At 36.7% G+C, this 72,089-nt stretch overlaps 6 protein-coding genes and 2 pseudogenes across 8 annotated transcripts in view; 7 read left to right on the top strand and 1 right to left on the bottom strand.

The window, feature by feature from the left end:
* The first annotated feature begins 17,108 nt into the window (after positions 1–17,108).
* On the top strand, positions 17,109–23,984 carry LOC143594898 (epoxide hydrolase 2-like). Of its 2 annotated transcripts, none has more exons than XM_077074088.1 (3): positions 17,109–17,597; positions 23,288–23,523; positions 23,718–23,984. In XM_077074088.1, exons 1-3 carry the CDS (start codon positions 17,133–17,135, stop codon positions 23,962–23,964), a joined length of 948 nt encoding a protein of 315 aa, XP_076930203.1. In that variant the 5' UTR covers positions 17,109–17,132; the 3' UTR covers positions 23,965–23,984. The 2 variants fall into 2 exon arrangements, with proteins under 2 accessions (XP_076930203.1, XP_076930202.1); XM_077074087.1 differs by having other exon boundaries at positions 23,706–23,984.
* Positions 23,985–30,395: 6,411 nt separating this feature from the next.
* Positions 30,396–33,029, top strand: LOC143594904 (protein FAR1-RELATED SEQUENCE 5-like). Its single transcript, XM_077074092.1, has 4 exons — positions 30,396–30,871; positions 30,995–31,253; positions 31,359–31,928; positions 32,313–33,029. The coding sequence occupies exons 1-4, from the start codon at positions 30,396–30,398 to the stop codon at positions 33,027–33,029; spliced, it is 2,022 nt and encodes a 673-aa protein (XP_076930207.1).
* A 9,529-nt stretch (positions 33,030–42,558) lies between these two features.
* On the top strand, positions 42,559–46,064 carry LOC143594899 (epoxide hydrolase 1-like; annotated as a pseudogene). Its single transcript, XR_013146431.1, has 3 exons — positions 42,559–43,023; positions 44,946–45,181; positions 45,723–46,064. The product of XR_013146431.1 is annotated as an epoxide hydrolase 1-like (transcript).
* Positions 46,065–47,904: 1,840 nt separating this feature from the next.
* On the bottom strand, positions 47,905–49,860 carry LOC143594894 (large ribosomal subunit protein eL18y-like). The gene is made up of 4 exons (XM_077074085.1): positions 49,761–49,860; positions 49,554–49,682; positions 48,762–48,944; positions 47,905–48,078 (listed from the first exon to the last, which is right to left on the bottom strand). The coding sequence occupies exons 2-4, from the start codon at positions 49,614–49,616 to the stop codon at positions 47,920–47,922; spliced, it is 405 nt and encodes a 134-aa protein (XP_076930200.1). The 5' UTR covers positions 49,617–49,682; positions 49,761–49,860; the 3' UTR covers positions 47,905–47,919.
* A 2,615-nt stretch (positions 49,861–52,475) lies between these two features.
* On the top strand, positions 52,476–52,976 carry LOC143594902 (uncharacterized protein At5g01610-like). Its single transcript, XM_077074091.1, has one exon. The coding sequence runs from the start codon at positions 52,476–52,478 to the stop codon at positions 52,974–52,976; it is 501 nt and encodes a 166-aa protein (XP_076930206.1).
* Positions 52,977–55,568: 2,592 nt separating this feature from the next.
* Positions 55,569–59,748, top strand: LOC143594893 (poly [ADP-ribose] polymerase 2-like; annotated as a pseudogene).
* A 1,634-nt stretch (positions 59,749–61,382) lies between these two features.
* LOC143594892 (U3 small nucleolar RNA-associated protein 14-like) lies at positions 61,383–66,057 on the top strand. The gene is made up of 10 exons (XM_077074084.1): positions 61,383–61,661; positions 62,673–62,841; positions 62,914–63,389; positions 63,878–64,099; positions 64,183–64,521; positions 64,589–65,017; positions 65,101–65,232; positions 65,319–65,684; positions 65,759–65,890; positions 65,983–66,057. The coding sequence occupies exons 1-10, from the start codon at positions 61,383–61,385 to the stop codon at positions 66,040–66,042; spliced, it is 2,604 nt and encodes an 867-aa protein (XP_076930199.1). The 3' UTR covers positions 66,043–66,057.
* Positions 66,058–70,214: 4,157 nt separating this feature from the next.
* Positions 70,215–72,089, top strand: part of LOC143594901 (blue-light photoreceptor PHR2-like) — a 1,918-nt gene continuing 43 nt past the window's right edge. The window contains exons 1-4 of the mRNA XM_077074090.1: positions 70,215–71,156; positions 71,498–71,709; positions 71,890–71,979; positions 72,060–72,089. The exon at positions 72,060–72,089 is cut by the window's right edge and continues 43 nt beyond it. Of these exons, the coding sequence (XP_076930205.1) occupies positions 70,215–71,156; positions 71,498–71,709; positions 71,890–71,979; positions 72,060–72,089 (1,274 nt within the window). The remainder of the gene's footprint in view (positions 71,157–71,497; positions 71,710–71,889; positions 71,980–72,059) is intronic.

Below are 72,089 nucleotides of genomic sequence, written 5' to 3'. Positions count from 1 at the left end.
TTAAAAATTTTATGTGCTAGTTAATGCCTAATATATAGCAAAGATTATGTGCCACTTAGAGCGCAATTATGACAATAACAAGTTGCAAATCCTCTTCTCCAACTTAAATAACTTAGTGAATCCTTAAATAAACTACGAATATGCCATGCTTTGACACCACTTTATGAAATTAAATTTAGAAGTAAATGTAAAGATAACTGATAGTATATCCCATTCTAAACAGATCGATAAGTGTCTAGGGTGGTGAATTAGACCCTGGAGGCTTAAGTTTAACCTATTTAATTCATTAAACGAATTCAAAATTTTATTTAGAATCAAGTATTAAAAAAACAATAAAAAAACATATGCTTATTGACTATTTTAGTTTTATTTTCAGTTAACTTAGATTGATAACTTAAAATTATATTAATTTTTATTACACTGTGCAGTTTTCCCTTACAAACACCCTAGATTATTGATAGCAAACGGACCTTGAAAATCAACAAAAACTTTATCAAACGGAATAAAATGCTAACTTTATGTGGATATTTATCAGAAAGTTTTTAATTAAGTTATCAAATTATTTAAACCTTTAATTAAACAACTGGAGTTGGGCTTCTTAAGTTAAAGCCTAAATTGGTGAGCTTAAGAAAAGGGTGGCCCAAAGGAAACATGGCCCGTGATGGCTAAAGCAAGAACCAGACGAGTCGGCTATGGTGGGTGTGAGTTAGTTCGGTAACAGTGTAACACTTGAAGGTTCAAATTTATTTGGTGACTTAAATTATTCTGATATATTTAACCAAGTGAACCACATGTATATAACAAGAAGTATAGTTTTTGTAGGAATGATAAGAAGTAATTTTGGTCATTGATTTTGAACATGGAGGGTTGAGATTAGTTTAGGGGAAATCAAGTGTGAACATAAGGGGAAGGGTATAAAAGAAATAACACATTTGTTGACTTTCTCTCTCCACATGCAAGGCACAAGCCAACTTTCTCCATCATTTTAAAACGTCAATAACTTTTTTTACTAGGTTTTTATTAAAAAAATAAATTCACCATAATAACGAGTGTCTTTTTATCTTCAATATGAATACCATATTGTAATATAAAAATTAAAAAAAATAAGTGGGTTTTTTTACAAATTGTGTTTTACAAAATTGTCATATAATAGTATTTTTTATTGTGTTTTTTCCATTGTGTTTTTTACATTATGTCATACAATTGTGTTTTTTATTGTATTTTTATCATTGTGTTTTTTTTTTTTTTTTTGTAGTGCCTTTTCTATTGTGTTTTTTCATAGTGTTTTCCATTGTGTTTTTCATAGTGTTTTCCATTGTGTTTTTTCAGACTTTTCCGGCGAGGTGGTGGCAGTGGGTGACGGGTGTGGTGGCGGTGGGCGGTGAAGTGGTGGTGGATGTAGGAGATGAGTGAAGATTTAAGTAGGCTTTTAAAATTAATGTAAGTGGGTTTTGAGATTAAAGGAAGTGAGTTTTGATATAAAAGTGTTAAGACAAAAATACCCTCCTTCCTAGCCTTCTTAGGAAAATCAAACTTCTTATTTGAACCTAACCCTATATAATGATAACAATCAAGGGTCGTTTATGTGAATCGTTTAAAAAGTTAGGGCCGAAGACGAAAAACAAATTAAGCCTTAAGTAAAAGGGTTTTGTATTAAGTTTAAACAATTACATTTTTAAATGTACTTACTTGGTTATGATTTAGCACCTGCAAAACTCTTTTTATAAAAATGGGCTTAAATTAAGTAAATAATTATATATGTATTAAAAACCATTTTTTTCACATACTCACTAAATCAAATATTAACAACTTTAAATATGAGCCATATTTTTCTAACTTTTTTCTTATTTTGCTTCAGCTTTTGTGCTTTAAAGAGGTTATTATCTAAGCAAGGCCTATGGTTTTTGTTCCATATATTAAACATGTTGCTAATTACATTATCACAACAAAGTTTGTACTTTAACATACAACTCTTCAAAGATCTCTAAGCTTTTCAAAAGTTATAAATAGATAAAATTTTCTTACTTCTAGTACTCTGGTAGTCATTAGATGTATTTGGTGTCAAAACTTTTGTAAATAGTCTATCGTTAACGATACCAAGCGATTATAATTGTGTAGTTTTGTTATAGATTCGAATCATGTGTCACAAACTAAAAGACAAAGCGTACGTCCCCCATCAGTTTAACTCACTAGCACACTCGTGCGTCGCAACGTACGGGTACAAAAACTTGTTGGTTTTAAACATTAAGAATACATAATTTTTTTAAGAAAACTATATATATAAGTTCAAAAAAAATTCGGGCCTACTAGGGTGATCAGTAAGGGGACAATTGACCTCCTGGCCCCGTCATTGGGCCCTAACACCAATTTTGTTCATGGTCTGCCAACTCTAAATAGTACCCTGGCCAACTAAATCATGTGAAAATACAAAAGTAAGAAAAAAATATACTTAGAATATTTTAAACCGAAATTAAGAAAAGATAATAGGTCTAGACCATGTGAGCAAATATATCATGTCGATTGCTCAACCGTACTTTAGCTAGGCCTAGTGGAGTTGAATTAGTTTTTTCCGGTATCCTCATTGGTACATGCGGGAAAAAATATACTTGGAATATTTTAAAGCAAAATTGAAAAAAGATAACGGGTCTAAAAAGGTAAGAAAAAGAAAAGAACTTTTTTTTGGAACGTCTACAAGCATCCATCTGTTGTTACTCTTACTCATAAACTACTTGCATAAATAATCTAGTTTCATGTCAAGGTTTGAACCATAGTCTTTACTCCTAAATATAAAAATATTTACCACTCAGCTAAGACTGAAATGACAGAACTTTATATTAAAAAAATATATATATATTGAAATATAAAAGGATCACTTAATTAATTTCAAATGGGGAAGTGGGTAAGTAAAGAGGTAAACAACACGTTGTTCATAATGATACATTTCCATTAATATCTTAATACTCATATGATGTCCATTTCCTTTTTTATCCCCTTCTTCAGTTATGATTATGTTTTAAGATAGGTGTTTAATTGTTTAATATCCCAATAAAGTTATATATAAGAAGTGCTAATCAAGAGAGTATTTCAAATGTATATTTAATGATGAACCTATGGATGAATTTGGGGGTGGGGGTTAAACTTTTTGAAAGAAAACAAGTATATTTATACTAATGAGAAAAAAACGCGGGGGGGGGGGGGGGGGGGGGGTCCCTCTGTAAGCTTCGCCTATGATTTAATGTATATTCATAAACGTCTTGACCCTTTTTAAATACTGAAGAAACACTAAGTGAACCCTGGACAGATTATAGATAATCTGGGGGTTAAGTAATGTTTCCCACGGGGATGAGGTCCAGCAGAGAAGGTTGTTCTTCTGGAGACCTGCAAAACAGACACCGTAAGCTCGTCACTGAGAAGGGGGGGGTTCCTCCTTGTGACCACCCTCCGGCGTGAGAATCAGACTAGATTGCTCTGAATATAAGTGTATATTAAGAGATTGCTAGATAAGATTGAGATATCAGATGATGTCCTTACCATTCCAAGGTGTTGGAGTATTTATAGCCGAATGTAGGTTTCCTAGAAGGTACAGCCGGCTGAATAGTAATCCTGTTCCACCAACAGTGGACTACGCACAGGCCATGCTGGTTGGTGGATAGGCTACGGCTAACAGTAAAGGTCGGCTGTATACTGTTCCTTTACTGCCAGCTATGCACTGTTCCACCAACTGCAGGCTGCGCACGTCCCCTCGTAAGGGTTGGTGAGTAGGCAGCGGCTAATAGTGACAAACAGTACTAGAGGGTGCTCCTCCTCGTATTGTTGTCGGTGAGCTGTCAGCCTGTGATTGGTTCACGGGCTGCTCTGGTCAAATTGTCTGTTCCGCCCATACCTTAGTAGGTATAGTACGAAAGACCTTCCAGAAGCATACGGACTGGCTCATTTAGGCGGGAGTATTCCCGCCTTGCTCATTCCTTCATGTGACTACTGAAGTGGCTAATGCCTTGTGCGTGTAGCCTTGCTGTTAGTGCGGGTAGCCTTCCCTGATGGCTTGTATCCGCAGCTGCGGGAACAGGCGGGGTACTTCACCATTGGGAGGCTTTCCCTGCGAGTACAGCTGGCGTACTGCGCGTAAGGTTCTTTGAGCATGGTGGGTCCTGCTGGAGCAGTTGGTCATTGCGCAGACGTCCCTGTTCAAGGTGAGTCTTGCGGGTCCAACTGGGCTCTGCTGGGATCTACCTCTTCAAGTCCCCTCAGTCCAATGTTCTTCTCATGAATTATTTAATAAGTGAGGTGAACTTTTGGACTTTAGCAAGGGTTTTGAAAAGGGTTTAGTTTTTAGGTTTTCCGTGGTGATTCTTCCCGCGGTTTTCCTGATGTCACGCAGAAATTCCCGACTTTTCTGCTTGATCTTTGGGTGTGAAGCAGGTAGGTTTGTAACCTCCTCGCACGTTAGGAGCGTTGAGTCCCACTTGTGTGGATTCTCCATGGGGTCTTGATAGTTTTCAACATAATGATCAATTATGCTAAAACCACCGATTCCATCTTGGAGTTTCAAACAATGTAGTTCTCGACGTTCCCGTCATGCGGGGATGTTATTCCCGTTTCCGCAAGCATGGCCCAGAAAATCCTTATTGGTTTGAATTCCCTGCAGAGTGCTAAGTATGTGAAGGGTTTTGCCTTGACACTGTACTCGCACTCGTCTTATGGTTACTTTACTTCCAAGGTATTCCTGGCGTCAATTCCCTGCGGGTGCTAAATATGTGAAGGGTTTTGCCTTAACACTGTACCCGCATCCGTCTTACGGTTACTTGGTTGCCAAGTTATTCTTGGCTTCAATTCTCTGCGGGTGCTAGGTATGTGAAGGGTTTTGCCTTAACACTGTACCCGCATCCGTCTTACGGTTACTTGGTTGCCAAGGTAAGGGGTATTTTCCCGCTTACTTTTGAATCTTTTTGAATTTTGAATTTCGAAATTCGAAGAGTTGGTGGAAAGATAGGAACAGTCCAAACATCTGAAACGTCGTGCGACGGTTTCTTCTGACTGTGTCAGGACGTGCAGGAAGTTATGGTGACGTGACAGTACATGGTCATTCCAGACGCTTTTTCAGGCGCGTGGGCGCGATTTTTCGGGCGCATGGCGGCTAAATTAATGGTATGCGTCCTGTCAACAGCTGTTGCCAGCTTGCTATTTGCCACGTGTCATAGTTTCATTGCACCTTCGTTTTCTCTCTTTTCCGTATTAAATGCATCGCATTAATTGCGATTACTATATAAAGGGGGAGAGGGTTCTTTGTAATCCACACTTTCACTCTTCTCTTCATCTTTTAAGCGATTTCCGGCGAATACTCATCCTTTTCAGGCAAGCATTCTCCCGAAATCGTTTTCTTCTTTTTCAAAATGTCTCGTGATATCGATTCTACATCTGATGATAAGAGTACTGCTGGTGAGTGCCAGTGTGCTCTACCTGGCGATCTTTATCGGTACGTCGTCAGGAAGTTCATGCTCGAGTCTCTCGAGCCTGAGTTTCCTGAACCCCACCAGACGGTATACGATGCCCCCAGAGGCAAGATCGGGGTTTATGCTGCATTCTTTTTCTATGGGAATCTTAGGTTCCCATTGACAAAGTTTGTTTACCGTGTCCTTGAGAGGCACGGTGTTCATTTGACCGAGTTGCACCCCATGGCGATCGCCAAGATTCGCCACTTTGAGTGGGTGTGCCGGATACTGGGTGTTGAGCCCTACGTTGACCGCCTGATGACCTTCTACACTTGGAGGTGCATCCAGGGGTGGTACACGTTGACAACCCGGATTAGGGGTTTAAAGATCTGCGCGACCGAGCGCAGTCTTCGCGCGTGGAAGAGGGAGTTTTTCTTCATATCCGCTCGCGCCATCCCCATTGCCATGAAATTCAGGAACGGGTAAGCACTTCCCAGCCTTCAGGCCTCCAACTACCAGGAGGCGGAATGGTTTAAGAAGATATCTCGGGTCCAATCTCCGGTTTACCGGTTTGCGGAGTCCGGGATGGTGATGCTGGGGATGAGCCGGGTGTGGAAGGCTGCCGATGCGCAAAAGATCCCAATCGTCCTCGAATACGGTTTGATCTCTGTTCCTTACGGTATGCTTCGTCTCTTATTGTTGATTCTGAATTGCTTCTAACTTTTTTCCTGTTTATTTCAGAGGGGAACGACCTGCAGTCGCTCCTTATTCCGCGGGAGGCTGATGGTCCCGCCCGGATGGGTACTCGCGCTCTAGACGAGAACGAGTTGCCCATCCTAGAACAAACGGCGGATCGGTTCGTGGAGGTCTATCCGCTAGGCCATGAGATCCTTAGTGCCCGTCGGCCAGGTAAGGCGCTATTCAACCCTCGACCCCTCAATGTTGAAACCTCTGCTGGAATTCCTTTAATCGTATGTTCTGATGAGGAATCCGCAGATGGTCCTCCGTTGGTGCGGAAGAAGAAGGCTGCCGGCGGGAAGGGGAAGGAGAAGGCCTCCACTGCCGATCCAGCGCCTCGGTCTGATTCGGAGACCGAGAGCGAAGAGGTGGCGGGGAATCCCGGTGGTGATAAGACCACCGCTCCGGAGGTTGTGATTGTCACCTCCGGAGAGCCAAAGAAGACGACGGTGACCGGCGCAAAGAGGCCGGCTCCATCGGTTTCGTCCCCGCCTCTCCGTACCTTTAGGCTCAAGAAAACCCGTAAGTACAAACTTCCTTTAGCTTTTATCTTCATAGCTTAATATCTTTTAACACTTTTCTTCTTTACGCAGGCGTGGATGTTGACGCATTCCAGGGTGGAGCGCCGAGTAGTACCTCCCCGCCAATGACGGTAGGCTTGGTCAGCCTACCTGAGGCGACGACCCAGGCGCCTGCGCCTGCTTCCACTGGTCCAGTTGCTCACTCCTTTAAGCCGACTGTTCCAGCCGAGATGACGTCACCGCCGGCTGTGAGTGCGATTTTTACAGCATCCTTCACCGAGCCGGCGGTTACTATTGCTGCGGCGACCGCGGCGGCTGCTACCGTACCCCCGCCATCGGCAACGACGGTCGACCCATCAGGTACGCATGGGGCTTCTCGCCAATCTCTGCCACCTTCCCATCTGCCTGACCTTTTGGATGGATTTCCGTTGGGTTCAGGTGATGGGTTCGGCGGCTATCGGCCTGTTATTGACCCTACAGGTGCGTAGGGTTCTTCTGGCCTATTTTATATATATATATTTTATCATCTTTTCCTAACTGCTTTGTGTTTTTTGCAGTGTCGGATTCCAATGAAGTGTTTGTTCCACGATGGAACATTCGCCGAGGAAAAACCCTTCGCACCCCTGTGGAGTGCGTGGAATGGGCTCGTCACGCTGCTCCCAGTGGTGCGTTGGGGGAAGCCATGGCTAGCTACCAGGAGGGTAGGCTAACCAATGAGCTTCGGGTTCTCCTGGCCCGGATGCAGCCGCGCGTCGAGCTGCTTTGTCGTGAAAACGACAAGTTAAAAGCAGCTCGCCTTAAAGAAGTGGCTCAGGCGGGCTGTCCGGGAGGAGAACCAAAGGCTTTCCGCAGCTGCTGCGGAAAAGAAGAAGGCCTTCAAGGCCCTCGAGGTTGAAGTTCAGGCTCGACTCGAGGCCCGTTCCAAGGCTGCCCAAGCTGTTAATGAACAGCTTCGGCTGGCTAAGAACTTTTTTTTGGAACGTCTACAAGCATCCATCTGTTGTTACTCTTACTCATAAACTACTTGCATAAATAATCTAGTTTCATGTCAAGGTTTGAACCCTAGTCTTTACTCCTAAATATAAAAATATTTACCACTCAGCTAAGACTGAAATGATAGAACTTTATATTAAAAAAATATATATATATTGAAATATAAAAGGATCACTTAATTAATTTCAAATGGGGAAGTGGGTAAGTAAAGAGGTAAACAACACGTTGTTCATAATGATACATTTCCATTAATATCTTAATACTCATATGATGTCCATTTCCTTTTTTATCCCCTTCTTCACTTATGATTATGTTTTAAGATAGGTGTTTAATTGTTTAATATCCCAATAAAGTTATATATAAGAAGTGCTAATCAAGAGAGTATTTCAAATGTATATTTAATGATGAACCTATGGATGAATTTGGGGGTGGGGGTTAAACTTTTTGAAAGAAAACAAGTATATTTATACTAATGAGAAAAAAAGGGGGGGGGGTCCCTCTGTAAGCTTCGCCTATGATTTAATGTATATTCATAAACGTCTTGACCCTTTTTAAATACTAATTCATCGTCTTTACATTCATATCTTGTCGTGTTTGGTTTGATACCCATCCGGTTCTAAGAATGCTAGCCCACACACATTATATCAAATCAATATTTGAGAGCAATGTTATGGACAAAATATAAAGTGACAATTTATATAAATAACCATTACCAATAACCTAATTAGTCTAACGCCTATCGAATTCATAGGTTGGCAAATGGCAAGTAATTAATGCCTATATTTGACCAGTGACCACAATAAAGTTATCCATGGGGGTTTTAATGGGGGCACCAACCAATAATATTATGACGTGTGGCAGAGAGAGAAACTGGATAAGGGGGGAGTTGGAGCCCCCGTTGGAGCCCCTGGCCCTGGTGTGGAGGGGCTCCAGCAGGGGCTCCAGCGAATTTTTTTTTATTTTTTTATAAATATATTCAAACGTATTATTAAAAAAACTCATAAATTATTAAAAAAAACACACATTAATAAAAAAAACATATTAATATCTAAAAATAAAATAAAAATTAAAGTACTAAAAAAACATTATTCTTATTCTTCGGCTTGATCTTCTTCGATCAACCTCTTTCGGATACGTTCCTTTTGCTTTTCCATTAGCATTTGATCGACCGGATTTAGGTTACTGAAGTCTCTAGTAAGAAAGTCCAAATCTCTCATTCGACTTTTTTCCTTTTTGTCATTAGAGACCACCTCCATGGTTTTGTTGAATTTATTGAGGGATTCAACAAGATTGGCGATGTTTACGGCTTCCCCCTCAGCCGGTTTTTTCCCCTTGGCGTCCCTTCCCAATGGCCGCCTCCTCGGCGGTGAAGACGTTTCCTCCTCCGCAATGTTTAGGTCGAATCCAACGCGGCAATCCGACCCGGTTGAAGTGCTATACGCTCCAGACGAACTAGTTTTAGTTCGTTTCGCCCTTACTTCCGCATCAAAGTCCGGCGCCACCAGCTCAACCCACTTGGAACACCTTTTCAACCTCTCCCACAACAATAAATCATCCCACGTCTTCACCATCCCATACCTCCGCAAACACTCCTGCTTCCACTCTTCGACCGTGAAATTGTAAACCGCCAAATCATCACTGCCACTTGGTCTCATACGACCGCTGTTCCTGTTGAAAAGATTAGTAAACAAGCTGACAAATTTTCTGATTTCGGACCACCGACCCGAAATCATATCGGCGTTCCGCTCTGTACTCCCAACGAGCATGTAGAACGTCTCCCTAACCTTTGTCCAAAAAATCTTGCTCTTTTGGTAGTCGGCTGCAAAATGAATAAATAAATTAGATTTCCATTTAACTTTTATATTTAACTTTTTTATTAAAAATCATTTTTAAAAACGTTAAAACAATTACCGCAACGCCGATCCTCAGAAATGACTATCCAAGCCCGACACAAGGCTTCCTTCTCATCCGATGACCACGGAGTGGCTTTCCGTTTCGTCCTCGGAGTCGAAGCCGGTCCCGACCCGTCCGTTGCAAGTTGTTTTTTCCGGTGGACGCGTCTTTTTGGTCCCATAGCTTCACCGTGTGATTCTTTTGTCTCCGGAACAACAAAGTTAGGAGACGGTTGTGTGTTGGATGGTTGAAAGCCGGATGATTCTTGCGGCTCCGAATAAAACATCGGTTGGTGCGGTGACGACCATAAATCGTCGTCAATATAATCTGAATCAAGGTTTGGGTACCAATTTCCAGCCATTTTTTTTTAAAAAAAGTTGAGAAGATGAATTGATTTTGGGTGAAGGTTTGAAGTTGTGGTATAAAAATGGGTGAAATGGGGTATTATATAGGAAAAATTTTTTTTTTTTTAATTTAATAAGAGCCCAACGGCTCTTTTTTCTAAAATTCAACAAGCTCCTCTCTCTCTTCTCCCGCTAACAGGCTCACGCCTACATGGATTTTCGCGTTAGCGCCCCGGTGGTGTGGTGTTAGCGCCTGGGGGCGCGAGCGGAGGGGCTCTAGCGCCCCCGTTGAAGCCCCACACCCCTCAGAATCATCATATATGAAAAGAATCAAGTATATTAAGATTATGTGTTGCGATTTAACTAATAAAGGCTAGTTAAAGTATTATGTAGGTAGTGGAGTTTTAACTTGCTCATTTTTAAGGCTGAGGGGTGTGGGGCTTTAACGGGGACGCTAGAGCCCCTCCGCTCGCGCCCCCAGACGCTAACACCACACCACCGGGGCGCTAGGGGGGGGGGCGCTAACGGGGCGCTAGCGCGAAAAACATGCAGGCGTGATGGGGTTAGCGGGAGAAGAGAGAGTAAAGTTGCATAGGAAGTCGGAAAAGATCCATTGATGGTTTTGATTAAATTAAAAAAAAATATTTTCTTAAACTATAAATATATACCTTTATAAAATATACTTCATTTCACAATTATACACATTTCCTCCTAAAATCCTCTCAAAACTAACACAAAAAAAATGTCGTGATACTCGTCTGATTCCGACTCCTCCGAAGAGGATGATTTGCTTCTTCATGTAGGGGGAGTTTTGACCGCAACCGTGGTGGATCTCTTGCAAAATCAAGCCCATCAACCTCGAGTCCCGAGAGTTAGAGCACCACCTCGTGATCGTGATCGATCGGGTGCTAACGATACTTTGATTAGGCATTATTTTAGCCCTCAACCGGTATACGAGGAGTCGGATTTTCGAACTCGTTTCCGAATGAGCTTCATGCGTATAGCAAGTGATTTAGAGGCACATTATCCCTTTTTTCAACAAAGGGAGGATGCTAGGGGTCTCCCCGGTTTTACCTCTCTTCAAAAATGCACGGCTGCTATCCGTCAATTAGCGTACGGCATCTCGTCGGACGCTTTGGATGAGTATTTACAGATGTCGAAAAGGGTTGCACGTGAATCCCTTCATTTTTTCTGCCAAGGTAAAAAACATTAATTTTAGTTTTTATTAAATATTTATTACATTTTGTAATATATATTATATGTTTATAGATTATTTTATATACGTAGGAGTCATATCGATTTACTCTCGGAGATATCTGCGTAAACCTACAATGTATGACATCCAACGCATATATGAGGTGCACGCAGAAAAACATGGTTTTCCTGGGATGCTAGGTAGCATCGATTGTACACATGTTGGATGGGCTATGTGTCCAACGGCCTGGCGAGGTCAGTTCCACCGTGGTGATCATGAAGGGCCGACCCTTATACTTGAGGCGGCGGTGTCACAGGATCTTTGGTTTTGGCATGCTTTTTTTGTTGTTGCTGGGTCAAATAACGACCTTAATGTTATCGATCAGTCACATTTGATCAACGACCTTATCGACGGGGTTGAACCACCTCAATTTTTTGTTGCAAATGGAGAACTCTTCAAGTACGGGTACTATCTGGTCGATGGTATTTACAACGAATGGGCTTTGTTAGTTCAAGCTTTTACAGATCCACTCGCCGACAAACGGAAGTATTTTACGAAGAAGCAAGAGTCTGCTAGAAAAGATATTGAAAGAGCTTTTGGAGCTCTGAAAAAACAATATTATGTACTGGCGAACCCGATACGTTATTGGACTCGGGAGAGGATAATGGACGTCGTCTACATGTGTCTGATCCTACACAACATGACGTTAGAAGACGAGGGCAAAGCTATCTGCCAAAACTATCAAGGTGACATTCCGCCACAACCGTCCACAATCAGTGATCAACAAAGACTTCATAACATAGCAAATATCAAGAGCCGTGAGATACACGAGAATCTTCGACATGAGTTGGTTGAACATTTGTGGGCGAGGCGACCCGATGATCTTGTATTAGATTAGTGTTATTATTAAGTATTATTGTTTGTTTAATTTTTAGTATGTTTTTTTTTGTAATTTGAATTTTATATATTAATGTGTTTTTTTATTAATGTGTGTTTTTTTAATAATTTATAAGTTTTTTTAATAATACATTGTTTGAATATATTTATAAAAAAATAATAAAAAAAATTTTCGCTGGAGCCCCTGTTGGAGCCCCTCCACACCAGGGGCCAGGGCTCCAACAACCCCCTTATCCAGTTTCTCTCTCTGCCACACGTCATAATATTATTGGTTGGAGCCCCCACTAAAGCCCCCATTAAAGCCCCCCACACCCCTCAGCCTAATTGTCATGTTGTGATTTATCTTGGTTTAACTAATATTTAAAATAAAAGAAAAAATTAAATAAGTGTGTATTTTCATAATTGATGAGTTTGAAGTGGACCCCACCCACCAAGAGTGGATGGCGTCGGCATTGGAGGGCAAAAATTGGTCTAACGCTGGAATTATAATTGGAGTGTTGCGATTTGACGCCCCTTTAACGGGTGAGGTGGCTGGATGACGCCTTCCAATTGAATCCACAAACCAAACAAAAGTTATGACAATCTTCAACCTCAACCATATAAAACAAGGTAGATAAATAAAAATAAAATAAAATTCACTAAAAGATGGAAGATATAAAAGTACCAAAAGATGATAGAACAATGAACAGATATGATGTGATTATGAAAACTAGTCATAAATCATAATCACCAAAGGCCAAAGCCAGACAAAATAAAGGATCCGGGTCACCATGTTTCATAGTGTGTGAATCTGCTAGTCTTGATCTTCATCCTAACCTAAGGTATAGTCATGAAGTTTGAACCACCTTAAGGTTGCGTTAAACGAGTATCTACTAACATTGCAATTGGATCATTGGTGGGATATTGATCATATTAAAATGATTCTTGATTTGTATAAACCCTTCCGCTGTGTTTGTTTATTTATATTACTCTATAGAATAGAATAGTAATCAAGTTTTGAAATTGTTTAAATCAGGCCACTCATAAAATAGTTTGTTTCAATCAAGTCGCTAAAGTTTCCTTTGTGTTTCAATTCTAGATAATTTAACTGAATAGCGGGTTATGTAATTTTCTTTTATTTTTAAGTAGTTTCACATTGCAAAATATTTTTTTAAAAATTGAAAAAATTAGTAAAAATTATGAAAAAAACATATGAAAAATTGCAAATATATATATACATATATATGTGTGTGTATGTGTATGAAAAATTGCGAAAAAATACAAAATAATTAATATGTTCCAATTTTTTTTTCTATGAAAGCAATTAATAATTCTACTATTAAATATTTTAATATCACTTAACTATCTTTTTGAAATATCTCTAAAAGAAACGACGGTTTCTTATAAAAAAATCCGTAACTTAAAAAAGGGTGATTTCTTACCACTCTTTTTTTTGTTTGTTTACAATTGTTCGCAATTTAAAATTATTTTTCTTAATTTTTACTATTTTTTCAATTTTTTTAAAAAATAATTTTCAATGTCAAACAATTAAAAAAAAACCTACATAACATGCTACTAGGTAAAATATCTAAGATTACAACGCAAATAAAACTTTAGTTACCTAATTTGAACAAAATATTTTATTAGTGACCTAGTTGGAACAATTTCAAAACTTGATTACTATTCTATAGAGTAATGAGTAATCCCTTTGAATAAACATTACTTGATGACACATTTTATTAAGATAAATTAACTGAAATGTCTAATAACCCTGATTCTAAGGCATTGACATATAAGTCGAGCAAAAGTCTCATTAACCAAGATCCACACCTTGATGTACTCTCTTACTAATACGAAAGTTACGTAACCGCCTACACTTTCATAAAGTTACGTATCCGTCTACACTTTCTTGATCGATTTTACGGGAAGTAAGCAAGAGAAAATTGAAAAGATAAAGTTTAAGGGATAATACGAATCAAAATTAAGTAACCAAAATTCAAGATTTGGTGACTTGTAGATGTACTCTATTTTGAGCCCACCACTTGGCTTAATTCCATACAAGTTTGGCCACGGAGCATTAATATTAGCTCCCTAAGAGTCTTAACACCATTCTCTATAGACTTTTAAGGGGCGATAAGAAGGGTTTTAAAGCCCCAACATTATAGAGGGGCGCTATTGGGGTTGGGCAGCAATGTGAAGACCGGCACTAATTTATATATAGATGGTATCATGCTTTCTCTCTCTCTCTCTCTCTCTCTCTCTCTCATACACACATACATGTGTATGTATTGGGGCGGTAAAAGGGCTTTAAATCACAACGGGACATTATGAAGAAAGGTTTCAAAGTCCTGTTTCCTACGTGGCTATGACGTGAAGGGGCTTTAAAGCCCCTCCATAGTGTACAGCCTAAGAATGACAACTCCATGAATCTTTTGTTTTTTTTCTTAAATAAATAAAAATATATTTAACCTATCACACTATTTCCTTAAGTATTGTTATCATTTTATTGAAAGATGCATTTAGATTAATTGCATGCCCTCTCAAATGTGAAAACTATCTCCATTTAAAAAATATAGTATCGACATATTCGCGACAAAACTCGAATACATATATTACATTTAATAATTATGTAGTAAGTTAAATGTGTCGCGACTCTAATTATTTTCATATTACTACTAATAATAATTGTTATATTAGTAAGTAGTAACAATAATCATAATAATAATCAAATTAACAATATAATATAATAATAGTTATAAGAACCAACCTGAACCCAATTTGCTAGGGCTGTCAATTTATGACACGGACCTGTTAACACGACACGACACGGGTTTTAACAGGTTTGGGTTTGAGCTTAACATGTTTCGTGTCTTAAACAGGTCGACATGTTTAAGACATGTTTAAATTCGTGTCCTAACAGGTTAAAGACCTGTTAACCTGTTAGTAACCCGTGTAGATTTTTATTTTAAAAAATAAATATATATACACTCCCAAAGTCTTAAACATAAAGTCATATTTACAAACGGCATGCCATTAACGCCCACCAGAACCCTATATTATGTTTTTTATGGATGTTATGCATTGCTTATATGGTTTTTTGTTTAAAGCATACTATGGATTTGCCGTATTTTGTTTCAAGCATGTTATGGATTTGTGGTTTTTTTGTTTCAAATATGTTATAGATTATCTATTAATTAAGAGTTTTATGCTCGTTTTGAATATTTTGGTTTCGTTACACATGTATTATTCATTGTGTCTTTAAAAGGGTCCTTAACATGTCTTAACATGTTAACCTGTTACTAAACAGGTTCGTGTTCGTGTTTGGAAAAAATGACACGATTAGTTATCGTGTCGTGTTCGTGTTTAGCACAACATGTCATCGTGTCTTATCGTGTCGTGTCTTATCGTGTCCGACATGTTATGACAGCTCTACAATTTGCCTCAACGGTTGGGCTTACAAATGGATCATAATTCTTAAACACAAAGAATTCATTAAACATGTAGCCAAATCTTACATTACATAGTTAATGGCATTTATACCCGAGGCTACTTATCTCTTTCAAAACATAAGTCTGAATGAGTCAAACAAAAAATACATAAATAAACCGTAGGTCGGTATACCAGTATTCCGCCAGATAGCCTCGCCTCATATCCACCCATGCCAAGCCAACTCATACATGCTAACCTGATTTGTGACTTTGCGTACTAAAAAAGTATCACACATTCATACAACGTGGGTACAAACATTTCTTGCTTACCTTATTGTATTATACGTCTTAAGTCAATAGGTCTATTTTATCTAAATCTACTATCGTACCGTTTGATGATCGTCGACATCCCTGAAAGATTAATATTGATAAAGGTTTAAAGTTTAAAATGTTTGAGTTTGAGTCGAATTACTTTATTTAATTAGGAATATGTTTTCATTATTTTTATTAATTTATCTGGTTTCTTAGCTTGAGTCTAATTAGGTTTCTTGGTGAGCAAGTCATAGTTTTAGTATATATAGATGGTTTAGGGTCATTGTATTTTGTGTGGTTTTCGTTCTTAATAATATTGAAAGAGTCGTGAAGAATTCTCATAAAATATTGGTGTTGTTCGTGACTTCGTGTTGCTCGATCCAGACAATCCCTTCCCATTACAGTATTATTACACATTAATCGTACAATTGTGGGTAAACCACAACTCATTCACTTATACCCATAGAATTATAAATAGCCTGACATATATGCTAATATAAGAGGCTAAGTAGATCTAAATCGTTCACTGACTTATATATCATTCTACTCATATTCATTCATCCTTATCATTCGTTAACATTCATACATCTTAAGCTCACTCTTACCAATATGCATCATCCTAACAAACATGCAGAAAAAGAGGATCTTGGTCTGTTGGCTTTCGATCTAAGCAAGGTCTTTTGTCTACCCAAACCCTTGAATGACTACACAAGGTCCATGTAAAAAACTAATCAACTTTCATGATATGCTAGAACTTCAAAGTAATCGCTCCTCAAGAGTTCTTGCTTTATTAGGGGGTCCCGCATGCTCAACTAATCGCTTGACCAAGTTCTAGCATGTCCTAAAACCTACCATCACCATTCACCAAGTAATCGCATGGCCTAGTGTGATTACTTGTATTTAGGCGAGAACTAGTTTAATTGAGCGATAACCGCGATATGCGAGAACTAAGCATTTGATAACTCTTTTATTTATTAATAGCTCCAGATGCTACATTATATAATAATAATAATAATAATAATAATAATAATAATAAAAGCTTCTTATGAACGTTTTTAAGTCATTTTCATTAAACACAAATACGTCATAAACTAGAGTTTTTTTTACGCATTTTCAACAAAAAAAAAAAAAAAGTCATTTTCTAGCATTGAAATGTCTTAAATAAAAATCCGAAAAAGTTAACATAAGTACTTCACTTTATACACATTTCTATATATGCCTTGTGCATTTGACCATCTTTTTCACCATATTATTAACTTTGCACTTCCTCAACATCCCACGCCCACGCCCACGCCCACGCCCTGGCCCTCGCCCTCGCCCTCGCCCATCCCACAAAAATCAGACCCATACACCCCTTCGAACCCAGTGTTCACCCAACCATCATCTACAACACCAAAACCAACATGGACAAAATACAACATAACAACATCAAAGTAAACGGCATCAATATGCACGTAGCCGAGATCGGAGAAGGCCCCGCGGTGCTTTTCGTCCACGGCTTCCCCGAACTATGGTACACTTGGCGTCACCAGATGTTGTTCATATCCTCCAAAGGCTTCCGTGCCATCGCACCCGACCTTCGTGGGTTCGGTGACACGGAAGCACCATCTTCTACCACAAGTTACACCGCGCTTCACATAGTAGGAGACCTTGTGTCCTTGCTAGACCATTTTGGTTTGGACAAGGTTTACTTGGTTGGTCATGACTGGGGTGCTATTATATCATGGTACATGTGTTTGTTTAGGCCTGACCGGATCAAGGCTTTGGTGAACATGAGCGTTGTATGTACTCGTAGGAGTCCATCAGTCACACCAGTGGAGCAGATGCGACAGATTTATGGAGACGATTTCTACGTTTGCAGATTCCAGGTGAATATTTCTTCCTTATTCTATGAGTCTGAGTTCAAACTAAAAGTCAGCTTCAAATATATATAATTAATTAAACTTAATTATAGAGGGTAATATATAGAGGGTATTTTGTTTCCGGTTGTCAAATCTTCTCGTTCGATAATATTGTGGTTATATTCGCTTACTATTATCAAGAAGATGAGAGAGATTATTGAGGCGATTATTTGTATTGCTTCATGGAGTATTTGAATGTTTCGAAATGAAGAGGTTTTCGGTCACCTGAAAGCCAAAAAAGAGAATTTCTTTGATTCTATTATTTTCTTGTATTTCTATGGTGCTCTAGTTATAGTGTTAAATTTTCTAGTGGCTATCCGGATAGAGTTGATAAAAAGTTCTCTTCTTAATATGTTAATGTTTTTGTTTTGACCCAGCTAGCTATTGGCTAACAGCCGGATTTATGGTCTAAAAAATTTGTGTCTTGGAAAAAAAGGTACGAGTAATTATATATAGCTAGCATATGACAAATTTGTGAGCTCAAAATTCTTTTTGTGTATTTCTTTTCAAGTTTTGTATCGATAGTAACAAGTCATATGTTAAATATATAATAACAATATAATAGATGTTAGGGTTGAGTTATTCTACAAATACCAACAAAAATGAGAAGTATAAGAAGTCATAGTTGATTGATGTGTGTCAAGTGGGGACCAAAGGTAAATGGGTATAAAAGTAATAGTACATATTTTCTCTCTCCATATACAAGTCAAATGTCAATTCCTCCATCATTTTATAACGTCAATAACTTTTTCATATGATATTAGTTTTAAAAACAAAAATCACCATAATAACAAGCATTTTTTTATCTTTAATATGAGTATGACTTTGTTATATAAAAATTAAAAAAAAAATACGTCATTATGTCTTTTCGTCATTGTGTCTTTCTGTTTGTCACTGTGCTTTTTTCGTCATTGTGTATTTCAAATAATCATTGTGTTTTTTTAAATGCTAATAATATGGTCGTGTAATAATAATACGTAAATATAATGATAAAATAACAAATTATCTAATACATAAGACACATGGATGAATACATATTACACAATTACATGAAACGTAAAACACAATGATGAATACATATAACACAATGGCTTAAAACGTAAAACACAATGGTGAATACATATAACACAATGACCTAAACCGTAAAACACAATGAAAACTACATACTACGCAATGATATGAACGTAATACACAATAACTAAAACACAATGATAAATAGAAAGACAAATGATGAGCACAAAGACACAATGACAAACAAAAATACACAATAACATAATCTTTGTTTTAATTGTTATCTTTAATATGAGTATAAACACAATGACCAAAATTTATAACACAATGCATAGAAAAATCAAAATAAACAACCAATAACACAGTATAAAAAACTCACTAAACTTTTTTATTTTTATATAACAATATGATACTCGTATTAAAGATAAAAAACGCTTGTTATTATGGAGAAATTTTTTAAAAAAAATAACGTTGCATGAAAAAACTATAGACGTTTTAAAATGATATGGGAATTGACATATGACTTGCATGTGGAAAGAGAAAGTCAACAAAAGTTGGTTATTACCTTTATGCCCTTCTTATCAATTTATTTTCTTAAATTAATCTCCACAATTTAAATCTAAGATCAATGGATTAGATTTCTTCTCAATCTTATCATTTTTATTGTCCTTTGTATTTTAAGTTTATCTAGATATTATTACTTAATAAAATCAATTTAGGTTATGTTTGTTTTTGTTTAAAAGGTCTGCAAAGGGCTTACGTCTGCAGGCGCGCAGACATAAGCTTATGAAGATTGTTTGTTTTTGAAAAAAAAAAGATCTAAAAAATGTTTTTATGCTCTTAAAAAATAAACTATTGTTCAACTTCTTCACATCCTATCAATACCCAATATCCAACACCACCACCCACCATGCACCACCACCACCCACCACCACCGTCCATCACCACCACCACCCACCGTCGGCCACAACCACCGTCCACTACCACCACCCACCTCCTGACATCACCACTGTCTACCACCTACCACCACCCACCCACCCACCGTCACCTACCACCACCACCACCACCATCGTCCATCACCACCACCAGCCACCGTCGACCACAACCATCGTCCACTACCACCACCGCCACTACCCATCGTCGGCCACCATCACCGTCCACTACCACCACCACCGTCCGCTAGCCACCACACTTGTCCATCACCACCACCCACCGTCCACCACCACCGTTCACCGCCTACCACAATCGTCTGCCACCAATGTTCCACCACCACCCACTTCCACAGTTTGTACACCACCACCCACTTCCACAGTTCGTATACCACCACCAATTATTTTAACAGTGTATAGGCGTTAAATAAATTCTGTCTACTGTGATATGTATGATAGGCAACTAATTTTCAGCTTATGCAGACGATATCCAGTTTTTATAAAACAAACATATTATATTTTCATAATGCAGACCTTCAGACCACATCTTCAGTTGCAGACATAAAATCAGAATGCAGACAGTTTTTGTCTTTAAAAACAAACAGCACCTCAATAATACCTTATTGTTTTAATATTTATTATTTGATAGGTCCATCTTCCATCTTCAGCTATTATGATTAGCATTTTGGTGCTATATTTAATTAAAACTATATAGCTAGGTTGTGAATATAACATTTATATAATTCTTACCCCGTACTATTAATTATCAAATATAACTTTTTAAATATAAATTTAGCTTTTTTAAATCAAGCTTTAGTCGATCTTGAATATTTCTTAAACCTAGTCCGTGAGCCTACGAATCACAAAGCCTCAAACTATGAGATAGTTGAGTCTTATATTCATGTAATTTTGTTTTTTGGTTGTTTAATTAATTTTTTCTAACTAGATCTGTAAATTTTATAAACTTTTGTCATTCAGAAAATATATATACACATTTATATTGTAATTAGCATCCAAGTATTTTTCACTTTAAACTATAAAATTTTCTTTTATCATTTCTTTTAACATTTTTTCATCACCATTCTGTCATCAATATGCCACCAAGAACTTATGTACTTGTAACTTGTTAAGTGGTGTCTGAAATTGCTTATTTTAAGTCTAAAGGGATGTTTTTTTCAAAAGGACTTGCTAACTTATGACTTGGGTTAAGATAAAATAAAAACTGATTTTAGTTGAGAAAACTCTAGAAACTTATTATCAATAGCATGTTTTTAATTAAAGTTTCAATCTTATGGTTCACGATTAAAATTAATAAAATGTAAAGGTAAAATACAATTTTTTCTCTCTTCTAAAAATATATATAAAAGTTAGTAAAAAATATAAAAAATAGCAAAACATTTTTTTTAGTGTTTTGTATTAAATGTAACAAAATATATTAAATATGTAAAACAAAAAAAAAAACGATGTTACATAGGATTTTTACGGGTTTTCTCAACTCAAATGGGTTTTCATTCTATAAATTGCCCTTTTGACTTTTTTAAAATGAGTTTTTAAAAAAGTGTTTGGATTAACTTATGTTGTAGGAAAACGGATAATTATCAACATTCTTTTTAAAAAAGTAGTTGAGTTTGAGGGTTGTAATGGTAATTAATAATAAGTTATAAGGAGGTTTAAAAAGTCACCATCTCGTAACTCATCGAAGTCAACTTATTTACACTATTTCATAAGTTGAAACAAAAAATCGTTATGAGTTTACTAAACAATTTATTAACTTATTAACTTTTTAGAAAAGTTAATAAGTTATAAAGAGGTAAAATAAGCAATCCAACCACACCGTTAAAATTTCCATATTAATGATTTACTTTTATTTGTGGTGTGTCCCTTTACAAGTTAGTTAGAAGATTGTGAGTTTAATTCTTATAAGTATAAAGTAAGGGTCAACCTATTCTACAAATGTAAGATAAAAATGAAAATTATAAAAAGGATTTGTAGGAGAAAAAAAACTGTAAAAAAAAGAATGACAAAAATTAATAAAAATATCTTAACTTAATATATAATAAAAAACAAAAAATATAAAAACACAAAAATGTTTCCGTCGCTTCCTTGTTGGAAAAAAAAAGAAAACCTACTTGAAAAAGAATTATTGTATTTTTGTACGATAAAGAATTATTGTATCATTTATCTATGCGTGTGTCTCAATATAGGAATTGAATACACCTGGATCAAATATAAAAAGAGAAAGATGTGCAGTGACATTTCCGTAATTACTAGAATAGCATAATTACACAACAACATAATTTCAACTAGCGTAATTATTATTATTATGTTGTAGTTTACAAGTAACATAATAATTGTTAAGCTAGTTGTAAAACTATAGTGTAATTTGTAAACTATATATGGCATAATTATAATTATGCTACTTGTTTTTTGAGTTATTGCCTAATTAAGGTATTCACGTAATTACCAAATTACCACTATGTGATTTTCTCCCCTTTTTGCTCGGGACTTATATTTCTTTTAATTTCTAATCTCTCATCTCATTCATTCTAGTTATCTATAGATTATGAGTTAAAACCATTTGTCAATTGGGTTATAACATAGTGTGGATTTTATTCATTATTGAGTCAAGTACCATTTTCATACCTGAGATTTGACCAACTATGCAACTTCAGTAACTTTTTTAAATTTATTGCAAATAAACACCTAAGGCTTCCAAAATCGTGCTATTTTCCACTTTTTTATCAGAAATAAACGAACGAAGCCACTTTTTTTAATAAAATAGTTCGGTTCGTTTACTTTTTTGTTAAAAAAAAGTGGTTCGGTTCGTTTATTTTTGCTAAAAAAAAGTGGCTAGATCCATTTATTTTTGTTAAATGAAGTGGTTTGGTTTGTTTGTTTTTAAAGTAGTTTGGTTAATTTATTTGTAAATAGAGGCTTCTTATGCATTTGACCCGAATTCACGGGTTTGGGTCTCATCAAATCCAGATAACCCTTAAACGGGTTATAACATCTCATAATATTAAAAATTAATTTCACCAAAATATTTGATATAAAAATCCTATAAAATAGGGATAATACTAAAAATTAATATCCAATTTATTTTTTTAAATATATTATTTATATTAAGAAACAATTTTATAGTAGGAAAAATAAGCGGGTTATGGGTCTCACCAAACTTAGATAGTTTTTAAGCAGGTTATAACATCTCATTTATTTGTGAAACTCTTTCATCATCAAATCCTAAATATATTATTAACTTTCTTACAATAAATAAAATTAATATCCAAAAATTATATAAATATTATAAACGAAAAATGAAAACAACCCCCATAATATGGAAATGGATAAAACCTAATAATATATATTTTAGGCTTAATGTTATACAAAAATGTTACACGTGGTACACATGCACTAGTAACATTTGTTGCACCATGTCAAAACAGTTTGTTTACTACAGAACTAGGAATGGGCAACCAATTTGTTATTCATAATTCGTTTGAAATCGGCTCCAAAAATGCATGATTAAATTAAGTTCAATCGATTCGAGCTAGTAATAATCTTATACGCATAAAAATATAAAATTTGACGCGTTTTCTTACTAACTACAAATTATGAACTTACCAATTTGATCAGATAACATATTACACAAGCAACTAATTCATAAGTAAGTCTTCTTCATTACCCAAGGTCTGTGATTAGTGCAAATGGTGTTTACAGGAAATTGGGTGGGAGGAAGAGTTTGCAAAAGTGGATACCAAAAAGCTACTGGCCTCATTTTATTTCAAAAGAGTTCCAACTCCCCCAAAGATGCCTAAAGACTTTGCAAATTCTTTTAACCCACCTCCATACACCTTACCTTCATGGTTTACCGAAGAAGAACTCGAGTACTTCGCATCCAAGTATCGTGCTACTGGATTCACAGGACCATTCAATTATTATCGATGTTTTGATCTGTACGTAAACTACTCAAAATTTAATTGTTCTAGCTTGTAGTTTGATCAGGGGACGGTCAAGAGGGTCCGTTGACCCTCTAGTCCACAAAATTCTACAGTTTTTATATATAAAAGCTGGATTTTTTTTTAGATATAACCCTTTGACTAAGAATTTTTGGTTCCGCCATCGTATTGATTAGTAGTTTGGATTGCAGAAATTGGGAGCTATGTGCAGCGTGGACGGGATCCAAGATTATGGTGCCAGTGAAATTCATTGTTGGCGACATAGATTTGATGTACAACATTCCCGGAACAAAAGAATACATACATGGTGGCGGATTTAAGGAATTAGTGCCGCAACTGGAAGAAGTGGTGGTGATGGAAGGAGTTGGCCACTTCATCAATCAAGAGAAGCCGCAAGAGATCAACAATCATATCTACGACTTCATTACCAAGTTCTAAGCTCTACTCGTTGAGTCAAAATGTGTGTCTGTACTGTGTGAGTTTGAAATAGCATGCAGTGTGTGTATATATATATATATATATAGGGTTAGGTTAAAATAAGAAGTTTGATTTTCCTAAGAAGGCTAGGAAGAAGGGTATTTTAGTCTTAACACTTTAATATCAAAACCCACTTAAATTAATTTCAAAAACCCATTTACATCTTCACTCATCTCCTACAACCACCACCACTCCACCGCCCACCGCCACCACAACCGTCACCCACCGCCGCCACCTCGCCGGAAAAGTCTATGGAAATTTCGCCGGAAAATTTCACCTGAAAAGTCGTCGAAAAGTCATCGGAAAACAATCCTCGAGAAATTTCGCCGGAAAAATCGCCGAAAAATTCACCGAAAAGTTGCCGCAAAAAAGTTATCGGAAAACAGCCGCCGAAAAAAACACAATGGAAAACACTATGAAAAACACAATTTAAAATACACAATGGAAAAAAACACTTTGAAAAAAAAAACACAATGATAAAAACTTAATAAAAAACACAATTGTATGACACAATGTAAAAAACATAATTGAAAAAAACACTATGAGAAAAAAAAACACAATGATAAATACAATTGTATAACACAATTTTGTAAAACAAAATTTTGGTAAAACACAATACGTAAAAAACCCACTAATTTTTTTTTAATTTTTATATAACAATATGGTACTCATATAGAAGATAAAAAGACACTCGTTATTATGGTGATTTTGTTTTTCAATAAAAACGTCGTAAAAAAAGTTATGGACATTTTAAAATGATGGGGGAATTTGGCATGTGCCTTACATGTGGGGAGAGAAAGTCAACAAATGTGTTATTCCTTTTATGTCCTTCCCCTTATTTTCACACATGATTTCCACCTAAACTAATCTGAACCCTCCATGTTCAAAATCAATGGACAAGATTATTTCATATCATTCCTACAAAAACTATACTTCCTATTATAACCTAACCCATATATATACTATTATATAATATACCACTAATTTTAAGTAATTTACAAAATTTAATGCATTAGGTACAACATATAATATGGGCAAATGTCATTGTTATATAGAATCCCACATGCAATTGAAATTTCTTCAAAACATTTCAAAACATTTACAATTTTAATCCCTTAAAGCTATAACATTGGTCATAATCTTTTACTTATATATTCTTTTATTTTCACTTTTAACCCAATTACCCCCACGATTTTAAACGATCATAACTTTTTCATACGTTAATATTTTTTAAAATAATTGGCATCATAAAAACGAGCATTTTATTATCTTTAATTTGAGTATGATATTACTATAGTTTTCGAAGTAAATAAAAACATTTTATGTAGATGTGTTGCGGTTCTGTTTTGATGGCTTTATATTAAACCATGAGCCAACTTTACACGTGTGTGTTTTTTTTTTTTTGTCGTCGAAAACCAAAACTGAACTGTTTAAAATTATAACCCAACTAAGCCGAACCATTACCAACGACTAGGCTCCGATAAAGTTTGTACTTCGATAATAAATTGAGTTTAAAATAAGAATTATTAATCTGCCTATACATTCACTTCAAATTAAATACCAACTAATATGTTATTTAAGAAAATCATTATATGCAAATATAACTTTAGTCATATAAATGATAAATCTTATTGCAACAAATAGAAGGCCGATTCATAACAAAAACAAATATTCCAAAAAAATTATATTGGAAATTAGGTTAAATTAAAGTTGCAATAGAAGAGTTTACTCGTATCAAACAAAACTTTGTTTAACTATATTTTAACTATATCTAATATATATTATAAAACGATCAGCTTCGGTTTCAATCGTAAAACCAAATTGATGAACGGTTTCATAATTTACGGAAGAATGAACACCCATAAATTTATTACATAATTATCAAAGTATGTGTTTCCCGCTGCATCACGCGGGCACTCTTCTAGTATATGTATATGATAAATATAGTTTGAAAACCCTCTTGAGTTGAGAAAACCCGTGAAAACCCTATGTAACATCGTTTTTTTTTTTTGTAACACGTAATATATGTTGTTACATTTAATACAAAACATCGAAAACATAAAAAAAATGTTTTGCTATTTTTTTTACATTTTTTAGTAATTTTTATATATGTTTCAGGAGAGAGAAAATGTAAATAGACTTTTATATTTTTTATTAACTTTAATTGTGAACCACTAGATTTAATCTTTAATTAAAAACATGTGGTTGAGAATGTGTTTCTAGAGTTTTCACAACTCAAGTGGATTTTTATTCTAACCTAACCCTATATATATATATATATATATATATATATATATAGGGAGAGGATCAATAGAAAACTCATACTTATGGAGAAAACTAAAAAACTCTTTATTACAAGGGTAGATATATAAAATTGACATATAATCAATTTTCCCCAAATTCCCCAAATCCATCGCCATCTATACCGAACAGAAACATAAATTGATTACGATTCGTTCAAATCTCAATCATTATTATCCAGATCATACACACGATCCAGTATATAATCCAATTCTACATTACATATGTGACATTTGTCAATTTCGGGTTATTTTATACTTGTATTCTTAATGTAAACCCGACCCATTTTGTATCCCGAACCTTTCGATATTATCAAAATGATGAATTGTATGTTAAATATTTGTTTTATAGTTGTTGGATAAAAAAACACCCTTTTCGGTTCTTAAAATTCACCGAAAACGCTCAAAACGAACTCCAGGGACTAAAACTACCAAAATTGAGACTTGAAGAACCCATTTGTAGTTTGTGCTTTCTTGGGTCTATAACCAACTCATTTTCATGAAACACCCTTTATGAAAGACCCATTCAACTTACCCTATATATACACACCCATTTTCTTCATTTGTGCTTGCTTATTTCTTCATTTCTCTCTCAAATTCTTGAATTCTAAGGTTGTTCTTCATAAGCTAATCTTTCATTTTAACTAACTTCTCAATACTTAAAGCTTGATGGTACAACATATATATAGTATACACTCATTGTTTACCTTCGGTCTTTCATTTCTCCGGTCTCGGCCGGTTGAAATGTCGGGCTAGTAAGGCAAGGTTACATGGAGGACTTTGTAGTCCTTGTTTATATATTTAACAAATCTAACCATATAACTTGTTATACTTGCTTAACTTCTACATATTTTAGTTTATTGTTCATATTTGTCAAGTTCCATGGTATTGGTATGTGGTAACCATCCTCGGTTTTATTCCGAGTTGAGAACCGAACCAAAAACCAAACTTTTGTTTAAAAGCATTATTGTTAACTTTTTGAATATAAAACTTGAGTATTATTATTTATAAGTTATTTTACAAGTTCCATGGTAATTGGGTATGTGGTAACCATCCTCGGTCTTATTCCGAGTCAAGGACCGAACCAAAAACCGAACTTTTGTTTAAAAGCTTTATTGTTAATGTAAAACTTGAGTATTATTATTTATAAGTTATTTTACAAGTTCCATGGTAATTGGGTATGTGGTAACCATCCTCGGTCTTAATCCGAGTCAAGGACCGAACCAAAAACCGAACTAAATCGAGTTCACTCGCTTAAGACACACAAGTGTGTTTTTAGCCACAAAAACTCATATTTTTCTTCAAGATTATATTTTAAATCAATTTTAGTTAATTTCTAAACATACTCGGTATGTCGGTAACCAACTTGATCTTATAACAAGTTCGAACCGATAAGGTCGTATACTCGCTTAACGAACGTTAAGGTTCTTCACAATAGAACTACATACTTGGTTAAGTCTATTTTGATTTTATTGAGTTATCTCATAACATTTATTATTTTGGGAAGTTAACTGTGAGCTTGGTCAATTATCAAGTCTCGAACCGACAAACCCGAACACTCGTTTAAACCTCGTTTTGGTATTCTTATAACCAAGGGTTTTACAATATCGCATTTTAACCCACATTATTACTTAACATAGGTTGAGTAAAAAAAGAAAAAAACTAATGAATAGAATACCGAGACCCGGTTTCGAGCAAACTTATTTTACAAAACTAGTTTCTTTAATTTCTCAAATAGTTACATTTTAAATCCTAAACTTTATTTATTTACTTTATTTTTCATGTATTTTATTTTAAACCCTTCCAAGACTACCTACTAACACAAGACCCGTTTAATATAGGTCTTGCTTGTTAAACCGATCTCTCCGATTATTCACGACACTATCTTTCAAGTTACTTGTTAATGTAAGTACTTTTTCATCCCCCGTTTTCCATATTTCGTTTTAGGGGTGGCATTGCATACTTATTCAAATTCAAATGATTTATACTTGAGTCTTAAACCACAACACGTATTGTATATGTTTACTTAAATAAATGCTCGATTTGGTGTTATATGCTTTACATGATTATGTGCAAATTCTTGAATGCTAAGGCGGGTAGCCTCTTGAATGCTAAGGCGGGTAGCCTCATCAAAGTATGATCATACGTTAATTTCGAGTATATATGGTATCCCCATATAGAAAGGTGTCGTCAATGTATTCTTATTGACGATTTCATTATTGTCGTCAATGTATTCTTATTGACGGTTCGTCAATGTATTCTTATTGACAGTTTTATTATCTAAATTGTTGCTATTATTTATTGTTTTCATATACTAGTTGTGGATTTCATACTATATACTTATTGTCCAAAACTATGAAAATTGCTCACCAACCTCCGTGTTGACAAACTCTATTTTATGCAATGTTACAGGTTTGATGTTAGCTTGATTGGATTACTTGAAGAAACTTATTATCTTGGCTTTAGGATATTAGAAAATAAAAGAACAAGTTATTTGTTTATCTATCGATTTGGCATTTTGTATGAACAATTGTTGTGTTATTTATGATGATATGGATTTAAATGAGTTGTTTAAATATTGTAACTTTATAGTGTCATTGTGCAATGAGCAATCATGTCGCGCCTCGACGTTTCCTCCTTCATTGGTTGGGGTGTGACAACATACGTTCATATCGATTCTGGATTCTGACATAAAAACATGGCGATTGAAGGTACGATGTTACTAATTTTAGGTTAAAATTTTCAATTCGTCCACTAATATTGTGTTAATTATGTTTGTTTTCACTGTTGTTTGATAAGAAATACGAATACTGTGTTAATTATGTTTGTTTTCACTGTTAGTTGGTCAGACATCATATCGTATGAAGGCTCCACCAGCAACAACGAATCGATTATTGATACATACACTCAATCATGTGATTCTATGACAAATATGCATGACACTGCAATTGTTATCTCAGTAAACAACCAATTAACTGATTCGATTGGCGAGACTGTCATCAATCGATCTAACAGCTCGCTTACGACGTCATCAACCGACATCGCATCGTGTTCCAATGTTATACCAAAGATACTTTACAATATTCTCGTGTTGAACATAGAGGTAACATCTATTGACTAATATGTTTATTTATTACTATACTGCATACGTGTTATATGATTATGCATATTATGTAACAGAACAGTTTTTCGTATCATGTAATACACATGTGTACTATAAATTTTACTTTCATGTTATGTATTACACATGTGTACTATAACTTTTACTATTATGTATAAACGTACCTTTTAACCATTATGTTGTTTTGTAATGCTCATGATAATTATTAGCACTCTGATACGTGTTCATACTACATGACAATTCATATACCTGCCGACTACCCTGTTATATGTACCGCTCGTCCCAACTGGTATTATACGCGGTCTGCACATACATTGTTCATACACTATATGATAACGCTTTTTGTCTCGTTCACTTTTCGTCATGTCTGTCAACGTGTTATGCACATTCTGTTACAAATTATATGCAGCTGTGCATTCTAATCTCTTGTATATAATTAACACGGTTTTGTTACACCTGCACGCTTTTGGACGATCTGATACGTGTGCGTGTGTTAAACACTAGTTGTTGTTGTTCGCTATCTGATTGCTTTTTAACGAGCTTATGATATTTGCAGCGCGTAACACGTCACGTGTTTTATAATTACTTATATTTTTTATACTGTATACTAAACTCGTTTTTTTAAACGTTTAATATTACAGGTGGCGTGTCAAGTATTGTGTACTTGACACCAAATGGCACGACATACTGGAAACCCGATATGCATAGAGAATTCGTGCCTGTTATGCATGTAGAATTTGATACATGGGAAGATGTTGAGCGCATGCATCACACATATGCTGAAAAATCTGGATTTTCAGCCCGTTTAGGCGCTCTCAAACGTGTTAAGAGAGCCTTGACCCATCGATACATGCTCTGTACAAGATATGGAAAACCAAAAAAAACAAGATTTCGATTCAACAAATGGCGATTCCTTATCCATTTCACGCCGCACCAGCACCAAAGCTATTGATTGCCGTGCACGAATAAAAATGAAGGTTTTTCCGGGTACAACCCCAGGCACCATCTTATTCAGAGTTTATGAGTTTGTAGAGCTTCATAACCATGCTCTACTCAGTACAAACAGTATGGAATTTTCAAAAAAATGGCGACGGCTCGGCTTTACCGAGCGCCATTTCATTCACAAGCTTAGTTTGAATAAAATTGGTCCAAACATCGCACATAACCTGCAATGCTTGTTAAAGGGCGGGTCTCACAATGTTCACGGCACTAAAACCGACTTCAAAAACGCCGCCAGAGATTCACGGGTGTTTATCACAGACAGAGATGCACAGATGCTCGTTGACACGTTGAAGGCGCGTTCTGAGAATTTGCCCAATTTCTCGTTCGATTTCAAAATTGTTGGGTGCGAACTACGATCGGTATTTTGGGCCGACGACGTTTCAAAATGTAACTATGCGGTGTTTGGAGATGTATTGGGTTTTGATGCTACATATCGTACAAACAAGTAAGCATACTATACGCATAACTATACTTGCATATCTTTGCACACTTATTAACCGACATTACACGTGTGCCCTTTACGTATAGTTTTTTTTAATGCTCTGATTTATTGTGTTTATATAATCAGATATGGCATGATTTTTGTACTGTTTACCGGTGTGGACCATCACAAAAAGTGTGTCACATGTGGTGCTGGCCTGCTATATGATGAGACGATTGAATCTTACAAATGGCTGCTTGAACAATTTCTAAAATCTCATAAAACTCAACCCAAACTCGTATTAACCGATCAAGATGCTGCGACAAAACAAGCTGTTCCTGCTATGTTTGGCCAGTCGGTCCATCGTTTGTGCATGTGGCATATCGTTAAAAAAATACCATTGAAGGTATTATGTTTATTCTCCTGTATCTAATATACATATATTTTTTTGTGTCATAATTGCATTCTAACATAACGTTGCACGTATGTACTACCTGTTGTTTATCCTCAGATCTCAGGCGATCTGCTATCAAACGAAAACTTGAGGGTGTCCATACATAAGCTGGTTTGGAACTTGTTTATCACACCCTCTACGTTTGAAGAACAATGGAACCAGCTTATGGATGGTCTGCAGTTGAGCGATCATCATTGGTTGAAAGAGATTTATGCTATTAGAGAGCAGTGGGTCCCGTGTTATTTTAGGGAAATACAGTGGTGTTGCCTGATGAAGACCACATCACGATGCGAGAGCTCTAACGCTCTTTTTAAAGTCAACACCCGTAAATCCAACACGTTGGTTCAGTTTTTGTTGTGTTTTGGGACTGCTCTCGACAGGCAACAAAATACTCAGCTCAAACTGGACACCGAAACTGAAACAACGACACCACATATGCAGCAGAAATTACCTATAGAGATACACGCGTCCAGAATACACACCCGAAGAATATTTCTAGAAGTTCAAAAAGAAATTTACCGAGGCATGAAACGGTGCTACATAACGAGCTCGTCAGAGACTGATGGTACTAAGATATACAACATTGCGCACACCAACAAACGATTCCAGATTGTCAACAACTATGTGGTAAGCTATGTCATGATTCCATATATTTACCTATTTACATCATAACAAACACATTAAACGACACGCACCTTAACGCATATGACTTGTTATCGAGGGCGTGCTGTATCACATTTGTGTATTACCGTCTGCGATTTTTTTTTATTTATTACGTACCCGTAATACAACATTGCTACACAAGTGTATGCGATATACAATATACCATTATGCAGTATGCCACGGTTGCACGTACGATACAGCGGTTGTACGTATGTGTACTTTAACAACCGTGTTGTTGTTTTTTTCCCCCGATGTTATATACAATAATAAATGCATATGTCATCGCATTAACTCGTATATCGTTTACATGTGGCATTTAAATGTTTTTTTACGTGTTTTAACGTGCAGGTCAGCCTCATAATCGTGCCTGGTACTATTGTTATGTGTACATGCATGTGTTACACACATTCCGGCTACCTGTGTCGACATGTTTTTTGCGTGTTCCAATACAACCAGATTGTTGAAATACCTACAAAATACCTACTCGCTCGGTGGATGCGAAACACATTTCCGGATAGAGTCCATGACATTGCAAACAAATGTTCTGCAGATGACGATGCAGAATCTGTTATTAGACGCAATATTTTTGATACGTTAACCGAGTGCGTGGACCGCTTGCGACACAAGACAGAAAATCTCAATGATATACTCGCACGGGTTAAGGATATAAGGGATCGGTTGTTTACAGAATTCCCGACCGAACCGAGTTGTAACAGTAAGCGTGCTATTATAAGCGAACTCATTGGGCAGCTCGATACAGTTGATGTCTTAATCAAACCACCTACTGGTATAAAAAACAAGGGTTCTGGCACCAAACGTCAAGTCGGCGTGGTTGAACAGCTGTTTGAAAGGCGTAACAAAAACCCGAGGCTGTGCGGGAAATGCAACAAATACGTATTTGATCATGACGCCCGCAACATTGAGAAAGTCCAAGCCGCTAAAGAAGCCGCCGCTGCTGTCGGTACTGATGACTTGTCCGCACTTGGTACCGCTGCGACGGAGACAGCTTATGATCATTCGGTTAACCGTTATCTCCTGCGGTCAGCCCGTAGGGCTTCTTCTTGACTTTGTGCCTTTTTTTTTCTTTTCTCTTTTTTTGACACTGTGTATGCGCAATATGTCAACACATACACGCAATAAGCGCATGGTACGTTTAGGTTTGCGAATTATGCTTTACAACATCTGCTATTAATACACATACATTGACTGCTTTGAAAAAAAAACGATATAACCGACTGTGATACACGTGCGTTCTATTTTCTTTATTGTTGCGTTTAGTGGGTTGAATATTGCGCGCGTGCGTTACGCTCTTAGCTATGATTTTGCTCGTTTATCATATGTTCATGACGTGTATGCGATGTATAATATTTACACACGACATGCCATGAATGTTCGTTCCGTTCGATTTGTATGCGTGTTACACGCGTGTATCGATCTAACATAAACATTTGTGCCGGTTTGGTTTTATACATGTGTTGCAAATGTGTAGTCCGGTTTACATACATCTACATTATCCAATATTTCGTCGCGTGTGTGTAACGTGCATGCGATGCATATGCATATCGTGTATATGTAGTGTTGTTCTCTTTTACAAATGTGTTTCACATGTGTAATATGACATGTATACAATTTGTTTATGTGCACTTATATTGTTTAATTTTACACACATGTTTTGTCGACTATATATTCCATATAACCCCACGTGCATCCAGATATGTGGGGCTCCTATACACTAGTGCTTCATGTTACACTTAGTCGTCATACGTCTTTACGTGCGTTATATTGCACTATCAATTAATTAAGTAATTAGTGCGTATGCGTTATCCTGATTTTGACCTGCTACGTTCACATACATAATTCGAACATTACATGCGTATGTTTGTCACATTCTACATTTAACGCGTACTTTCATTCATAATATTCAAACGCCATATCTTTTATAACATCCAAAAACCATATCTTTTTACCACAAACTACAGTTAGCGCATTATACCATTCACATTCACAACATGTCTTATCAATATAGAAACAAAACAACAATTTATGGTCAAACTCCTTTGAACGATACCTTCTTGAATGGGCCTTTTTTTGTTTGAATAGTTTCCCATTTTTCAACATATTTCAACACATATTGCTTTACTTTGTTTGCTTCTGACAACAGTATGCGGGCTGCATACTTCATTCGGAGGATCTTAATCTGCTCGGCCTTTCTAGTTTCGTCCGTGCTGAAATCGCAGCCAACAACCTTGTCGCCTCCTACATAACACTCCATATGTCGCATTGTGAAAATTCCACAGTCGGTGAAGTTTTCTGTTGTTGCCCATGCCAAATCCACTTTTTTTGGTATTGCATCCCCCATTGGTGTTCCTATCTCTTTGGCCTTTGGGTGTCCAACCGATCTCAAATAATTGCAAAACAGCTTTCTCTGTGTTTACAGGGGACAAAATAAAAAATAAAAACACAATAATGAATTAGTTTTTTAACAAACGTGTACAATTATAACACATGTTGGCATTCTGCTACATATATGCATTATTAATAAACACACATACGAACCGCATGCTCATAACACCGATTAGCTTAAATTATGCCAGACTTACCACTTTATATGGAGTGTTCTTGACTGAGTCTTTACGACTGGTCCTGCAGTCGTACAAGCTTGTCACCATGTTGTCTAATACATGTGTCCTCCCATTCACCAAATCGAATGCCATTACATAAAAATGGTTTCGTTCATGTATGGGAATCAGCACAGCATCATATGATTTTAAACCGGTCATTTCCTTGTCGCCTTCTAGCAACGCTGACATGTTTTCACTGAATTTTTTATCTTTTTTTTTCTTGGTGGCACCTTTTCCAAGCATCCATTGAATCTACTTTCACAACAGTACGGTGTCAATCGAAATTGTTAAAAAATTTACCTCTATAAACAAAAAAAGTCGTGTATGGTGTAAACTTACAACTGTTGTCGTTCTGCAAAATAAACGTGATATCGATCCCGGGCTTCTGTGTCTTTCTTGGTAGTTTTCAACACTGCGACCCAACAGTCGACCACGTTGTAATAAACTTGGCTACCGGCATCAACGATACCAAGAACATTCCTTTGGTGTACACACTATTTGCATATTCAAACAGGTCCATCCTGCATATCATTGTTGTATAACACGTATTAACGGGAAAAAAAAAGTGCAACGTTAACATCAACGATTTTAAACGTTAATTCGCGTATGCATCATGTTGACACATGTACTGATACGTATACGCATTAATATAACCAAAAAACAAATATAATTAAAAAAAATACAATAATACCAATACTGTTAACACATGTACTGATACATATTTGTATACGGTTTTGTCATGTCATAATAAATTTAATTTTTTTGTGTTAATTCATCGCGTACTCGATTAATTTATGCACGTGATACGCATACGCATTACTGTATGCATGCGTTGTTATGCGTACCGCGTGCCGATACATATACAAAACATCGCATGTACACATCGCAACAGCAGCGCCTGTATTTTTAAATGTTGCTTTGCGTATGCATTATGTTAGCATCTGCGTGCGGTACGCGTACGCATCACTGTATGCGCTGGTTGTTACACATACCTGCTAGTTTTATATTTCACATGTAATTCCGAGTAATAATATATAAAAAATTAATAATACACTTACCAGTATGTTCGCTCGACATCTTCTTCTTCCGACGCCTGTTGCCTGGTATTTGTCACGGCCCCCCTTTTTTCTGCTTTCTTTTTATACTCTGCGATACCCGTCAAGTACTTACACACCAGTAACTCGTCATCACTCATTGTTTGGTCTATATCCACCATTTGACTGTTAGCTGTGACTTCAGTAGCATCCGGACCATGTTGTGTGCCGCCTGATTCTTGAGAGCTAATACCGAGGCTGAAACTCGGAATTTCATAGTCGATCCCCTTTTGTGTGTTAACAATTTTACTGATAACAACATCCAATTTTGTAGCACCCCCCTCTACGCCCGCGACATCATCTTACGTGTCCACACCATCGCGTTTTGCGTTGTCTTCTTCAACATCCACAACGCCCTTGTAAAAGCTTTTATATATCTCAACCAGTGTCTTTATCTCACTTATGTTTGGAAAATACATACACGCCTCATGTAATGCCCTCTCGATGTTTCTCTTATCACTAGCAGCGCGTTCAAACAACACGTCCAGTTTGGACACGTGCCCCTGTTAATAAAACACAAAACGCGACATTAAATGATAATATGCTAAGTGATTTAAAATACATATATACATGCTATGTAGTTAGCACACATTAATTCAAGCCATACCGTTAGATCTTTCGGTTCATACGAATCTATACATGGATTGACTTCCATTTCGTCATATGTTTCATCAACATCATTATCCGAAAACAACCCCCTCAGCGCCCCCTGCCCAAATCCTCCATTGTTTGCCTCGAACGTGTCCCTCTTTTGCAAATTCTCCATTGTCCAAAACCTTATCGGGCTCATCCGACGTTCCGCGTTAAATCCGGGGAAAACAACTCTATCGACATAAGCCATCTGTTATTTATTTTATTTTTTTTACATGTTAGAATCACGTGCATTAATAATGTTAACGACTTTTTTATATTTGTGCATTTAACACAGGGGGGTCTTACCACAAGTACGGTCAGCGCGCTGGTGAAATATGATGTGTGGTCGCATCTTCTCCATCCATTCTTACATGTTTTCATTTGGTTAACGATGAACGAGCACCAGTTTATGCGACGTATGTCTGTATCGTCCTTTATTCGATGAATGAACTCGATTTTGCACTTTCCCATCTGTTGTATTTCGCCCATCACGCTCATAAACAAAGCTAGGAAATCAAGCTTGAACATAATACCGACATCATCACGTTCTGCCTCCATTCTTTCCAGTAGTTTAGACGGTGCGACGTATTTTCCAGGGTATCTACTCTTCCACTTGTTCTATATACCGATGTATTTCTTGGTACACTCCAACGACGACAGCTGTATGCCGGTGTTCGGTACGCCAAAAAGATGATGGATCGTGTTTTCATCTATCTTTATCTGTTTGTCCCCCAGCTCGATCTCCATAATGTCTTGGTTGAAACTATCGACCACAAAATACCCAAGTGCAGAAGGAATTCCGTCTACCCTGAAATGCAACAACTTTCCAAATCCTAACTCTCTAACAGCTGCACGCTGTTTTTTTGACAATCTCGTGATGCCTTTGAATAACTGATGCGGAGACGACCGGGTCCATAACACGTGCCATGTAACTGCTTTCACTGTTGTGTTGCCACCCAATGCGTTTTCTTTTGTACTTGCTTTAATACATCATCAACGCATGTATCTAATACATGAGGTCTGCGCAAACGTGCAATACAACAGTAATACATACGTGTAACGCGTTATGTAATACACATGTGTAATACGTTAAAACATACAACACACGTGATGCGCTGGTAATATCTTTTGTATTACATATGTGTATCACATGTACGTTACTGTGTTGTGTATTCATTATCGTGATGTCGTTATGCGTATTACGATGTCGGTAATACGTGTAAGTAATTAAAAAACAATATATATATCAGGCATCGTGTATTCGACTCGTACCAGTTGTTTCAGCAACCTCGCCCGCAATGTTTATGTCACATGCCAACATTGGACGTCTCGGCTTAGGCGTGCGCGTTGATCTCCTCGTTTTCTTTATACCTGCCGAAACTTCATGTAATGACGTTTTTTTGTACAATATCACATAATACGTATGTGTAACATATTATGCAATATACAGTGTAGCCCACCAGACATCCAACACACATGATGCACCGATAATATATTTCGTGTTACACGCACGCATTGCGTATACATCACGATAATATATTTCGTGTTACACGCACGCATTGCGTATACATTACCAGTTTGTACATGCATTGTGTCAGGTTAACACGTTTTACGTGATGCGTTTGCGATACGATACCGATGTGCGTACGTGTAACACATCATTGGTGTGTGTATTAAAATGCTGACAGTACATGTATGTGACGAAAAAATATAAATCATTATTTATTAAATCCGTACCTGTTGCTTCAGCATCCTTGCCTCCGGTGCTTTTGTCATCTGCCAACGTTAAATGCTTCGATTTTGGCGTGCACGCCGATCTACTTGTGATATTGACATGTGCTGGAGCTGCATTCAATATCGTTTCTTATATGATAATGCGATATCATAATACTACATAATTGTGCTATATTTACCTGTGATGACATCTGACGCCCTCAATGTCATTGTCCCCTGTTTTGCAATCTGGTTCTCTTCCTGCCCGAGCATTCTACGTACTGCAGATTCCAGTAAAACGAGTATATTATCATTATTGTACACGTACATGATGTGCGTGTATGTTATAATTTACCTGTGTTAGCATTCGGCACGTCGTCCGATGTCATTCCCTATTTCCCATCATGCTTATTTTCCTTTCTGCGCGTTTTCCTACCTGCATATTCCTGCAAAACATTTTATACATATATATATGTGTGTGTGTGTGTGTGTGTGTGTGTCGCTGTGATTGTACATACACGTTTATGTATGTACCGCACGCGTGCGTTGAACGGCTGTAACACACACCATAAACAATTGTAACACATGTAAAAAAATACATCCGCTATACAACAGCAGCGCATGTAAGAATAACGCATCCGCGATACATGCGTGTAATACACGCGTAATGCGGGTACGTATTACATCATATCCGCGAACAGTGTAATGCGTGCGTGATGCGTGTACGTATTACATCGTATCCGCAGACACATGTAATACACGATTTTCATAATTTTTTGTATTGCATACATATAACATGTTTTTCATTTATACTGATGATACTTGTACAGATACGCGATATACTGTAATACACGTACGTAGCATATGTATATAACTGTAATGCCCTTATGTAATGCACAGGTTTGTTATTTTTTTTATAAGACGTGACGTGATATGTTTACCTTCGTTAACATCCTCGTCGTTTAGTGACTTCCCCTGTTTCCTTTTATTCCCACGTGATTTATCACCTGCTGTTTCAACATAACAGCAACACCGTTATGTTTGGTCACATGTGCAATATAAGTATTACATAACTTACCGGTGCCACTGTCGTCCTTCGCCATCTCTCCGTTCCTCTGTAGTCGGTAAACGAATTTTATTCTTTTGGCTTTTTGGGCCAGTTGCTCTTTGTCATCCATTATTGGGACTGGTATTGGCTTCGACGGGTCGTATGTATCACGTTTTCGCTTGCCTTTTCCTGAAACTTAAACGTTATTGTCATGATACATAACTGCAGTAGTATTATTTTTGTTGTCATTAAGCATTTAGCGAGCCAGTTCTTCTTGATTTTATCTTCCTTTTTTTTATCGTTTTGATTACCTAAATTACGAAAAAACAACAGTCATTTGTTTATGTTTCATGCAATTTTTACATAACATTTTATAACCTTAAACGGCATGCGGTTGCGTATGTGTTTTATAAACAAGCATGTATATGCCCTAACGCATACGTGAGATACTCAACATATGAAATCATTTACATATAAAACCGTATGTCGGCGTGTATATAGCACGTATGCATCAAAACGCGCGGTCCATGTGCTGCATATGTGCGGTACTCAACGTGTGCGTTTATATTTAACATCACAACAAACATATAATGTATTACACATGTGCATTATAATTGTATATTCAACCATGTAATGGCAATATTCTGTTCGGTTGACACATCTAATGTATATGCATCCAGACAGGTGCAATCACGTGTAATAATCAACAAAATCAAATATGCATGTCAACGCGCCCAATTTACAGTGTAATACACATGTGCATTATAATTGTAAAATCATTCGTATGTTTAAATTGTTCTGCGTTTGTGCGCTAGTTTACTATTTATGCGAAATCGAGCATCGATTACACGTCTAATGTATATGCATCCAGACAGGTGCAATCACGCGTGATAATTAGCAAAATCAAATATGCATGTTGACACGCCTAATTTATAGTGTACTACACATGTGCATTATAATTGTAAAATCATTCCTATGTTTAACTTGTTCTGCGTATGTGCACTAATTTACTATTTATGCGAAATCGAGCATCGATTAACGGCTGTCATCACTTATGCACCTAATCGTCGGGTTATGCACGCAATCGGTACTTGTAACGTGCCTAATTGACGTTTTATATGCAAATCGGACTGAATCATCGATTGTATTGAGCCTAATCGACTGTATTTGCTCAACACAAACTTCGGTAATACATGCGATATACGGCTAAATAATGGGGATAACATGTTAGGTTAACTGTCGTGCTTGTTTACCTGTTGTTTAACCGCTGTTTGATGCCTGATTCTGTCGTCGATTTGCTCTACTTGAAACCCTAATTTTCCGGCGCAGAGGTCGTGTGTGAGGGAAGGGGGGCTGAGTGCTGAAGTTTGAATAAGAGGTGTGGTTTTGTTTTTTCTATTGTATTATAATCCCGAAAATGCCCCTGGCTATTAAAAAACCCACCTTCATTTTTTTTATATACATCCTTTGTGGTTTTTTTCATGTTTTAAGGTGATTGTATGGGTTTTTAAGTTTTCTCTATAATATGAGTTTTAATTGGATCCCATCCCTATATATATATATATATATATAGCAATTAAGAAAGCATGAATATCCATTTAGATCTTACCACATGCATATAGTAAACTTTATATAACTTTATTCTGGATATGTGTTAAAAGAAAAGCCAGCATAGCTGGTTTGGTGTGTACGTGAAATGGTAGGGGTGAAAACCCAGGTTTGATACTTTGATCACTGTTTCCTCTATTTCATTTTATTTTTGTATGATCATGCAAACATAATATAATGATTGCATGTGGAAGTTACATTACTGATTTACTGTTTTGCTATGTAAGTTGATTATTTGATAATTGATTCTATGTAGATTAAATATATATGAAGAAAAGGCAGGCAGGCAGCCCACTTACATTAGCAGCAGCTCCAATTCAATACCTTTGAGCAGATTCATATGGGTTGTTTGTTAATGATAAATTCACCGGTTCTTGCATTATATGTAGTAGTTGTTTCAAAACCTTTAACCTGAAAATAATGGCACGTTAAATTTGGAAAACCTATAGAAAATAATATGTATATATATATATACACACACATATGGCCTAGTTCTGTTATTGCAAAGCAACCTTTGAATTCATAAGCCTAGGCTGGCTTCAACGATTTATAATGATGGCGCTTTGTGCCCATGACACATCCTGAAATTATGATAAGAATGTTAAAACTGTTAACATTAATAGCTTAGAGCATTCCTAGCCTCATTCTTATCCTATATCCATATATATCATATAATTACACTAAAAATTACTGTTTTTTCTCTCTTCTGTTTAATTAAATAATACTTTTTATACTTTTATCATTATCTTTTCTCTTTCCTTCACTCACAGCCACTTTTAAAAAATATTAAAAAATTATACGGTATGAACAGTGAAACCCCAAATTTAACTTTCCCCTATAACATTTTCTCTCTTCTCTATTCACAATCACTCATAACCATACCATATAATTTACAAATCTCCCTCACATATTTTTAGGGAACGGGAGAATGCTCTTATATAAAGTTTATAAACAGATTATAATTAGGTTGATATGTTTAATTACTCCGTTAATGGATCATTGAATTTTTGTAGCAAATATGGAATTTAATCCCAAAGTTTGCAAGGATTTTAGGCGTACCGAAGAAATGAACACTAATGAAACAAGGTTCTAAACCAGAGTCTAGCTAGACGGCCATGTGGGTATTTTCCATAGGGTTAACGATGTTAAAAATTATGATTCCAGAGCGAGCGAGCTAGATCTGCAAAACTAACAACGCCGTTAGCCCGGTTACTGGAAGGGGGAGCTTCCTGTAACCTTCCTTAGGTGTGAGAAACGGTATCGTATGGTAAGTAATGAGTAACAGGGAGAGAGTTGAGATAGCAGAATCCTTTTACCATTTGGAGAGGTCTCTTATTTATGATCGAAAGTCTTAAACGCTTATTGAGCTACGTGTCAATGAAATACCCGGCTTGTCCCCTCTGTGCCAGCGTAATAGAGATCATCGTACCGCCTGTTTATACACGTTTGAAAGTATCTCATCAGTATTTTTGTTTTTTTAAGTTTGGTTGGGCCGCACAAAGTGGCAGGCAAATGACTCGATTACATTGGCTCTAAGTTTGGGTGGATAGCATGCGGAGAAGGGGGCGGTCCAACGTCTTATGGTTGGCTAATTTTTAAAAGAAAAATTAGTATTAAAAATAGGTCGGTGAAAATGACCATTTTAAGAGTAAAAAATCTTTAAAATGGAAAAAAAAGTATTTAACGAGCTTAGTTAAACATTAAAAACCTTTTTAATATAATTCTACCTTTAGACTTTAGTCTACCCGACAATACTGAATAATAATATTATAAAGCCCTTTCCTTACAAAATGGACGACAATACTTATCCAAGTCTAGTAACCATCGCTCACCAATAATATAAAGCCCACCCTCACAAAATTTAACCTACACACAACATGGAGAAAATACAACATAACAACATCAAAGTAAATGGCATCAATATGCACGTAGCCTAAATCGGCGAAGGCCCTGTGGTGCTTTTCATCCATGGCTTCCCCGAACTATGGTACACTTGGCGTCACCGGATGTTGTTTATATCCTCCAAAGGCTATCGTGCCATCGCACCCGACCTTCGTGGGTTCGGTGACACGGAAGCACCTGCATCCACTACCAGTTACACGGCTTTCCACATAGTAGGAGACCTGGTGTCCTTGCTAGACCATTTTGGTTTGGACAAGGTTTACTTGGTTGGTCATGACTGGGGTGCTATTATATCATGGTACATGTGTTTGTTTAGGCCTGATCGGATCAATGCTTTGGTTAACATGAGTGTGGTCTTTAGGCCGAGAAATCCTTTGGTTAAACCGTTGGAGCAATTTCGGCAGACTTTTGGGGATGATTTCTACATCTGCAGGTTCCAGGTGATGATTTTAAGGAAATTATATATATGAATATTACTGTCATGAAAATAATAGGAATACTTTGTTTAATCTTGTTTATAAGGAAAGTCATACATTAGGATATTTTTAATATATGGAAATACTTATTCCATTTGTTATGATGATAACTATAAGAAAAATATCTCACTCAACAAAATAAAAGACAAACTATTGGCAGTTGGCCTTCTTTTTTTTTAATTGTTTGAGGTGATGGTTAAGATTTGGGATTTTAAGGTATTGAGTTCGAAATCTGACTAAATGGGGATTTCTCACTGGCCAGAGGTGGGCTTCCCACTTGGTGATGTTCTTGGGTGGGTCAGACGTGGAGCGACAAAATTAGTATGGACGGTTAACATACCGTCTTAGTAAGGCTCCCCCAGATATTGAGGGTAGTTTCAATCGTTGTAAAAAGAAAAAGAAAATACAAAACTCTTGATTTCATTGTATATTGTGAAAGTAAAAAACGTAATCTTAAATCAATATTAATTCAAAAGTAGTGAAAGTTATGCTATGTTTACTACATTATTAGGTTATTCAAATTATCAACCAAGAAAGATGTATCAAACCATGTATCAATTATTCCAACCAACTACGTACCAAGTATTTCAATTTTTTAATAATATTTTATTAGTTTCAATTTTTGAATAGTAATTAATATTCTCTGTTAACATTACTTGATTTAAAAAAAAAAGAAAGAAAATTAACATTTTTGAAGAAGAATATAAAATTTTATATATAAAGAAAAAGGAAAACTAGCATATATGAAGAAGAATTTAAAAATTTATATACAGTGCCTGATTTAAGTTAAGTGATTTAGAAAAAAAATAAAAAAATCAGTAACTTTAATAAGAAGTTTAGTTTAGACAACTTGAATAAGGGATTTTCCCTTAATATATTACAAGTCCCGGGTTACAAAACTGCAGAGCCCTTGCAAGTTGCAATGTATGCTTTAATAAAGAGAAAGCTACTACACATATATATTGTTTTTGTTAAGTAATATATTTTTTATTTATTAAATTTCGTATTGAAGTGAGTAATAAAGAATAATAAAAATTTTAAGTTTAAGTTTCAGATAAAGGTTACTTTAACAAATATATCTTTCAAATGACAAAACAATACGCATATTCAAACGTAAGATAAAAGGTTTTGTAAACACAAAAAACACACCAGGAATCCTAAAGGTGAAATATGCTTATAAATGTGAAGAGAATATTGACTAACAATATATTCTTTGTGCTTCATATTTGCCAATGGCGTACTTAAGTCATTAGACTATGCGTAGTCAAAATTAGATACATTCGGGCATTTTACGTCATGTGGCGTCAGCTTTTGAACATTTTGTAAAAAGTGGGTGTAGTGAGAAAATACTCCCAAAACGTGTCTCTCTCCTCCCCCCTCTCTCTACCTCTTTCCCTCACAAAATCCTCCAAATTCGAGCCAACACAACGTTATATACGTGACGCTCCTCACCATAATGTTATCCATAATGCCTGAGGGGCGGTGTTCCCAGGCATTACGGCTCCAAAACACCACATAATGTCATCCACTACGGATGTTCTAAGTGCCAGTGTTATGTACTTGTGTGACACCGAAAAAAAAGTGTTACATATATTATTTATTTATATATTATACATGATTTTCGTATGGTATTTATATATTCAGTTGCTAGCACTCACACTTTCGAAAGTAAAGTTTTAACTTTGCATCCACCGCTGACCATGCATTCTTATTAAAATCTATATTTTAGTCATTTGCCCGTTAATTGTATATTTTTTACAATAATCTTCGCACATAAGCAATGTAGATTATATCTAGGAAAGGGCATTTGCACAAACAATTTGATGTTATCTTCATGATATTGTAAAGATACATTATTATGCTAATTCTACATCATATATTAACAGGAAATTGGGTGGGAAGAAGAGTTTGCAAAAGTTGATACCAAAAGCCAACTTGCCCGTACTTTCTTTAATCGAAATCCTAGAGCACCCATGCTACCCAAAGACTATGCAATGTTCTTTAATCCTGCTCCATACACTTTACCTACTTGGTTCACCGAACAAGACCTTGACTACTTTGCATCCAAATTTCGTGCCACAGGGTTCCGTGGACCATTTAATTACTATCGTTGTTTTGATTTGTAAGTACTACTAGTTAGGCCTGTAAACGAACATGAACAAGGGCATGTTCATGTATGTTCATTTAACTTTAAACAGACATGAATACTTAATCAGACAAATATTATTGTTCATGTTCATACGTTTAAAAAATGAATATGTACGTGTTCGTTTGTGTTCATTCATTTAAAATCTATATGAACATTTAACGAACATAAATGAACACATATGAACAAATATAAAGCATCAAGCAAATGACTCACCCAAATAATATTTCATGTTTTTTTATTATTATGTAAACAAACATAAAGAGACGCTCATGAATATAAATTACCAAATAAATATCGTGTACTGATTGTTTATTAAATAAACAAACTTCTCATTGAAAACAGTTTACTGAATGTCAGTTAGTTTACAGGCCTACTCCTACTTTTGGTCCAACTCAATTGTCTTTCTCTAGGTAGTTTATGTAGGACTCTCCTAGCTTTTGAATTAAATTCGTATCAACAATACGAAAGTGCGCATATACATCCTCTTGTGGTTTATTAATAGTTTGAATTGCAGAAACTGGGAGTTAAGTGCGGCATGGACTGGATCTAAGATATTGGTGCCAGTAAAATTCATCAGGGGATTTGGATCTAACGTACAGCTTTCCCAGAACGAAAGAGTACATAAATGGTGGTGGATTCAAGAAAACGGTGCCAGGACTGGAAGAAGTGGTGGTGATGGAAGGTGTTGCTCACTTTATCAACCAAGAGAAGCCAGAAGAGATCAACAACCATATTTTAGATTTCATTAAAAAGTATTAAGTTCTGAATTCAATAAGCTTGATGCAACATCATTGCAAGTTTGTATTTGGACACGTTAATAAAATACAAAAGTTATCTTTTAAAGTTTTAAATGAAAATGAAATACGTACGACTTTTAAGTTTGCCCATGTTTATTATGATATTGACTATTGAGTTGTATTAAAAGCTTAACGGTTAGGTGCACCAAAAGCTGACCAAAGCTGAAAAAGATCTGCCTAACATGTATCACATTCATCTAATTATCCAACAAATGCGACGGCAATTAAATAAAATGGAGTATTTCGTAAATAATTATAGGGTAGTTGAATAGTACGGCAAAACCATAACCAATACTAACACTATCACCACCTCATATGACAGAGTTAGCTTTATCCATGTTTGCAAAAATCGCGCTGGAGTACTCCCCGCCTAGGCCGAGTACTTGTAACTCCCTGTTCGGTCAACCTGGCAGTGCCTAGCGACTTCTACAATCATGACTTTATCTCTAAAGGTTATTTATATGAATGGTTTAAGTGATAAAAGCATACTGTCTTAGTTTTAAAATTTTGAAATCATACTCACAGTCACAGTTTTGTTTACTCAGCCGTAAGAGTTTTGATTCTTTTCACTAGCACACTTTTAAATCTTTTAAGTTTCAACAGGTTCCCCTCTTAGCCAGCCGAGGTATCCTACGAAAGCTTTTAATGAAGGCGGATTTACCCTTAGCAAGTTCGAAACCCATGGTCCTTGAGCAGGGGTGCTATCTTTTGCCAATTTGTGTAGTCACTACTCACTAGAGGGGTTCAATATTTGAATGAGTTGATCATGATTAATAGTGTCATTCAGATACCATAGTATTCAGACTGCAGACAAGTGATTTATGATAGGCCATGCATGATATACCACTTTGTCAACTGCAAAAGCAATGTCCAGCCTTGATAGAGTAGCATATTGAAGTGCGCCAACAATGATCCTTAACTGGTTCAGAGATTAGAGGACTGTCGCCAATAGAGGCCCTAGATGTATTTACATTTGAGAAATACAATGTTCTGACCGTCGCAAACGATGTCAATGCCAAATAAGAGACAAGGAATGTTGTGTAGAATGATTGTATCATGGCGAGAGTTGTACAAGGTTTATTATATTTTTACTGGCTTGTTCAAAAAATAAAAACTTCACCGAAGTAATCTATCGCTACATAGTTAAGTTGCACCTCCGAATCTGGTTATGTAAACTGCTGTAATTCTTCTATTCTAACTCAATTCCACCTTCAAATCTGGTTATGTAAATTGCTGACATTACAAGATAATTGTACAGTACAGTACAGTGAAAACCTTACAGGTTTTATTAAGTAGTTCACAGCCATCAGCTTAATATCGAAACTTTTAATCACAAAGAAGGTCGAGAAGCAATTCACTCTATGAAAGTAGCGTGAATTTGTGAGGAATTGGGATTTATAAAGAAGAAAAACGGTAAATTATAATCAGTAATTACTTCATAAAACCAACCCCTTAGACGAATAACAATGGTTCTGAAATCATGCTTAGTTAAAAAAAACTTTTTTAAAACCAAACATACACTAGTCGCGTACCCCATTGGCACACCAGTAAACACACTCAACTTGCTTTTATGAATCACAAACATTTCAAAACGTTTTACGTCTCAAAAGCGAAAACGTGTGATAAGCATGTTTAAGGCTTTTGATGCTGAAAACACTAAACTGAAACTATTTTAGCTTGGTTCATGTACACCTTTTAAGCATAAAAACATACTTACAACTATACTTGAGATTATCAAAACCATCTTAAAACAGAAAGTATGAAAATGTATAACCAGAAGAAAGACGAATGTCAACAACAAAACTTTCATCATAATAAACCACACAAGATCCAGCTACAAGTCTTAATAAAAACACAATTTCAAATACCTTAAAAACAAACCTTTGAAAAGGATTCATCAAGCATATTGATGACTTAGTTTCTAAATCCCCTGCTGTTTCTTCTACCTCTAGCTTTCTCAAACTTCCTTCCCTTCGATCTCACATAAGGCTTGGTGTGACTGTGTGGCACACCAGGACCCTCACCAAAATGCTTCACAGCTTCACGTGAATTCTTTGGTCCTCTAACAAGAACCTAAGCAAAACAAATAATACAGCATTATTGAGTGCCAACCCTTTCACGGCTGACTCGAGATCGAATCAATAAAAAGCTGAAAAAAACCTCAAATGAAGTTCGTTTAAATATCGAGCTCGAGCTCTATTTGAGGTCCGTCGAGCACTAACAAGCCATGTGTATTTTTTTATAATTTTAACTCTGTTAAGACTTCTATGCATTAATTACACACTGCACAGACAGGCTTTGGCTCGTTTAAGATACTGCCCACAAGTTTGAGCCGAGTTTAGACTCGTACAACAGGCTGAATTAGACTCTTTAAGATTTTTTCTCGAAATATATAAAAATGCTTAAAGCATTTTAATTATTTTCTATTAATGTAATAAACAAGCCAAGATCAAGCTTGAAAAAAGACCCATAAGCCGAGCTTGATCCTTCAAAAAAGAGCTTGAAACAAGCCAAACTAGAGCCCTTTTAAGTTGAAACAAGCCATAAGCTAGAGCACTCGTAAGTTAAAACGAGCTAATATCGAACACATGTAAGTTCAAACAAGTCAATCTCAAACACACGTAAGTTTAGACAAGTGAAGCTCGAGCCTAGTCGAGCTTGGCGTGTTTACACCCTAATTATAGATCAAATACGTAACACTGATAGAAAAATCTTAACTCAATGTAACATGGTATTATCAGGATAAGATTGCATACCGTGTTCTGTCCAAGAGGAGCACGAAGAGCCAGCTGGTCAAAGGTCAAACATTCTCCACCGGCCTTCTCAATCCTAGCCCTTGCAGTCTCGGTAAACCTCAATGCAGTTACCTTCAAACAAGGGATTTCATGAACCCTAACATCGTCTGTAACTGTTCCCACGACCACAGCGATCTTATCGTCCTGATTAAACAAAATTCACAATTTCGCAAACATAAATTAAACCACAAAGTACAAAGCACAAAGTAATCAGTTGGTGGTATTGTTAAAATCACGATTAGGCACCAAAAAGTCGGTGAATTGAACAAAGTCGCACCAAAATGGACCTTGGTTCTTACCCGTTAGCCCGAGTTCCCACCCAGATCCATGAACTAAAATTTTCTTTATAAAAGTGGGGAAGCAGAGAACCACGTGTTTTACATGTAAAAAATCATAAAAATTTATTTTTACAAGTAAAAAACTCATGTTTACATAACAATTTTCAAGGTTTTGACATGTAGAATCCGTTTTAACAAAAAAAAGTTTAAAAAATGAGTTTATATTTATAATCCCCAAAAGTTATGCAAAAATAGATTTTTCAAATGTAGAAATGAGTTTATAAATATATAAATACAAACATTATATATATATATATATATATAAATATAATTTTGAACAATTACATATAAAAATACCAATTCATTCCCTATTAATCACTACCAGGACTGCCCGACTAGTGCCTAGCGATGTTTACGCCACCGTTAGTTGATACAATAATATCTAAGCACACAAATAACGGAAGAAAGCAAATACCTTGGCGGACATGTAACGAATGAGACGAGAGAGTGAAATCGGAGGCTTATTGACTTTGCTCATAAAAAGCCTCTTCAAAATCACCGCATTGAAGTTGCTTCCAGTCCTCCTCACCAAAAACCGATACAACTGAGTCAATCATTAATTCAATTACGACAAACTCATTGTGCATAATGTACAAATAGATAATAGCAATAATAATAATACCTTGACGAGGAGTTTGAGGTAGATATCGTCGGACCTAGGGGCCGTTCTTTTGGTTCGCTTGCTTTTACCACCGGCAACAAGATCGATACCCTAACATAATAATGTATCAAACACAGATGATAAGTACGGACATACATGAAATGGGAGTTAGGGTTCCGGCGAATGGCAATACCATGACGACGACGACGACGACGACGGAGGAGGCACAAATATGTGGTGTCCAACACAGAAATGCAAATGCAAATGCAAATTTAGGGTTTTTTAACGCAGCCTAAAAGAAAACTAAGTATGGGCTCTTTAGGCCCAATCTTTGGAACCTATTAGGCTTTTAAGTGACCCATTTTATGAAACATTTCAGCCTGATATTTTTTGTGTCTTTGTGACTGTGTAATTGCATTCAAATTATAGGTGCACAAATTGGGTATTTTCACTTTTTCAGGAATCAAAACTGGGTAGAAGTCAGTTTTGGATATGGTCAATAAAATTCAATTACTGGGTCAGATAGAAACCGGTTCCAAGTATGGTCAGGTGTTTGACCAGGTTTACAGGGCTTTATTAAGTTTTGTGTTGGGTCAGGTCTGGGTTTTGACCGGGTAGAGGTGGGCTTGGTTCCAGGTACGATTTTTCTAAGGAATCGGAACCTAGTTCATACCACGCGGGTCAGGCTGGGTAGGAACCGGTTCCGGGTCAAGTTTGGTCCAAAACTAGGTTTTTTTTTCCCATCTATTGAAATAGTGATACAAAGCCAAGCAGGTTTCGATTAACACTCTACCCAAAAATTCGGTCCTAACCAAATTGTATGCAAAGGTTTGTGACCTATTTTAGATTTTGTACCAGGAACCAATTGTAATCGGTTATTTGCATGCTGATTTTTTATTCTAGTTGAAATTTGATTAATTGGTTTTAGAATTGTTGTCGACCAAAAACTGGTTCATTTAATAACCGATATTTTTAAAATCGGCCAACCGTTTTTTGCATCTCTACGTTCAAATGTTAGCACGGGTGTATGCTAGGGATGGTAGTGGGTTAGGTTTGGGAGGGGTTTATGTATTCTCAACCCTATAGTTGATTATAAAATCTTGTCACAACATGGCGGGTTTCTATCGGGTTCGCATGTTTCGGGTACACTCGTTAATTTATCAAAAAATATAGCACCAAACAAACTTGAGGTGCCCGATAGGTAGCGCCACAGCAATGGTCCATGGTCGTGAACACAACAGTGCAGACGAATCTAAAAGATAGAGGGTATTTGGGTAGTGAAAATTGAACAGTGATGGAGGTTGTGCACGTTATATTAAAATTGGAACTCTAGTTTTATTTTTAAGGATTGCATTAAACATTAATATTAGAATGTGGGGCCGGACTCAAACCTGTAACCTGCACTTTGAAACTCAATCCCGTTGCCAATTGAACCATTCTTCATTTCATTGTATTGGTTCAGTCCAAATTTTATTAATAGGTTCACTATAAATTTTTGTATAGCTACTCTAGTAAATTTTCAAAAGTTAACGGGTTCCTGTAAACATGTATCTATATAGGTAGGTTCGCCCCTATATATTGTTAGTATATGCTACATTTCATTGTAGACCACCTTACATGAATACAAGACAAACATGGAAGTTATAAATATCTATAATTTGTATAACAATCCAAGTAACCATCACATTTTTTTGGTATGTCAGCATACTATACCAAGCAACCATTGGTTTTGCTCGGTACACCTAGATAGACCGTCCCTTACCCGTTTTTTTAATTTGAACCAACCAATTTTAAGCCCACTTTTATCATCTTACTTGATATGCTCATTTCATCAAGCATGGCGGTATGAAAAGGCGTCTTGGAGCATTCTACCAACCCCCACAAGGACAAGTGTGGAAGAGATAGGAAGGAGGACGTTGTAGACATATAAGAAAGACTATGAGAGTTACAGTGTATCGTCACACAGTGTGAGGGAGAGCTAGATTGTTTCCGTGGAAAATGGAGGGCCATGGAATATGATAGATAAGGAGGTCTGTTCATGTGGCAATGCGTGGGCATCACCGAGGTAGGCGGTCTAAAAGCCTCTCGTGTTGTGTATCCACACTAAAGAATTTCGAGTCTAATCATGTATGTAAACAAACCCGTTTTATATAGTATGTTACTTGCATATATGGAATAGGTGCCTTAGAGCCTTCTGCCAAGCCTAACAAACCCAAGCGTGGAAGAGAGATAGGAGAGAGAGTAGCGTTGCAAATCTGGAATTCAAGGATGGGGGGGGGGGGGCACTCGTCACAAATAACCTATGAGAGCTAGGTTGTTTATATGGAATAAGGGGGTCGTGGAATAGGAGAGATAACAAGGATGGCTCATGGGCCAGTGCCTCGTCGTCCCAAAAGAAGACGGTCTAATAACCTCTTGTGTTAAGTGTTATGTATGATTTGAATGATCAATAATAGGTTGTCTAATCATTTTATATCATTTTCTTGTTTTTATATTTCAAAATAATGTTAGTTCCACTTCCACATCAAACAATAAATGATTCCTATAGTCTCAAATGGTCATGTGGATACTGGGAAAAATATATTACATTTCCACAAGATAAAACAAGTGGTAGGTACAAAAACCAAATTTCATCAAACCACCTCTATAAATACACAAGCACCTCGCAACCCACCAAACCACCCACCACCCAATACCACTCCAAGTCAACAACTTTGACTTCTCAAGTTTCCCAAAATGCCCCTTGTGCTAACCCTAACCTCCATCTTCCTCCTATCTTCATCTCTGCCAATCATCTCCTCACTAACCGCATACGAAGCACTCGAGTCATACGGCTTCCCCGCAGGCCTTCTTCCCGTCGGAGTGACCGGGTACACCCTCGACGAAGAATCCGGCAAGTTCGAGGTGTACTTACCGGACACATGCTCTTATACCGTTCAAGGGTACAACCTTAAGTACAAGTCCACGATAAGTGGAGTCATAAGTCAAGACAAGATCAGCAGCTTGAAGGGTATAAGTGTCAAAGTGTTGTTTTTTTGGTTGGATATTGTGGAAGTGAGCCGCGATGGAGATGAGTTGTACTTGTCGGTTGGGATATTGTCGGCCGGGTTTGATATTAGTGGGTTTGTGGAGTCGCCGCAGTGTGGGTGTGGGTTTGACTGTAATGAGTTGTTAGGAAGTGTGGAGATTAAGGAAGATGGGAATGAGAAGATCATGGAGTTGAGTTCTGGTTTGTGAGTTGAGGAGCACGTGGAGCATTAACTAACGTTGGTTTTTAGATGATGGTGGGGGTTGTAACTTGTGAACCTAGCTGGTTTTATAATTATCAAGTTAGGTTTGTAATTGTAGCATTGTTATAATTAAGTCACATGGTTTGTGATTATATCTGGGACGGTGTGTACTTCGTAGTTTGAATAAGTTAATGACGTTTTATTATTTATTTAAAATATATATTGTTAGAAAAATCTTCATATGATCATATCAGTATGTGCAATTGAGGCCGGTGTTTGGGTTTTCTATAATGTGAGAGGAAATATTAATAAGTTACACATTTGTAACTTATGATTTTTCTTCATAAATTATAAAAAGATGAAAATAAAGAATCTCAAGGACCCAAACAGCCCCATAGACCATATTTGTTTTTGACTGTCCAAAAGAGTTGTGATTCTTTTCTATCATCCTGATTTGATCCTAACCACTTACAAAGTCAAAATCTTATCTAATACTCTAAATCACTAACCTAAGGTCCTTAAGGAAAATTAACTTTATTTTACATCAAACTTAACGTTTTGGCTTGTGATTGTTTTTGTGCTACATCTGGAGCCGAAGTTACAAGTCTTACAAGTAGCATTTTACCACATTGATTGTTCGTGTTCTTCTTTTATACATGGCACCATTAAGCTTTTTGCACTCAGGGCAACTGGGTTGCTATAAAGGGTTCACCTGTTTCTTTTATATTACAACCTTTACGTTTGTAGCATAGGTTTATCTTCTTTTGTTTGTACTAAACTTTAGCCCTGCTTGCGGTGCGCACATATGATGTATATATGTGTGAACCCTCGGGTGGGCAAAAGTGAAATTGCACTAATTTTGACGTTATTTTACTAATCTCGTGAAAATAACGTTAAAAGTGACGGACGGTTAATCAGGCATCATGTAGTGGCGTTGATAGCCGAAAGACAAGGGTACATGCACCGATCAGCCGGTGTCCCGATGATTGAGTGCTATGTGCCTTATGTCCAAGGCTTGATGCAAAACTACTATCGAGCCGAGGGTCTCACCGGAAGCAGCCTCTCCATCCTTATGGGGTAGAGGTAAGGCTGTCTACATCTTACCCTCCTCAGACCCTACTATAGCTTTGCTATTGGTGGGATATACTAAGTACGATGATGATGATGATGTTTGTACTAAACTTAGAGTACATCATAATTACACTATGATGTAATATATAATTACTTTACATGTATATATAATTATTCTTCTTAATTCTCATAATTAGCATGGTAATTTCATTTGTATTTGATTCAAACCCTTTAAATTATTATATATTAGAAAGGAAGTTTTACTTTGTACGTGCTTTTTTACTATTGCACTTGTACTATATTAGAAAGGAAGCTTTCTAAATTATGTGAGGGTGTATTTTGTTTTTTAAATGTTAATGTTAATGTTCATGTGTAAATTTAAATAAACAATGATTATGATGTATAGTTTTTTAATATTTATTGAAATTAATTGTGATTGGAGGAGAAAGGAAATGCATTGATAAATGTATGAAAAAAATATTATTTACTTAAAAATAAGAAAGAAAAGATAGTGTTTTTTAGTGTAATTATAAAGATGGAGATATATGATCTGCTCAGAATGCTCTTAGGGATCCTTTTGCTCATGAAATTGGAAATAGAATTTGAATTGGAATTTAAAGGGTTCCTTGAAAATTCAAAATGTGTTTGGTTTGTACATTTTGCTATGGAATTGGAATGTAAAAATACGTAAACAAACAAAATTACCCCTTAAGATTGAACAAATATAAAACAAAGGCAATTCACACATTGATGTACGCAATGATTGAAACATATAATTAATAAATTGAAACACATAAATTTATACACATACAGTAGTTGATACATTATGTATACAGAGGCGATGGTCGTCGGTGGCAGGTGGTGGTAGCAGAGGTGATGGTCGTTGGTGGCAGGTGGTAGTAGCAGTGGTGACTGTCGGTGGCAGGTGGGCGTGGGCGACGATCGATGACAGTGAGTTCTTCAATGGGTAGAAGTAGCATTTTGCCACATTGTTCATGTTCTTCTTTTATAGTTGGTGCCATTAGGCTTTTTGCGCTTAGGGCGGTTGGGCTGCTTAAACGCATAATTCTTAAATCCTTATCCAACTCTTTGATACCATTACGCCAAGTGCCTTAGTAAATGCGTTAAATTTTGATATGTGATTTAGAAACAAAATCCAAATTGTAAAAAACCTCAACCGAATGTCTTAAACCGGAACCAATTAGAAACCGGTTTGACGAAAACCGAACCCAATTCCAATCAGAAATACAGGGCCGAGACCAGCCAAAACCAAACAAAATCGGTCAAAATGAATCCTTCACTTTCTTCAAACCGGTCACAACCTGAACCCGAGTTTTGACTTTCGTTGACTTAAACCCGAACCAAACCGTATGTATGAGAAAAAAACCTCTTCGGCACACGGCAAGTCAATGGTAAGAAGTGGCGGGCAAATCGTGCTGAGCACATACTCGCTATTATTTTTGATCTTCCTCAGGAAGCTTGCTTTTAAACACCCACTTCCTTCAACTTAAAAACCCCCCATTCTTCTTCTGCAACCATCTTCATGGCTAGCAAGCTCACAGTCGACCAACTCCGAGACGAACTCTCCAAACGAGGCCTCACCACCACCGGCATCAAAACCACACTGGTACCACTAACTAACTTTGTGCGCTTTTTTATTTCATTACCAAATAATCAAATGTTAAACCCCAGACTCACATTTGTCCAGGTTAAAAGGCTTGAATCTGCAATTCGTAACGAGTCCGTTCCTGTTACGGATTCAAATTCTAGGTTAGAAAAGCGACCGAGGGAAACAGACGATTTGAAATGCGAGAATAATCAGAAAATTAGGGCTGTTGATGATTTAAGGAGGTTGAGTGTTAAGCAGTTGCGTGAAGAAGCCTCCGCTCGTGGTGTTTCGACTTCGGGATCGAAGAAAGAACTTATAGAGACGCTGTGTGGAGATGCGGAAACAAATGATCCGAGTATCGGTGAAGGTAACGGCATATTTTTTGCTTTACTGAGATTGTTTTTGAACAAATAGATAAATATATGGAGAAAGTTTTGCGTGAGTTACTTGTTTATCAAGAATTTCTTAAGGGAAAGGGGGCACATACTCTTAAGTAACATGCTTTACTCTTAAGGTACATTTTAGTTCATGTTATGTAGTTCTTTAGATTTAAGTAACATCCAGCTTCTCGCACTAGCTAGTACAGTCACCTTTGCCTTCTAGGAGCCATAGTTGTCGAAGGCGCTTAAAAAGCGAGGGCCTGAGACAAGCAACATAAACATACCATTTTTGGGATTTTAGACAGGTTGGCCATTTTATATATTTTTTAGACCAGTTTGCCTGGAAATTGTAGAATTTTGTCTGGTTGTTCATAGACATTCGCCTTAGGCGATGCGCACATGTCAGCTTTTGGGACCAAAGCATCTTGGAGCGCTCACGCTATTTTAAACCAAGGGTGGTATTGGAGGTGGACATTAAAAAATATGAGATTAATCGTGTTACATACATAAGCTTTAGATTTTGTAACATGTTTTGGAAACTGATACGACTCCATCTTATCAGCGGGTTGACCCAGCGGTTCAGTTACCTTGACCTAGTCAATCAGGATCAAAGGTTTAGGACCGAATTAGTGGGGGGTGGACTGCTGACTGTTAGGGGCTGAATGTTAGGAGGCATTAATTGCCAAAATTATGTTTTAAGTAGTCCATTTCTTGTTCTAGTTTTCTTTGTCTTGTTTATTTATTTATTCTATTTTTTATTATCAACTGATTCTTGTGTCGGAGATTACCCTCTCTCGAATAGGGCCAACTATCTTAGTTTTTCAATAAAATCAATCTTTCAGTTTATGGTATATCTATCAGAATCCTGTATTTATATTGTTATGGTGGCTTCAGAGATTGAAGAGCAAAAAGATTCAAATGAGAACAAGAAGGAAAAGCTAGTTACAGCTACAAAGAAAGGTTCCGCTGTATTGGATCAATGGATACCGGATCATATTAAATCTCAATACCATGTACTGCAACAGGTAATATTTACCTTTGTTCAAAAAAACAAAGTTTTATCACACTACTGCAGTATATTCTATTTATCATATAAACTTTAAATGCAGGGTGATGATATTTATGATGCTACATTGAATCAAACAAATGTTGGAGCTAACAATAACAAGTTTTATATCATACAAGCACTAGGTTACTAATTACTTCCCAATTCTTTTATTATAATAAAACAATTAAACATATAACCTAACTATGTTGTTAACTATATATATTTAACTGAATTATATGCAGAATCAGATGATGGTTCTACATATATGGTTTACAATAGATGGGGAAGGGTTGGTGTGAAGGGTCAAGATAAGTTGCATGGTCCCTACACGTGCGTACAGCCAGCATTAGATGAGTTTGAACAAAAGTTCTATGCGAAAACAAAGAACTGTTGGTCGGACCGTAAAGCTTTTGTTTCTCACCCCAAGTGTTATACTTGGTTGGAAATGGATTATAATGAAGCAGGGATGGAAACCACTGTGAGTTGATTTAAATATTTAAGTTGATCGCATTTTTATAGTTAATTTTGATGTTATTTAGAGGTTTTATGATTTTGTGCAGGCTCAAGAAAAGGTTAGCACTAAATTGGAAATTCAGCCTCGGGAAACGAAATTAGAGGCGCGTGTTGCAAAGTTCATTTCTCTTATTTGTAATGTTAGTATGATGAAGCAGCAAATGATGGAAATAGGTATTGTGCTTGCTGACATGGCAATTTGCATTCTGTTTTTATCCTTGTGACTGGAAATTGTGTTCTAGGTTACAATGCTGAGAAGTTGCCACTTGGCAAGCTAAGCAAAGCTACAATTTTGAAGGTTAGTTATTTCAATTATTTAAGGTTACTTTCATCTTTTAGTTCACGATTCCGGTTCACTTATTACTTTAGCATATAAATATATGATCCTATAAATATGATATTTGCCATGCTGCAATAGTTTTCTCTATGAAAATGTTTTGCCCTTTTAATGCGTTTATGATGATAGCATGATTAACATTATTGAAACACTAGGGATATGAGGTTCTGAAGAGAGTTGCTGATGTCATTGGTCAATATGATTGAGAAATGCTTGAGCAATTAAGTGGGTATGTACCAGAGTTATTAATTTTCTTGTGATTATAAGGTTTTATATTTTTAAGGTTTCATAATAAGCTTTATTTTATTTTGCAGAGAATTTTACACAGTTATTCCCCATGATTTTGGTTTTAAAAAGATGCGAGAGTTAATTATTGATACCCCCCAAAAGTTAAAACGCAAGCTGGAAATGGTCTCTCTCTCACTATATATGTGTGTGTGTGTGTGTGTGTGTTTAGGCCGTGTGATGATTGCTATATGTTGGTTTTTTGAAAGGTTGAAGCTCTTGGTGAAATTGAGGTGGCAACAAAATTGCTTGAGGACAATACTGGGGGCCAGGTAATATTTTAAATTTTCACATGTAAACTAATTCAATTTGAAATATTTATCTTTCATTGCAACAGGGAGACCCATTGTATTCATGTTATGAAAGACTTTCTTGTGAATTGACACCCGTAGAAACTGATTCCAAAGAATTTCACATGGTCAGTTTGCTTCTTCTACCCTCTTATAAATAATAAGCTGCTAACCATCTTTAATTGTTTGTACTTATGCATAATCTTTCTTTAATCATCATTAGATTGCAAAGTACATGAAGAACACTCATGCAAAGACACATACAAACTACAGTGTTGAAATTGTTCAGATTTTTAAAACCTCAAGGCACGGAGAAACTGACCGTTTCAGCAAGATTCTAAAAATATCTTCATATATTTAAATCATAAATTTTGATTATTTTGGTTCTAATGATATTACTGCATATCAAACAGTTCTCAGATACCAAAAATAGGATGCTGTTGTGGCATGGTTCTCGGCTTGCAAATTGGACGGGAATCTTGTCTCAAGGTCATTATTATCCATTTATTAATATATTTTGTTCAAAAATGACTAAATGTTGTTCAATAACAAAATACTAGGTTTGCGAATTGCGCCACCAGAAGCACCAGTAACAGGCTACATGTTTGGAAAAGGTGTTTATTTTGCTGACATGTTTTCAAAAAGTGCAAATTATTGTTGTGCACCGCAACAGTCTTCTTCTGGTGTGCTGCTTTTGTGTGAGGTTGTTTATCTTCTATAAATAATATTATTTCATTTAACTTAATGTTCCGTTTGTTGATCAGTTATGATTTCGTTGTAAATCAGGTCGCACTTGGTGACATGGCTGAGCTACTAGAAGCCAATTATGATGCTGACAAATTGCCACAAGGGAAATTGAGGTTTTACTATTGATCCTATTTTGGCTTTTGTTGACTAACTATTAATTAAGAATTTCTAAAGGTTAAATAATATTTGGATGGTTGCAGCACAAAAGGAGTTGGGGTGACTGCACCGGATATGTCTGAGACTGAGACTCTTGAAGACGGTGTTGTGGTTCCACTAGGACGGCCTAAAAAGCAGCTGAGTACAAAGGTGCGTTTAATTAACCGGTTTTGTCCTTATATTATTTAGTTATTTAATAAATAGAGTTATTAATAGGGATTTATGTTTTTGAGTGTTCTATCGTTTCATGCAGGCCAGTTTATTATACAACGAGTATATTGCTTACAATGTGGACCAGATCAGGATGCGCTATGTTCATGTTAATTTTAATTTCAAGAGGTAATCGTTAGCGACTTCAGGTTTTCTTTTTTTGCCGTTATGCTTTCTGAGGGGTTTGTTTTACTATGAGAGTCCCATGTTTTGAGATTACGGCTAAATCATTGTGGGATATGCAGTTAGTTTTGGTGTAACATATGTAAATGTTGTGTTTTGGGATTGTAATTGGTGTTTTGCCTTGCGTATGCTGGGTATGCACACAATGCAAATGTCAATGTTCCGTTATACTATAGTCTAAAAACATTCTCGTGTTAAAGAACTAGAATGAGCTTTGACTGTAGCCGTTTAGTATCTCACTTAAAAACATGGGTTATGACAATGTCAACGAGTGCGTGGGCTATGTCAGCATCAAAAATAAGTTTGTGATTACAAACCAAGATCTGATGACATGTTTGCTATTTTGTGTACAAACAAATACATATATATGAAAGTGTTCTATTGAAAGTAAGACACGAGGGAAATGCTGTAAGCCTAAAATATCTTATTTTTCTTCTTTTAGAACGGCGACTTGCTTGTATTTAGGCTAACGCACTTTCTAAATTTGGAGAGTCCCAATGCCCCATTCTGGCTAGACTATGTTGTCTTAACCGGACTCACGCTGGTTGCAGAGTTTGACTTGGGCGTTCTCTCGATAAACCAGACCGCCGACTGGCACTCGAAAATCTTTGTGCCACAATAAGAGCAAAACTCTCTGGCGTAACATGCGGTGGGACGAAAACCCAAGTGGACTCAGGGTTCGAATTGACAAACTTTGTACAAGTCTTAGCTCAAATCCTTTATTGTCAATATCTACCTAAAAGTGGCATAAGTGAGACGAACTTGAGTCTCTATTGAATAACTCAAGCCTACTGTCACTAGCCACAAGTGGGGGATAAATATATTCTCTCATCTTTTAATCTTCACTACTATAATTATAGGCAAACACATGTAAACTGTTGATATGTCATAAGAGACAAACTAATTGAAAATCTAATTCACCACACAAATATTTGAAGTTAAATAAATCGAAAAGTGCAAAATTTATTTCTAGTAACTTGGAGTGCACACGAGCCGAGCCCAAGCTTGACTAGGCTCGAGCTCGGCTCGCTTAACTCACATAAAGCTCGAGCTCGTTTCGATCTCTATCTCTAAAACTTGAGTCTGGCTCGTAAGTACTCTTTCATGCTCGAGTTTAGCTAGTTACATATAATATTTTCCATTACAATACCATATACAACATAATATATTATTTAGGTATATTCCATAACATTACTATTAATTAATAATTATTATATATTATAAAAAAATATATAAATGATAGGCTCGCGAGCTGACTCGAACCTAATAAATGAAGCTTGAAGTTGAGCTTGTTTAAAAACGAGCTCATTTTTAGGCTCAAGCTCGGGCTTGCTTAGACTCATTTCAATCGAGTTTTTTTCACAAGCAATTTTCAATAGCTCGGCTCCCTTGCATCCAAATAAAATTACAAATTGAATGAAGATACAAGGACTAATTCTGTAAATACTTTTATAACCGTAAAAGTAAATATAAAGTCACAATACACGAATCAAGCACTCTTTCTTTCGCATCGATAACCTGAAGCAGTGCTACCGCCGCCGCCGCCACCACGTCAATCGCCGTCGTAACAATAAGAATAAGAAGATGGCGGAGACGAAACGGAATAGGAACGTAGGTCCGGTTAACAGGAAGAAGAAGAAGAATAAACAAAGCAACTGGAAAAAAGGACCTCATTTACCTAACGCTCTGCAAAAACAACTGGATGCACTAAACCCTAGAAACGACGACGACGACGAAGAAATCATCCGGTCTGATGACGACTTGTACGAGTACGAAGAGAAGCTTCCGGAAGAAGAGTCCAAGAAGAATCGAAGATACGATCCTGTTGAAAACTTCGAGTATGAGCTACCCGAGGATTTTGAGGTAATCATGTCATTACACTTTTATTGCTTTTTGCTTATTATTTCTGGTTATATGTTTGTGAATGAATTAAGTATGATTAAATTTTGCTGATAATTTTGAATGATTGGTTTAGTTTTTTTTTCAAATTCATAATAGTTATAAATTACTTGCTTCAGGTTGGTAATAAGTGTGAATTATTTGTTTAGTTTTGCCTCTAATTGATGAGTTATTTGGAGAAATAAGTTGAAGGTCCATTAAAACTGTTAGAAGCATCTTCGTGGTCACCCTAAGTGGGGGTTGTACCCCCGTCACGTCCGGAAGTAGGCGGAAACCAAAGATGTCCAAAACCTCATCTTCGGTTGATCCAGAAACGCCAACGTCTGATGCTCAAAACTTCGCTATAAACGATAATTATTTCGTGGAATATGAGGAGGATGAGCTCCCTCGACCGCTCAGCATAAGAGGTGGTGGAAAGGGGAAACAACTAAGTCGCAATCGGCAGATGTGGGTGTCGAATTGAAAGACTAATTCGAAGAAATGAACCGTCGACTCCAAGATATGTGCGACCTGTAATAACTCGGTTCTGGCCCAAGTTTTTATTTTTATTTATAAATGTTTAATTAGTTTTTGATTAAGGTTTGATATTATAAGAAAATTGTTCTTTGAACCTTTGGTTTGTTTATTCGTCTTTGATTATCATGAGCGTCTTGAGCCATTGATCGCTTTCAAAACTGCAGCATAGCCTCTGAATCATTCAGCATATTTCTAAAACTTAACCATCAAGAGGTGTCTTTTTAATGAACTAAACACATTGTACTTCTGAACGATTAAGAAGTAGCCTCTTATTGGACTCCTTAGGAGGCTACCAAACAGCCCCTGTTCATTTTGATTGAATCGAGATTTGTGATTGTTAGGCAATGTTGTTCTTAAGAATGTAAAAAATCTTAAATTTAGCAACTAGTAAGATGCTTTGTGCTGACTCATCAGTTTGACACACATATTTTATGTTTGCATGTTGCTTTTTATTAACAGGATGAAGATGTAGCATCTGATGACGAAGATGGAGATGAAGGATTCAAGAAAGAAGACCGTGATGACAATGATGAAGATGAAGAAGATGATGATGGTGATGATTATGATGACGAGAAGCATGCAAGAATGTTGCAAGATATCACTGGATTACCTGGTGCTGCTTTTGAAGGTGGTTTATTTTTTCAAGCACCTTCGCCTATAGCCTCTAAATTCAAATTATAATTATGTTATAACTTTACAGGCAAGAAGAAGAAAAGTAATGTTATTGTATATGAATCATACCCGGAAGCTGAAAGCAATCCAACCCATGATATCAATAATGATGGGCGTGTTACCATTGATGATTTTTTAAACCCCCTTCACGGGAAATCCGGATTTAGCAAACTTAGAAAAGATGCTGCAAGACTCGATAAAAAGTCGAAGTCAATATTACCCCCACTTCCAAAACCGCAGCAAGAAAAAATTGATAGGAAAACTGCTTATATTCAAACAAAGAAGCGACTTACTGAGTATGAGCCTTTAGTGAAGGAAAACCGAGAAAGACGTACTATTTACTTTAATGAAGATATAGATCTCGGCAATTCGACTGTCGGTGCAATAGTTTCTGAGTTTAGGCCTCGAACCGACTTTGAAAAGAAAATGGATTTGTTGATAAATGCTAAAGAACTTTCGGATGCTCATCAGGGTGACGGTGCACGGCTTTTAGAACTTAACCAGGTATACTTTTTACCAGCTCTTGATTTTATGTTCGTTTATTTACTAAACGAACGGATGTATGTCGCTTACATTTTTTGTTACATTCATTTATGTTTGTTAGTTTATATGTGTTTTAAGTTTGTTAGCTTAGGCTCATTAATATATCTATTTATTTATTTTCGCTCATTACAATCAAGTCTAGTTTTAATAACTCTTTAGGCCCAACACACTGTTTTTACATTACTTTTAACTTTTTAGCTCAGTTATGTTCATTCGTTTATGTTCGTGAACCGTTCATTTATTTTCATAATGAACGAACATAAATGAACATGAACAAGAAAACCCTGTTTGTTTAATTGTTTGTGTCAATTTGTTTGTTTGGTTACATTTAAAATGAATGAGCACGAACATGCTTCGTTTTTTTGTTTTCGTTTGGGTCGTTTGCGAGCCCGCGTGACGCTGTACACAAAAATGTGTTTTGGCTTTTATGACATTGTAACTTTGACCAGGTATCAGCAGAGGACGTGAAGGAACGACAAGACCGTTTTGCTAAAATGCGTAATCTTCTATTCCGTCACGAACTAAAGTCGAAAAGGATTAAACATATAAAATCCAAAACTTATCGTCGGTTATTAAAGAAGGATAAATCAAAAGTGGGGTCCACTGATACTGAAATGGACCCTGAAGTTGCTAAAGAACTTGCAGTGAAGCAGGAGTTTAAACGAGCCGAGGTAATAATAACCAAAAATCACCTCTTTTCTTAAAAAGATTAAAATAATTGCAACTTTAATTTATTATCTTTGTTTAATTACAGGAACGTATGACTTTAAAGCACAAGAACACATCTAAATGGGCCAAACGAATCAAGAAACGTGGTTTTGATGTTCAAGATGATGGAACACGTGCTGCTATATCAGAACAGCTTCAACAACATGCTCTTTTAACTAGAAAAAGAAATTCAATGCATGAGGATGATGATAGTAGTGATGCCAGCATGGATGATGATGACGATGATGATGATGTCATCTCGGGAGATGATGATGATGAGGCATCAAAGTTAAAATTCTTAGAAAAAGGAAAGAAGAGAACACTTGAACTATTAGAAGAAGACGATGACACACCTAAATCAGGACTCCTTTCTTTACCTTTCATGGTAAAACTTATTTCATTTATATTTTTTTAAATAAATAAAATATATTTTAACTAATCTGTTTGCGTAGGCTCGTGGGCAGAAGAAGAAAAAAGATGCAGCGGATGAAGAAGCAAGACTTGCTTTACAAGAATTTGAATCTTCTTTAAAACAGTTGGAGGGTGATGATGATTTAAATAATAATATTGGTTCAGTTGGTGGTAGAAAGGTCTTTGGTGCTCAAAAGAAACCGGTGCCACAATCCAAGATTAAGGTAAATAACAAAGAAAAAGATAATTACTTTGATAATTCGGAGAGTGAAGATGATGCTGACATCACGGAAGACGTTAAGGATAAACGTGACCAGATTATTACAAAGAAAGATGTCCCTATCGACACTAATATTCTTCGCGAGGAATCTGAAGTCGGACATGATCCATTGTTTGATGACATCAGCAAAGTTTCAGGACCAAAGATTGCATATGAAGTTTCTCTTTTCTCAACCAATACCTCAAAGAAGGTACACTTAGATACTTAAGTCATGTGAAGTTTGCAATAAAAGATTTATCTTTTTGTTTTAAACAATGTTGTTATGTTATGTAGAAGAGGAGTATGAAGGATGATGATTCTAATCAGGTAAAAAGCGAGAAAAAAGCTAAAGCCAACAAGTCGAAGGCTAAAGCCAAGAAGTCAAAGGTTGCAGAGTTGGCTTCTAACAAGGAAACAGACATAGAGGTAGCATAATAACACCATTACATGTTTAATATGTTATTGGTTTTGAATTCTTTCAACTTTTATTATAATATTCGGTTAATATGAAGCATGGAGATGAAGATAGTGATACCGATGGTGAGACGCTAATGGTAGATGGAGTTATAACATCGGGTACGGATTATGAATTACCATCACAAGACGATCTCATAAAGCGTGCGTTTGCGGGTGATGACGTGGAGGGAGATTTTGAAATGGCAAAACAAGAAGTTATGAATGAGGAAAACCCGGAACCTGAAAAGCCTGTTTTACTTCCCGGGTGGGGCGACTGGACCCACAAACAGAAAAAGAGAGGGTTACCGGCCTGGATGGTGGAAGAACATGAAAGAGCCAAAAGGAAGAGGGATGAAGATCTTAAAAAAAGACCTGACGCACACCTTAAACATGTTATTATATCAGAAAAGGTCGATAAAAAGGTAAAGCAATTAAGCCTTTTATTTTGTGAACTTATAAAAAGTTTACGAAATTAATGAATGTTGTATTTTTGTAGGCGGAAAAGTTGCAAATGAAGGTGTTACCTTATCCGTTTAAGAACAAGGAGCATTTTGAACAGAGTAATCGGATGCCTCTTGGGCCGGAGTTTAACCCTGCAACCGCACTCGGGGCACTTAATCAGCCTGAAGTATGTTTATCTTTTTCATTTTTATTATACTTATATAATATGCATGTTTGGATGTTATTTGATTATTTGTTTTTTATTTACATTATTAAAAGGTGGTGAAGAAGCCTGGTGTGAGCATACAACCAATCAAGTTGAAGAAGGGAAAGAAGTAAACATGGGAGAGTTGACAGTACGTGTTGAAGAGGATGATGGTTACGGCCTTGGGCTTTGACTTTCAGGTAGACCTAGTTTGGAAAAGTGAAGATGCAATTCATTTTTTTTATATTTATATTCTGTTTAGCAGTTTCTGGGATTTTGACCTACCCAACAGTAAGAAAGAAAAGAGAAGTGATGATATATTAATGTTTATTATGTTTTTAATTACATTACGGATGAGTTTATTTTTATTTTGATAACCGGTTGTATTTTTTTGCCGAATGTTACATCAAAGCAGTTTTTTAAGCTACGTAGAACGTCTGCTAATGGTTGTTTGGTACCCGCAAGTGAACCAAACGAGATTTTGTTCGTGTTCATCCGTTAGGTTAACTAGACACCATGGACGGTTCACGCAAACTCTACCGAATGAAAATTCTTTATTCATGTTCGGTGATTCATTAAACAGACGAATATAAACCAGCAGTTTTTCGAATGTTGCCCATTTACAACGTAACTGTCATAACTCATATATTATTATTTATTTTGTAACAGTTTAAACTAGACGTGCACAAAAAAACCGGTTCCGGAACCTAACCGGTGGAACCGAACCGGAACCGGTTCCAGTTCCAACCCGGTTGGAACAATACCCGGTTTGGGTATTTTTGTACCCGAAAATCGTACCCGGTTCTAATATTTATATGTCAGTACCGGTTCCAAACCGGTTCCTACCCGGTTCTTAATTGGAACCGGTTTGGTTCGTACCCGGAATAACCGGTTCCGACGGGTTTTTTTGAAGGGTCAAACAAAAGTCAAACTAGCCGTTGGAACCGGTTCCAACGGTAATATAGCCGTTGGAACCGGTTTTTTTAGACATCAATTAGCCGTTGGAACCGGTTCCAACGGTAATATAGCCGTTGGAACCGGTTTTTAAGACAATAGATCCGTTGGAACCGGTTCCAACGGTAATATAGCCGTTGGAACCGGTTTTTGGGCCAAACCTATATATAAGTTGTTTCCATTACTTGTTTCACCACCAAACTCAAAAACAAACTACAATACTACTCCTTTAGCAAACCCGTTCCTTTACCCGACCATCCAACTAAATATTATTATGGCACCCATCAAAAAAACTAACAACAAGGCTAAGAAGAGTGTTTTTGTTGCCCCCGTTCCTGTTACGGAGGACCCAAGGGTTGTTACGGTAGTCAACCATAACCGCAACCAAGACGTATGGAAGAATTGGGATTTGATTGTGGATGACGAAGGTTATCAAAAGGCTCGTTGCAAACTATGTGGTTCAATATTAAAGCACGATTCCAACTCTACTTTGAGAAAGCACATCGAGAAGCCATATTGCAAGGCGTTGAAAGGGATTGGCGCGATCGATCAAATTGACTTGGGTAAAGATGGTACACTATTTCGTTACAACACGACTCAAGTTCAAGATAGAATGGCAAAGTTCGTTATTCAACAAGGTTTGCCGTTTAACCACTTTGATGACCCGGAGTTGACGTCGTTGATTCGCGAAACTCTACAACCGAGATACACACATGTAAGTCGTACTACCTTAAGACGTCATTGTATCAGGTTGTGGGAGTGTGCTAAAAAAGAGTTAATCGAGTCTTTTCATTCTTTAGAAGCCATGGTTAGTTTAACTACCGATGTTTGGTCGGCACCACACGGGTTGCCCGAATCATACATATGTGTCACCGCTCATTGGGTTGATCCGGTGACATGGCAATTGATGAAACGCACCATCGCTTTTGAAAACTTCCCGTTCCCACATACCGCCGAAAAATTGTTTGAATTACTTGATGAAGTTATAACGACTTACAACTTGAGAAATAAAATATTTTCGATTTCGTTTGACAACGCTTCAAACAATACTAAGGCGGCTGAAAAATTTATCATTAAATATTCACCACCTTGTTTCGGGGATTTTTTTCATGTCCGATGTGTTGCACATATCATCAACTTGGTTGTCCAAATAGGTCTTGACAATGAACACATTTGTGATGATTTAAAATACTTTAGACTTATGTTACAAGATGTCTTCAAAAGTGGTAAAAGAAGACATCTTGAATATAAGAACTATTGCAAGTCGGTTGAAAGAAAGTATTTGGGGCCGAATTGGGACGTTCCAACCCGTTGGAACTCAACTTGTCATATGTTAAAGTGTGCTTTTGCCCAACGCCAAACTTTACAAGCTTTTCATAACAATCTTGTTGAAGAACGCGAGGCCGATATGTTTCCGGAAAGTGTTTGGGTCCAAGTCGGTTATTTGTTGGAGTATCTTGATGTGTTCAAAAAGTCAACAACAAAATTATCGGGAGTCTATTACCCTACTAGTTGTTGGGTTTTGCAAGAATTGTACTATATGTCTTGTGTTTTTAAAAGCTTTGCGGAGAAGAACAAACTCTCCGAAAATATTGTTGCGGTGATGAAAGAAAAGTTCATAAAATATTTTGAAATCATACCGCCGGTCTTCACTTGTGCCGCCGCATTAAACCCCTATTGGAATGTTAATGGGGTTGAAACAACGATTGAGGAAATATTCGACAACTTAGGTATGCACGAGATTGACCCGAAGTTGTCGACGGAAGCGAAGGACAAGTTCAACAAAAACCTTTAAGACCTTTATGACCATTATTTTCAAATGTATGGTCTAAGCACGAGATCGTCTTTTGTGAAAAAAACAACTGGTAGGCCGTGCAATGACCCACTTATAAACTTGATGAATGGGATTCGTGAATCGGCATCTAAGAGGCAAAGAGGAAACACACCAAGTAGCGAACTTGGTCGATATAGTGGAGCAAACTATGTTGAGGGCGCAACGGTCGACGAAATTCGCAATATTGATTTGTTGGCTTGGTGGAAAGGTAAACAAAACGAATTTCCCATTCTATCCGCCATGGCTCGTGATTTGCTTGCCGTACAAGCCTCAACGGTTGCTTCCGAATCGGTTTTTTCTCTTAGTGGGAGGGTGTTATCTATGCGAAGAACAAAACTAACTCCCGAGTCTCTAGAGGTTTGCATTTGCCTAAAGGACCATTTGGATGCGGTGGATCGTGTACAACACAAGGCGAACTTTGAAGACGAAATACCAATAGAGCGTCATATTCATGATGAGGAGGCGGAGGACGGGGTTTCTTCCGATAACGAAGACGAGGGTGAAGACGAGAATGAAGACGAAGAAGAGTTGTAATTATTTGTTTTGGTAAACTTATTTGTAACTTGTTCAACTAATATTTAGTTTTGATTTGTTTTATTATAATTACTTTTGTTACTCATGATTAATTGTTTGTTACTTTTTTAATAACGACGAACATTTTATTCATCTAAAAAATAACTATTACAAACATTATTAAAACATAAACGATACTAAACATAACAACTAAAACATAAAAAACAAAGTCCGTCGTTTTAACCCGGGAATACTTATTTTTGGGTTGTAGAGCCGGACGACTCTCCCACTTCCGTTTTTTTAGCTTCCATTCTTCTTTTCTCTCGACAATACTTATTCGTATGTTTTCGTAATGTCGAGTTGGACGCTGCTTTAAGAAACTTCGAGCAATATTTGCAACGTGCCAACTCATGTGAGTCGGTCATGAGACACAAATCGTAATGAACCCAAACATCAGGGCATCTTGTTGTTTCGATCACCATAACAACGTCATCATTGGTTGCCATTTGTTGTCGGTTTAAGGTTAATTGTGGTTTAGAGTGTGTTTTATAGTTTTGGGAGTGGTTTAACAAGTACACAAACAAACCTTGCTATTTATAGAAAGAAGATAACCTATTTATAGTTAAAAAACCGGTTCCAACGGTCTAAAACGGCTATATAGCCGTTGGAAGCGGTTCCTAACGGCTATAATGTTTAAATTTCAAAAAAAACCGGTGGAACCGGTTTTTACGTAAAAACCGGTTCCGGTTCCAACCTACCCGGTTCCTAAAAGTTTGCATTTATGGGCATCGGTTCGGGTCGGGAACCGAACCGGTTCCTGACTGTAACCGGTTTTATTTTCTACCCGGTGTGAAAAAAACCGGTTCCGAACCGGTTCAGGTTTTCAAGGTGAACCCGATTTGTGCACCTCTAGTTTAAACGATACATGTACATACATTTGCTAAACACCGTCTCATCGTTATCTCTCCCACTGAAAGAAAACCAGAGCGAGCTCACAACAAAACAATGGAGTCAAACTCAAAACCTCATGAAGAATCAACACCACAAAACCCTAATTATTATTATTATTATTCTCAACACCTCTTCTTCACCTCCATCACACTCTCTCTCCCAACTCTCATCCCAACCCACTTCACCTTCCCGCCAAAAACCCCCACTTCCCTCAAAATCCCAAATCAAATCACTTCCTTATGCCACCAAACCCCAACATTATCATTATCATCAAACCCCACCAAACCCTTATTCAAATCCACCGTTTCTTCAAACCCCCTTCAAAACCCACTTTCCTTAACCCCTCGCCGTCCTTCCGAACCATTTTCCGCCACCGGCTGCCGCCGTACCGCCGTCGTCTGGTTCCGTAACGACCTCCGTGTCCACGACAATGAGTGTTTAACCTCGGTTAATAACGAGTCTATTTCGGTTTTACCCGTTTATTGTTTCGACCCAAGAGACTACGGGAAATCAAAATCCGGGTTCGATAAAACCGGGCCCTACCGCGCCTCGTTTTTAATCGAGTCGGTTTCGGATTTACGGAAGAGTTTAAGAGCACGAGGGTCGGATCTTATCGTTCGGGTGGGGCGGCCCGAAACAGTTATTACGGAATTGGTTAAGGCGGTTGGGGCGGACGCGGTGTACGCGCATAGCGAGGTGGCGTATGATGAGGTGAAGGGTGAGGTTAATGTGGAGAAGGTTTTGAAGGATGAAGGGGTGGAGGTGAAGTACTACTGGGGTAGCACATTGTACCATGTTGACGATTTGCCGTTTAAGTTGGAGGATATGCCGACGGATTATGGCGGGTTTAGGGATAAAGTGAAGGGGGTGAAGGTTAGGAAGACGATTGAGGTGGTTGATCGGTTGAGAGGGTTGCCGGTTGGCGGTGATGTGGAGCCGGGGGAGATTCCGTCTTTGGGTGATTTGGGGCTTAGTCCTACTGAGACAATGAATCAGGTACGGAGCTGGGAATACACGATCGTAATGTAATAATCATAATTCAATAACGGGTGCCATCTGCTACAAATAAAATAACTTTTAACATGAGATTTTGCAATATCAGAGTAATTATGCTAGCACTAATTGTTATTAAGCTATAGTTTTGAACCATTTGTATTTGATCATCACACTATTATAATATAAGTTGTATAACTCATTTCTAGATGAAATGATGGTGACATGACTATATAGGTTACCTATATAACACAAAATGATTATTTTGGTGATTTTAACATTTTGTAGTTGCTGAATTTGGATTTTGAAAGTTATATATGATATTATTGCTGTTATTGTTTTAGGCAAAAGCAAGTGGTAATGCCACCCTTGTTGGAGGTGAGACTGAAGCATTGGAAAGACTTAAAATGTTTGCCTCTGAATGCAAATCTGAGCATGCAAAAGATGATGGTAGTTTATATGGTGCTAATTTTTCGTGTAAGATCTCACCATGGCTTGCAATGGGATGTCTTTCTCCGCGGTCCATGTTTGATGAGTTGAAGAAATCTGCTTCTAGGTATATGTTGTTTAAGGGGCGTGTGGGATTGTGTTTTGGATGATATTGTTCATCATAATAATTATCATTGCATCCATTTAAACACTCCGAAAGTGTTTGCAAATGCAATCCCCAACGCCTGAGTTAATAACAGAATGTTATATTTCATGGGCTTGTTATTGATGTAAAGTTTAAATGTAGAACGATTTCTGCTGCATCAAGCCGTAAAGATGGTGGTGATAGTGGGACGAATTGGTTGATGTATGAGCTCTTATGGAGGGATTTCTTCAGGCAAGTCAACACACTAATTGTTTTTAATTACAAGTATTAATTACTAAGCTCTTTATTTGATATTTTTATAAAATTTGCAGATTCATCACCAAGAAATACAGTTCTGCTAA

Source organism: Bidens hawaiensis, unplaced genomic scaffold, assembly GCF_021521415.1.
Source record: "Bidens hawaiensis isolate Kalapana, Puna unplaced genomic scaffold, B.hawaiensis_p1.1 tig00044294_1, whole genome shotgun sequence".
Taxonomy (NCBI): Eukaryota; Viridiplantae; Streptophyta; class Magnoliopsida; order Asterales; family Asteraceae; genus Bidens; species Bidens hawaiensis.
The sequence above is the reverse complement of the archived record's forward strand: the minus strand, read 5'-3'. Positions and strand labels throughout refer to the sequence as shown.

Bases quoted from the DNA above. Each gene is read 5' to 3' on its own strand.
- LOC143594904 (XM_077074092.1), top strand. From the start codon at position 30,396: ATGAAGGTTTTTCCGGGTACAACCCCAGGCACCATCTTATTCAGAGTT. The intron at 31,254-31,358 runs GTATTATGTTTA...GTTTATCCTCAG, and splicing joins TTAAAAAAATACCATTGAAG to ATCTCAGGCGATCTGCTATC. The intron at 31,929-32,312 runs GTAAGCTATGTC...TTTAACGTGCAG, and splicing joins AGATTGTCAACAACTATGTG to GTCAGCCTCATAATCGTGCC.
- LOC143594894 (XM_077074085.1), bottom strand. From the start codon at position 49,616: ATGAGCAAAGTCAATAAGCCTCCGATTTCACTCTCTCGTCTCATTCGT. The intron at 48,945-49,553 runs GTATTTGCTTTC...TTGTTTAATCAG, and splicing joins TTCGTTACATGTCCGCCAAG to GACGATAAGATCGCTGTGGT. The intron at 48,079-48,761 runs GTATGCAATCTT...TGTTTTGCTTAG, and splicing joins CTCCTCTTGGACAGAACACG to GTTCTTGTTAGAGGACCAAA.
- LOC143594902 (XM_077074091.1), top strand. From the start codon at position 52,476: ATGCCCCTTGTGCTAACCCTAACCTCCATCTTCCTCCTATCTTCATCT.
- LOC143594892 (XM_077074084.1), top strand. From the start codon at position 61,383: ATGGCGGAGACGAAACGGAATAGGAACGTAGGTCCGGTTAACAGGAAG. The intron at 65,685-65,758 runs GTAAAGCAATTA...GTATTTTTGTAG, and splicing joins CAGAAAAGGTCGATAAAAAG to GCGGAAAAGTTGCAAATGAA. The intron at 65,891-65,982 runs GTATGTTTATCT...CATTATTAAAAG, and splicing joins GGGCACTTAATCAGCCTGAA to GTGGTGAAGAAGCCTGGTGT.
- LOC143594898 (XM_077074087.1), top strand. From the start codon at position 17,133: ATGGACAAAATACAACATAACAACATCAAAGTAAACGGCATCAATATG. The intron at 17,598-23,287 runs GTGAATATTTCT...TGGTGTTTACAG, and splicing joins TCTACGTTTGCAGATTCCAG to GAAATTGGGTGGGAGGAAGA. The intron at 23,524-23,705 runs GTACGTAAACTA...ATTGATTAGTAG, and splicing joins TATTATCGATGTTTTGATCT to TTTGGATTGCAGAAATTGGG.